Source organism: Biomphalaria glabrata, chromosome 3 (genome assembly GCF_947242115.1).
Source record: "Biomphalaria glabrata chromosome 3, xgBioGlab47.1, whole genome shotgun sequence".
NCBI classification, from domain to species: domain Eukaryota; kingdom Metazoa; phylum Mollusca; class Gastropoda; family Planorbidae; genus Biomphalaria; species Biomphalaria glabrata.
This window is the reverse complement of record NC_074713.1, coordinates 39,574,286-39,646,374: the sequence shown is the minus strand read 5'-3', so window position 1 is coordinate 39,646,374 and position 72,089 is coordinate 39,574,286. Positions and strand designations below refer to the sequence as shown.

Sequence of the window (72,089 nt, the reverse complement as noted above, 5' to 3'; positions counted from 1 at the left end):
AACTGTCTAGAGACTTGAGCAAACTTCTTAATTAAAGACCCAACAACTTCATTGAACTATTAGTGACACTAGACACGTATTTAACTTGAAACTATAGAAGTATTTGGTGAAACAAGTGATCAGTGAAAACAAGTGGATGTAACTCGCTACAAAGACGTGTTCTTATGGCCTCACGTCTGTTACAGCCCACCTCTCACACCAGTGACTTACGTGGAAATGAATTACGACAGACAATCTCGTGGTTTCATCAGAAACTCTTCAGCTTAAAAAAAACAAAAAAAAACGCTTTCCTCGTTGTTACCTTGGAAACACACATACACTTCATCGTATATTCATGCGCCTTTGTAGCGGGAACTGGGGGGGGGGGGGGGTTTACTATTAGGATCCGCATGTTCTATTCCTCTGTCTTTAGAGTTATTGTCCCGCTCTACCCGCAACCTTTTTTTTTTATTCGGATAGTCTTTTTTTTCTACTATATTTTTGGGATCTCGCACCCCCCCCCAACATCTTTTTTTTTTCTTAATTTCTTTTCTACTACCCCCCCTCTCTCCCCCTTGCCCCCCCCCCCTTGTGTCCGTCTCTTATTTCTCGGTTTGTTTTTCTCCATTTCTGCAGACTGGCAGAGAGTCTCGGACTTGCCAGAATTCACCCCCTCTGGAGTCCAAAACAAACTGAACAAAATTACGCCCATTTTTTTCCCCCTCTTGGCGTCTTCCCCCTCATTTTGGTCTATTTCTTCGTGCTGGTTAAACTGGCAATTTGGCATTGGGAACTTCTGTGTGTGTGTGGAGGGGGGGTTGTTGTGTGTGTGTGTGTGTGTGTTTGAGTGACTATGCTTTTCAATGTTTTTTGTTTTATTAGTCTGACTATCGTATTCTTTGAATAAATCAATAAATACTTATTAGTACAATAATTTAGAGCGAGTTTATTTTTCCCATAAATGATAAATTATTGTTTCGTTACATTATTTACAAGTGTAATTGTTTTGTTATTCCACTATATATGTTTAAAGTATAAGCAAGCACGACAAGTCTTACAGATTTCTGAGCATATCGTGTTTAGTAGATTTCAAATTATATTTACACAACCTTGTGCTCGCTAAAAAGAAATTAAAAAAAAAAAATAGACAATCAACATGACCGTCATGCTGTTAGCTCATCTATGGTGAAACAAGTAGAGTTTTTAAACAAGAAAACCCTAAAAAAAAATACTTTAAAAAAAAGCTTATACGAAGTGTAATTATCAATTATCAATTAGTTTGGATCAGTCATGTCATGGCTGGTCGTGCGGTTTGCGCGCTGGACTGTTTTTTGGATTTATCGATGGTCCCGGGTTCAAACCCTGCCCGCTCCCGTCCCCAGTCGTCCTGCTGGAGGTTTGGACTAGGAAGTAAACTATCTTCAACTCTGAAGGAACATCCGAAACGTGTCAAACATTTTACAATTACATTTTTAATAGACCTAGACCAACCAAAATAAATCTGTGCGATAAATAATATTTGTACCAATTGTAGAGCGCTATTTCATGCTTTTAGTTTAACTCAATACACTATGATCCTATCACGTGTCTGGGAAGTTAATATCAGCTTTGTACAAAAAAAAAAGGGGGGGGGGGGTGGATATTCCTCCTGACATTGGAAACACTGAAAACATAATCTAAACATAGAAAGTGAGCAATGTTTCATTTAGTCATGTCTTTCAAATCTATTCTCTTGTCTTTCTTGACCCATTTACCACCTGGCCTCAATCTCTACTTAGTATTCTCTTCTCTTCCAACTAATTGCTGGACATTGAAACCGAATTGAAGGAGGAACATGGAGACATGTATCTAGGAGACATTTGTTTTTTGGAATGACTTACTTACTTAATCCTGTGCACTCCCAGGGGAGCATAGGGCCGCAACCACACCTCTCCACCGAACTCGGTTCTGAGCAGCTTTCTTCATGTCATTCCAGTACCCTCATCTTCACTGATGACTGACCTCTTCCAGGTTTGCTTGGGTCTACCCACTTTCCTCTTTCCTTGTGGGTTCCAGTCAAGTACCTGCCTTGCAACATTGGTAGCTGGTTTTCGCAGAGTGTATCCTATCCAGCTCCATTTTCGTTTTGTGATGTCTTGAGCTATTGGCTTTTGTCTATTTCTCTCCTACAAATCGATAGTAATTATCTTTTCTAGCCACCTAATTCTTAATATCCGGCGTAGGCATCTGTTAACAAAGGTCTGGAGCTTTTCCATATTTGTTTTAGTGACTCTCCAAGTTTCTGAACCGTATAGAAGGACATACTTAACGTTTGTATTATTAGTTTTTTGGAATAATCCTGTCTTTTTTTTTTTCGATACTTTTTCTTGCTTTGTGCCCATTTTTTTTACGCGATGCCCAAAGCACCTGCTTAACGTGCTAACGCGTCAATCTAGAATTGGATGGAAAGTAAAAAACAACAAAAAAAAAAAAAACTCCATCGTTTAACTTTTTTAGTATAAAGGAAAATGTCGTAACCACGTGACCACACACCTCTACAATTCTTATGTAGTTTGATGTAAACAAATATTCTGATACATCCGTGACATGCTAAGTGAAAAGATACACACACACACACACACACACACACGCACACACACACACACACACAATGCAAAGAAGACGTGTCCAAACTAAAAAGCCTCACTTTCCAACAAATAGACCAGAAGTCAAAGGAAATCCAGAAATGAAATAAATAAGTCAAAGCCACACGATTCTTAGCTTATGCTACTGAGTGGCATTAACCGCTTGACTAGTTAACAAAGTGTGCTCCAGTTCGAATCTTAATGTAGACTAGAGATTTGACTCGAGCTGCTTTATGTTTGTGGAGCGCCCAAAGGCAACAAGGAAACCAACATGATACCCCCCCACCCCCCCTTCCCTTCCGGCCTCTATCATGTCCAGGATCAGACTCACAGAGTCCACTGAGATTGCTATTTATTACATATGAGAAAGAAAGACGCGCCATACACAAGTTATAATAATAATAATAATAATAATAATAATAATAACCTACACAATTCTGATGTCAATATCGGTTTGGACGACGTAGGGCATGAGATTCGCCAATGGGAAGAAGAAACACTCCACGGAAAATTTCCGGCTTCATTACATGGGGACAACATCGACAAGGCTGCTTCCTTAACATGGCTCAAAGCAGGTCATCTCTACCCTGAAACAGAAGGCTTTGTTACAGCAATACAGGACAGAGTAATCAGGACAAAAAATTACGAGAAGCATATCCTGAAACTCAATGTTGTCGACAAATGCCGAAAATGTGGAAATGTGGGCGAGTCGATTGAACACATTATGGCAGGATGTCCAGCCCTATCAGAATCAGCCTACCTAGGTCGCCATAACCAAGTTGCAAAGTTAATACACCAACACTTGGCTTTGACGTACAAATTGATCGGTAAGGACACTCCCCCTTATTATAAATACTCTCCGCAAGAGGTTCTTGAGTCTACTGATCATCTGCTGTACTGGGATAGGCCTATTCTGACCGACAAAACGGTAGATTTCAATCGCCCGGATCTGCTGTTCATCGATAAAAAAGAAAAAACCGCTACCATTATCGATATCGCCGTACCACTGTCTCATAATTTAAGAAAAACTGAGATAGAAAAACAAAGAAAATATGGGAACCTAGGCTTGGAGATTAAGCGTCTATGGAAATTGTCCAAAATAACAATATACCCCATTGTTATATCAACCGAGGGGATAATAACAACTGACCTCACAGACACCTTCAAGGCCCTTAACATTCCTAAGAACATCTTCGTTGCCTGTCAGAGGGCGGTACTGCTGCAGACCTGCCACATCACCAGAAAATTCCTCAGTGGAAACTGTTAAAGGGACTACGATGAATTTTGTTTCTCTTTAGCGAAACTCGACCCTGGCAGCGCCAGAGAATGACTACTCGTTCATTTCTAACATAATAATAATAACAATAATAAATCACCAGAAAACTCCTCGGTGGAAACTGATAAAGGGACTACGATGAAACTCGACCATGGCAGCGCCTGAGAATGAATACTCGTTCTTTTCTAACATAATACTAATAATAACAATAACACTAAGCAATCATGCCTCACTCAAAGAATCTCTACAAAGTTTCAACAGGAGTACACTGCACGACCAGACCAAAGCCGCCTAGCGGATTGAGCATTCGATCCAGTGCTAAAATCACGCGTGTAAATCTCCAGTCACTGCTGAAGGGAAAAACAGTTTTGTTTTATTGAACTTGGATTTGATCTGAACTTTGGTGATTGTAAGGTGAACGAGGCGATAGAGAGGCATGTTCAAAGCTGTTTAGAATGTGTTTCACTTGGAGAGAAAGCTTAGCAAAGCCTCTCTCTCTCTCTTTCTCTCTCTCTTTCTCTCCCAGATCCTCACACAACATCGTTAAGAGTGGGCCCAAGCAAGTTACTGTAGTTCGGAGATTATCACAAGGAATTGATTGGTGATTATCAAATGGAGTGCTCTTTCTTTGTTGGTCTCTATGGTGACAATGTTGTTTACTCATAGTTACCGAAACGTGATTTTCACAGCTAGACCAATACAACATTAAGTGACCAATCTGACTTCTGCGTTTTTCATTGTTGAAACTAATTTGATAAAAACCCTGGAATTATCCACTTTTCTCTCCTCGAGTGGACAATTATTTTATTTGCTTATATTCTTTTAGTTTGTTTTGATGAACTTCAGTTTTTTTTATGTTTTGATTATTAAATTGAACTTTTCAAGTGAATTTTTAATGTATTTAGACTTGAAAAGAAAATATAATTTATATAATTTATTTATTTATTCAGTCAACTTTTGACCATCCAAACAAGCTAATATTTTTTACATAATATTGTGCCGAGTGAAACCCGCATAGTGCATCATCCTGATGAAAAATAATCCATTAATTATTAGATTAATTTTTATGTTAGAAAATTATCTAGAAAGCCCCATGTTTCATATTGAGGACCTAGTGTCTAGGGCCGGGGTCGGCAACCTGCGGCTCGCGAGCCACATGCGGCTCTTTGGGTGTGAAGCTGCGGCTCTTTAGTTCCATACGCAAATATTATTTATTTTACCGAAACATTTTTTAAAGAAGCTCTGAATCTTTTAACGAAGATTAGGCGCCGATTAGATCTCTCAGTCACTTGTACTCCTTTTCACCACAACCCTCCCCCATTTCACGCGTCGTCACTGTTGTCAGTCCGTCGGAAGCTCTCGGCCGTCGTTGGATGTTTCTATGTAGGTTTTAATTTGCTTTCGACGCAAGACGGATAGGCATCGTAACCACGTGCTTTGACTGGGACGTATAGTTTTTTGTTTCAAGTAAATGAGTTGGAAGCGAATTATCTTATCAAAGTTAGAAGCAATCTACAAGTAATGCTAATCTGGCTAGCTTTGCTGTACCACTAGAAATTGCACAAAAAGGCAAACCATTTACAGATGGTATGTCGAAGACTGCTTCCTACTTGCATCTGAAGAACTGTTTTGTGATTTCAAAAACAAACCAGAAATCTTAAAGCAAAAAATTGCCAATATCCGCCGAAGCAGTACAAAATAGAATAGCTAAAACGTCTTCAAATGCAAGATAGTTGCAGGTGGAAGATATTCAACTTTCTTCTGCCGTATCACTTGCTATAGATTAGTCTTGCGACATAAAAACACGACGGCACAAGTTGCCTTTTTTTGTCAGGTATATGTCGTTCCTAGGATTGCTACCGGTCTCGTGACAAACTAGAGGGGACGATAGATCGAATGCTTTCAAAAATACCTTGAAGAAAATAAGATAAATTTAAATAGCAACTGATAGAGCCAGAAGTATGACAGGAAAAAGTAAAAGGGCAACAACGATTCGTCGGAGCAAAATAAACCCAGAAATTCTTATGTTTCACTGAATAATGCACCAAGAAACGCTTTGTGCCCAAAACGATTCCGACCGAAATAGATGAGGTCATGAATTTGGTAATCAAGATTATTAACAGCATCTTGTCAAAAGCACTCAACCACTTAAACGAAATAGAGACTCTGTATTCCGATCTCCTTCTTCTTTCCAAAAAGTGCTATGACTTTCCAAAGGAAAAGTGTTGAAACGTTTTGCTTTGTGCTTGAACGAAATGAATACATTTCTAAATGATGAAGACATTTATCACACCGAATTAGAGAACGACAAATAGTTGCAAAAACTTTACTTTATGGTTGATATAACAGAGAAATTAAATGAGCCGAATCTAAAACTGCAAGGAAAGGAAAACCCAGACTATGTTTTGGTAGAGGAATTGGTTTGTTTTGAAGAAAAATTAATTCTTTTTGGCACGAATTACTTCAGCACAGTTATAAAAAAAAATCAAATATGAATTTCTTGACAGATTTAAGCAGTTCAAAACCAACAAAACCATTCTAGCATTTTGAGTACACCAAATCAACACAAATAGTAACGAAATCCACCTTGATTCATTTGTAATTGATACTGGATTACAGAGTTGAAAAGCAAGTTGGAAGAGTTGAAGGTCCAGAAATGTATATACGTAAAGCAACAAAAGTGGACAGCTTCAAAAAGGAATGCCGCGAGTTGATTCGACACATGGAATAATCTCCCAGATTGCTACATTGAGGTGAAGATGTTGGCATTTGAAGTGATGACTATCTTTGGATCGACATATTTGTGCGAGCAAGCGTTCTCTTGCATGAATATATTTAAAAGTAAAGTAAGAAGCCAACTAACAAATGAAAATTTAGAGTTGTGTTTGAAACTAAAAACAATACGTTATGAGCCAAATGTATCCAAACTTTCTAAAACCATACAAAGCCAACGCTCCCACTGAATCTTGTTTGCTCAATTGTTTGTTAGTGAAGTTCATGTAAATGTTTAATTTCTTTAGTTGTTACCAAAATAAAAAAAAATAATTATATATATATATATTATTATATATTTGTTATGAAAAACACTACTTATATATTAATTCGTTTTTTTTTATTAAAAAAAGTTTATTGTTTGAGAACTATTTATAGTTGGCAAGAAAAACCTTTGTGGCTCTTTAAAAACTTTAAAATTTTGTAAATTGTAATTTTTGGCTCTTTCGATTCAAAAGGTTGCCGACCCCTGGTCTAGGGGAGCAAACTATTTTATTTATTACCGTGTACCAGTAATAACACAAGTTTGATATGGCCACCACCGCTATGGGAAATAAGACAAAAAGTTTGATATGGCCACCACCGCTATGGGAAATAAGACAAAAAGTTTGATATGGCCACCACCGCTATGGGAAATAAGACAAAAAGTTTGATATGGCCACCACCGCTATGGGAAATAAGACAATAAATTTGATATGGCCACCACCGCTATGGGAAATAAGACAAAAACTTTGATATGGCCACCAACGCTATGGGAAATAAGACAAAAAGCTTGATATGACCACCACCGCTATGGGAAATAAGACAAAAAGTTTGATATGGCCACCACCGCTATGGGAAATAAGACAAAAAGTTTGATATGGCCACCACCGCTATGGGAAATAAGACAATAAATTTGATATGGCCACCACCGCTATGAGAAATAAGACAAAAAGTTTGATATGGCCACCACCGCTATGGGAAATAAGACAACAAATTTGATATGGCCACCACCGCCATGGGAAATAAGACAATAAGTCTCTGGGGAAGGATAAAATTGTTTAGTTTTTGATGTTCTATATTTGTACAGCCCTGAATGTGGCATAATATGTAGGTCACAGCTGGGGATGCGCATCCACGCGGAATATTGCATTCCTCACTAATCTTTGGACTTGAAGACAAACCTTATTATTATTATATTTGTACGGAAAGCAACTAAGACTACTTGAACGCTGTCACCAAAGACGCTTGCGCTCCATCATGGACATACGGTGGCAAGACCACACTTCAAACATTGATGTCCTTGCCAGTGGCGTAGCAGGGTACTCGTGGACTTGGGTTCAGGAATGCGAAGTTGGGCCCCCTCTTATAGTGTAACTGAACCCAAACTGGGCTCTACTGTATCTAATGAGAGAGTACATGTCAATGAAAACAAACTTCTACGCCAGACAGTACACAAGGTACACCTGTACCTAACAGAGTAAAAGAAAACAATTTCGTCAAGCTTTCGATCTGTCCTGTCTTGGATTGTGTGTCTTGGATTGTGTGTCTTGGATTGTGTGTCTTGGATTGTGTGTCTTGTCTTACACTACTTCATTTATTCTAATGCGAGTCTGAACACACCCAAGGGACACAACAATTAACTATAACATACTTGATAAAACGTGTGAGGACTTCAAATGATGTTTATCTACAGATGGGGATGATCGTCTTGTCTCTCTATCCGTCGTTTAATTAGTAGTTTGTTCACTTTACATCTTTCTACAAGACCTAGCCATAGTCTTCTCCTATCATGTACCTGTATTCTGTCTACGTCATTCGTCTATCTGACTACGTCACTACTTTTACCGTCGCTAAAAACAATGCACAATAGGTATATTTACAAGACTTACATAATCTCTAAACTAAACTAGGTCACTACAGATCATTTGAAGGGCCAATGTCATTGGTCAACCATGTAACATTTCGGGACTCAAAGTCACATGCTGAATCTTCAGATATTCTGAATGTGCATTGGTCGCCTCCTGAAGTCTTTCGTCTAGTTAGGAGACTGGGTTTTTTTAAAGCACCTTTGTCAAGAAATGAATGTTCAACTTACTGAGTAGAAAGTCGATTGTGGACACAAGCTCGGTGTCCATACACAAATGTTTATAAATTCGAATTATTGGAAGACGTTGTCTATATGTGGGTGATTCGTATATAATCACGTATGGTCAAGAGATTGTATTTGATGTCATTTTGACATTTACACCCTGGGATAGTGATCATCCATTTACTATTTTACTCATACAATTTATTCAAGTATTTAAACTAGTCAATATTCATTATAATATTAAATAAATAAATAACACTTGACCAAAACAAAAGCAAATATTATACATCATATAGAATACTTTCACAATGAGTATGCTTATAGGTAGTCATTGTTATTATTATTATTATTAAATAACGAAAATCTAACACGTTAGATTTAAATGAAACGCTGTACTGACAATTAAGAGTTATTTTCCTTTAATAGATTACATACTACAGTAATAAGATTTACATGGATTTGTTATTTTGCTTGGACACCAGAAATAGAATTTAAGAAAAATGAACATGATTTAATTTAAAATAATGTGATGCATTTCAAACTCTTATAGTCAACACATTTCCTTACATAACTCCGTTTGGGCCCCTAGTGGTCCTGGGCCGGGCGCAACGAACCCCTTCGAGCTTTGGTTGCTACGCCACTGGTCCTTGCGACCACCGGTTGGGCAGTATAGAGGGACTTCCTATGGTCCGACAGTTACGCTGGGTAGGGCACGTATGCCAAAAGCAGTCTTTTTTGGTGATCTAAAAGGTAGTCGCCCTAACAGAGGTGCCCCAGTTGGCCCCACGGAAACGCTTTAAAGACCAGCTTAGTCGCCAACTTGCCATAGCTGACATAAAAATAGAGCACCTGGTTGCATGCGACTTCAGCACGAGACAGCTTAGGGTTACGCACTAAATCCGCTACCGAGGACAGGCGCAGAAGGCGAAAAGAAAATCTAAATCGACCGCCTGCGGACAATGGGTAAGTTGCCCTGGATGTAGAAAAATATGTAGGTCACAGCTGGGGCTGCTTATCCAAGGGAAAATACTGCATTCCTCATTAATCTTCGGACTCGAAGACAAGCCTTAGTATTATATTTGTACAAGTGTGTATGTAGTTTTGCATGTGTGTATCTGTACATTCTATTCACGTGTGTATGTGTGTGTGTCTAACTTTTCTAAAAACGTTTCTCTCAATTTTCTCTTTGTGTTTTTTTTAAACAAAAATTGTAAAAATATTGTTTCTCCTTCTTACAGAAAATGTGTTATGTCCCCTTCAATGTCCCCTTCAATGTCCCCTTCAATGTCCCCTTCAATGTCCCCTTCAATGTCCCCTTCAATGTCCCCTATTTGATCTCTAGCTAGCCCCTTGCATTACGCGAAGACCAAGTAAAGACTCACCAAATCTATGTCATTAAAGACCTCAACCCACTGCTCGTCACTAGAGGCTCCTACATTTATTGACAACAGATGCTGTTAAAAGTCAGAATGGCGCTTCCTCGAAGTTTTCATAACTCGGCAGGCTGAACAATGGGGGCGCCTCAAGCGTTGTTATGATCGGCGATGATTAACTCTTCAAGCTTCGCCCATGATTCCAGCTCTTAGGGCGCCTTGTTTTCACTTCTTCACTTATACCCCTCCCTTCCTTTATTTGTTTCCCCCGGACTCCATTTTTACTTTTGAACGGAAGGGAATGGGGCAAGAGGGGAGGCAATCCTTTTCTTTTGAACGAAAAGAAACAAAGATAACTCTTTTTTTTTTCATCCTTTTTGGAATCCCCGTCAAGAGATTTGCCGTTGGGATGACGTCCCTTGGAAGTAATGACGAGGTATGGAGCTAACCTGTCTGTTAATTACACGTCAGCAGATGGCGGGACAGTGACAAGTCACGAAGGGGACAGAGAACTCTGGGATAGGTTTTTACCAGAGGAAGAAGAAACTCACTATTCGCTTCATTGTAACCTAACATGACATCTTCAACTCTTTTGTACAAATTAACAACATTGCTGAGAATAATCTGACCAGTATGTAATATACAGTAGTATTTAGACGTATTTCAGTCCTCATACTCTACACTACTCTACAGTCTTGAGATCAAGTCCTATATTCTAGAACAGCTTTTCCTAAAGTGTGGTACGCGTACCCACAGGAGTACTGGCAAACATCAATTATGCTGACTTTTTAAAGTCTTTCAGGGCGGCGTTACTCTCAATGAGTAACTTCTCTAGGGCAGCTGGTGGAGACCTAAATAAAATCAAAAATATTAAATTATATAATAACGTAAAATTAAAGTTACGATTATTGAAAAAAGGTTGGATCACTCTGCAGAGTTTTGTTCGTTCAGGAGAACTCAATCGTTTCGATCTCAATAACTCACACTGAAAGAGTTTGACATCCATTTATTATGTTAATCGGAGAATATGCTATGAACTTGTATGTACGATATACATTAATAAATATAGACTGGCAAAAGGAAGTAACTTCATGTAACTTGCAAACATGTACATCTATTGTTGTCGGATTTCCGAATTCTGAAATGTTGCATGATCTTCAGTCTTAGAGATAAAAAAAACATTGAAAATATTGTAATACTTATATAGGTTATGGCTGAAATAGATATGAATACTTAACTTTTATACTGCTGTATAATAAAGTACACAAAATTGCAAGTCACAAATTTTCGTTTCATGAAACTCTTTTATCGGCCAGTCTATATTTATTATGTCTATGGTATATACATTTTAATCCCATTTCATATTTTTAAAATTCAAAACCGGTGTTAGAATGTTCCTTTTGTTTTTTTGTTTTTTTTCTTAACAAATCTATCATTCATCAGTTATTAATAGCTCTCACTAAAGACGTCAGCTTCTTAAACGAGGTATTGTCTTGGAAAAAAAAATTATGCTATTTGTTATGCCAAAAAAAAAAAGGCTCATTAAACAATTTAACACAGTAAACACATTAGTCTCTTGAAATTCTGATGTAGTAGTTTGTGACGGTTATGTAATTAAATGGGTCAAGGTCGCGAAACGTACTTAAAAATGTTTTGGTTGCATATTTGATTCCAGGTGATAGTGTTTACAAAGAAGTTCAAAATCAAAGCTTGACTTCTAACGCTGGAGAGCTCTGCGACATTCTCGTTCTGTTTGGGTTAGAAATATATTAATAACAGCAGTTAGAATTTCGCTATTCAGTTTTTTTTTTTTTTGGGTAGATTTAGTAAAGCGCTTGGCTTCCGTACCGGGGTACGGGTTCGAATCCTGGTGAAGACTTGGATTTTTAATCTTGGGATCTTCGGGAGCCTCTGAGTCCACCCAGCTCGGGTACCTGACATTAGTTGGGGAAAAGTAAAGGCGGTTGGTCGTTGTGCTGCCCACATGAGACCCTCGTTAACCGTAGGCCACAGAAACAGATGACCTTTACATCATCTGTCCTATAGACCACAAGGTCTGAAAGGGGAACTTTACTTTTACTTTAGAAATCGAATAGTATTGTGCACTATAACTTGTGATTTCGTATGTGCACAGTTAGTAGTATTTAAACTTGTACTATATTACATGATTCAAAACTGTATGTCTATTATTAGACATTCTCCAGCCATACATAGCCGTTACATTACTATATCTAGTATGAAGTCCTAAAACTGACGCCAGCATCACATCGTCAAGGCGAATAACTCTTGAGATACATCATGACTCCTGTGAGATTAAATGAAAGGGAACTAATTATTTACCACACTGTGGGCATGCCTTGCAAACTAAAAGCCACGCTACTGCCTCCATGTGTCCCTTGATTTATCACCGCTCTATGCGCTCTAGCACTATCAAATGACATTTCAAATTCCTTTCATTTTAATTGCAATTTAAAACAAATGAGGAAAAAAAAAGTTAATCCACAAAACAAACTTTTTTTAATGTCTGAAAATGCAGGCTAGTCGCTGGGCAATCGATTCAGACAACATGGCGAAAGGTGTACTTCCGGAAAGTCAAAATACAAAAAAAAAAACAATAGCTCTGTTTAATTCATATCCTGTTCTATGACATATAAAATAAAACACGCAGAAATGAATGAAAGTCGAAAATATTCCCTAGCCTAACGACCTAGAGGAGGGGGGAGGAGGGAAGCAAAGTCCTGGCAGTGAGCCTTAGATCCAGGAGGTAGGGAGGTGAAATGGGAAAAAAAAAAGGGGGGGGGGTCCACCTTGGGAACTGGGCGGGAAAAATAACCGTTGAGCGAGATCCATTATTGGTTTGAGAGTATCGGGTTACCTTTTCTTTGTTTTCTGCTGCTTGCTCGTCAGATGGCGCATCTCGTCTCTAAGGACTCTGGTCGTCACGGGGCATGCGCAATGGCTTTCCAGTCGCAAGCACCCATTGCTTAGCTAATTATTATGGCTGACTATTAAGACTTATTTATTGTTCAGTTGTTTTTTTTATTTGTAGTATTTTTTTTTTTGTCGATAGAATCACTCAGAGTAGAAGTATTGATCAGTGATTTAGCATCTCGATAAATCATCCGCTTGTATTTTGATGAAATATTCAAAGTATTGTTGGTATGTCCAGAAATATACACGTCAAGTTGTGCAACTCATTTCTAATGCGATTATTCGAGACTAATTTATTATGAGAAACTCAAGCAAAGATTTCTAGTTGTATTTTGTGTGTATGTGCTTACATATATATGCTTACATATATATATATATAACGCTAACGCTAACATTATATATATATATACTAGCTATATGTTACCCGCGGGTCTTAATTTGCGTATCACTGTCTCACTGAGAGTGTTTTGTAAACAATTAAACGAAATAATAATGTTATAAGTATAGCGAATGCGTGAATGTAAAAATAGTATGAATGGAGCTATCAAAATAGCTAATCGACCTAAATCCATTTTTTCAAATAAAAACATTTTCTTGTAGGCCTACATATATTTGATTAAAATATGAAATGAATAGACTTTTTTTTGAGGGTCTTTAGTTTGTTTTAGGGCTACTATACATACGTCACGGTTTTCAGTTAGCACCCAAGGAACATTTGTGCAAAGTTACATCAAGATTGGTCAAACGATTTTGATTTCTATTCGGAGCTTACATACTCTTTACATTCTACTTTAAAATATATATATATTATAATATATATATAATATATATAACCATATCACTGCCTGGTATGGCAATCTGAGCATTAAAAATAGGAATAAACTTAATAGAATCCTCAATGCTGCTGGCAAAATCATTGGCAAAAAACAAACCCCATTTGGGCAGTTGTTTGAGACAAACATCTGTAAAAAAGCTAACAAGATCCTTGAAATAAAGAATCACCCTTTTACCATCACAAAAGAGATACAAGACACCGATAGCAAAGACAAACAGACACAAACACTCTTTTGTTCCCCTGGCAATCAAATCATTAAATAAGAACAATCTGGTACAAACTTTGTCACATGTAAATTATGAGTGAGTCTGGTGTGAATGTACACTTTGGTTTCTTATAGTTATAATGTTTTTTGTTTGGTAATGCACAAATTGTAAGACAAATTTCCTTACGGATAATAAAGATTATTATTATGTTAGAAATGAACGAGTAGTCATTCTCTGGCGCTGCCAGGGTCGAGTTTCGCTAAAGAGAAACAAAATTCATCGTAGTCCCTTTAACAGTTTCCACTGAGGAATTTTCTGGTGATGTGGCAGGTCTGCAGCAGTACCGCCCTCTGACAGGCAACGAAGATGTTCCTAGGAATGTTAAGGGCCTTGAAGGTGTCTGTGAGGTCAGTTGTTATTATCCCCTCGGTTGATATAACAATGGGGTATATTGTTATTTTGGACAATTTCCATAGACGCTTAATCTCCAAGCCTAGGTTCCCATATTTTCTTTGTTTTTCTATCTCAGTTTTTCTCAAATTATGAGACAGTGGTACGGCGATATCGATAATGGTAGCGGTTTTTTCTTTTTTATCGATGAACAGCAGATCCGGGCGATTGAAATCTACCGTTTTGTCGGTCAGAATAGGCCTGTCCCAGTACAGCAAATGTTCAGTAGACTCGAGAACCTCTTGCGGAGAGTATTTATAATAAGGGGGAGTGTCCTTACCGATCAATTTGTACGTCAAAGCCAGGTGTTGGTGTATTAACTTTGCAACTTGGTTATGGCGACCTAGGTAGGCTGATTCTGATAGGGCTGGACATCCTGCCATAATGTGTTCAATCGACTCGCCCACATTTCCACATTTTCGGCATTTGTCGACAACATTGAGTTTCAGGATATGCTTCTCGTAATTTTTTGTCCTGATTACTCTGTCCTGTATTGCTGTAACAAAGCCTTCTGTTTCAGGGTAGAGATGACCTGCTTTGAGCCATGTTAAGGAAGCAGCCTTGTCGATGTTGTCCCCATGTAATGAAGCCGGAAATTTTCCGTGGAGTGTTTTTTCTTCCCATTGGCGAATCTCATGCCCTGCGTCGTCCAAACCGATATTGACATCAGCATTGTGTAGGTTCAGAGGGGTTGCATCGGAGTCGTACTTCCGTAGGAAGGAAACTAATTTGTTGCTGGAGGCGAGCAGTTTTGATCGTATTTTTAAAACTTGCATCTTACACAATTTGAAGATGTTCTGCAATCCACGACCCCCATCCTTCCTGGGCAGGTATAACCTTATGGTGGAGGACTTGGGGTGTAGGCATCGAAACTTGGTTAGTAATTTTCTAGTGAGTCTGTCAATGTCATGTAGGTCGGTGTCAGTCCATTTGATCACACCGAACGTGTAAAGGAGCACAGGGACGGCCCAGCTGTTTATTGCAGTGATGAGATTACTGCCAGACAGTTTGGTGTTGAGGATTTTATTAACTCTTTGCCTGTATTTGCCAAGAAAGTCCTCTTTTAATTTCTTATGGTTTATCTTGGCATTCTGGTTTATTCCAAGATATTTATAAATAGAGGCGGAGTTCAATTCCTCGATGCCTTCAAATTCAATGTTGGTGTTCGTTGCCTTGCCCTTTTTAATGCTTATGATGCCACACTTATCCAGGCCAAAAGACATACAGATATCGTCACTAAAGCTTTTTACCGTTTTGATTAAGGTGTGTAATTTTTGCTCGGTTTCTGCATATAGTTTTAGATCATCCATGTATAATAAGTGGGACACACATTTTGTACATTTAGTGTCAACCCTAAAACCGTTTGTAGAGTCTTGGAGTAATGTAGATAGAGGATTAATCGCTAGGCAGAACCAGAGTGGAGATAGTGAGTCACCCTGGTATATACCTCTTCTTATGTGCACAGAACCTAGTTTATCACGATTAAGGTGCAGATTTATCTTCCAATTATTCATACAGACTTTCAATAGTTGTTTTATTCTTGGGTTGATTCTATGGATGTCCAGGGTTTTTAAAAGCCAATCATGCGGAACTGAATCGAAAGCTTTTTTGTAGTCGATGTAACACATGTGTAAATTTCTCTTTCTTCTATTAGCTATTATTATTATTATTATTATTATTATTATTATATATATATATATATGTATATATATATATATATATATATATATATATATATATATATATATATATATATATATATATATATATATATATATATAAGGCTAGTCTTCAAGTCGGAAGATCAGTGAGGAATGCAGTATATATATATACCTATCCTTTAGTCTGTTGGGGCACCATGCAAGATTCGTCGACCGTCTTTCTCCATTCCTTTCTGTCTTTTGCTTTAGTGAGACCTCTTTCAATGGCAGGTCCGTCCATTCTTTAATGTTGTCCTCTCATCGCTTTCTCTGTGTGCCTTTTCTTTTTCCTGGTACTGTTCCCTGGAGGAAGGTCTTTGCGGAATTATTGCTAAAATATTAATTTAAATCATTTGTGTTAAAAACTTTAGACCTAGAGAGCAAACAAAATACTTTAAATTTCCTTTGTACAATATTCCTAGCATTGCCCACGACCTCCGCCCGTTGATTTGTTCCCTGGTTAGCTGTTGTTTATTTTGTCAGGAGCCTCACATCTTTGTTTTTTTAACGTCCCCCCTAACATGCTTATAGCCCCCCCTAACATGCTTATAGCCCCCCTAACATGCTTATAGCCCCCCTAGCATGCTTATAGCCCCCCTAACATGCTTATAGCCCCCCTAACATGCTTATAGCCCCCCTAACATGCTTATAGCCCCCCTAACATGCTTATAGCCCCCCTAACATGTTTATAGCCCCCCTAACATGCTTATAGCCCGTGAATTCTACTAGCTTGCAAAGTGAGGTTTCTATGAAGGACGAGTCCCTCTATCAGAATGGCGTGTTAGTCATTTAACGAAAATCCGTCGAGTACTAAGATGTAGGGAACCCTAAAGTTGGGTATTTACTTATTTACCTATTTTAGCAGCCCTCTTAGGGAAAAGCCGAACTAATTTTGTGCTGTCTGTCCATAACGTTTAGATCTGAACAACTAGAACAGTGTTACTCCAAATTTGCTCCTCTGACCAACAGGGATCCGCGAGACTACTGAAGGGGGTCCGCAGAGAGATAAAAATTGCATAAAATTAAAATAACTTCGCATAAAGCCAGTGATCCGATTGGATAGGTTGACTACTATTGAACTCGCCGCCCCCTGACTACTGTTTGTCTATTCCGTACTCTTCTATGACGATCTAAAAAGTAAAGGTTTCAAAACATTCTTCACTTGGATATTTCCGACTGGATATTGCAACCTTCTGCTCGCAGATAAACACAGACCCAATCACAGATGAGTCTACACCAATACAGGAGCAGCTTATTGAAATATCCATACACAAAAACATGGAACTGAAACCAATGTTTAAACAAAGGTGCCACAAATTATGTTTACAAAATCATATTTCTGACTTTTAATCTGCGTTATGGATCATTGTTTCGATCTGTGATTTTGTTGTTACCTTCTTATTGGTACAACGTGGATTTATTACCATTATGAACCTCATCACAAATAAAAGAAACTGACCCGACATTTGTGCTCGTAAAATCTCATCAACCTCATCCAAGTCACCTTTTTTTTTTATAATTTAAACAAAATTTATAATCTCAATAAACAAATACAACAAAAGATGATGTGTTCTGGCTTTTTTAAAAATTTATATATATATAATATGCATTTATGTAGCTTTTTGACTTACAGGTCCATTGCTAGTTTTTACTATATAAGGCGGTCCCCGAGTAAAAGATTTGAGAACCCCCCTGAACTAGTTGAACATTCGATTTTCAGTCGACCACGAATCATGCAGCGGCTACCTATAATCTTCTGAAAGTGAAACATATTGATTTTTAGATGAATATGGAAATCGCTATTAGGCATACTTATTAGTACAATATTTAAAAAAAATAAATTTAAATGTTAAATAAGTGTTTCTTATTTGCAACTTTTACTTATGGTCTTTCGAAAACAACAATATAGTAACACAATATGACGGACTCCCAAGGGCCGTTTACGAGTTTATATACACACAAACTCCTTTCATTATCTTCTTTGGGGGGAAATCCCCCCCCCCCCCCGCGAAAAAACATGTTATATATATATATATATATATTATTTATATATATATATATATATATATATACATATATATATATATATATATATATATATATATATATATATATATATATATATATATATATATATATATATATTTGTGTATGTGTGTGCGTGTTTGTGTGTGTGTGTACATAATTAATCTTTATTACATTCTGACCCTTCATTCTTTCGGAAGCCGTTTATTGTGCCCTAGAGAATAATCTTCCTGGAGTTAGTGGAAACTCCAATGGAGCCCCGCCGCCAAGCTCTATTTCGAAGAACATGTCCCGCAAACCTCATACGACGCTCTTTCACAACCTTACAAAGGGGTCGACTCCCAATTCGGCATAGGATTTCTTTACGGACATTTAGTTTGTTTTTTTTAATTTCGGCAGATGACTATTCACTGCACTTTATTTATGGAGCTCAGCCACTGGTAGAAATTTGTAACCTCTCTTGGCTACGTTCATGGAATTAGTTTACTGTAGTTTACTTTAGATTTTATATCGAAAAGGGAAGTTTAAACTAAAAAATCTCTGGAGTTGTTTTTTTTTTTTAATTTAAAGCCCCATTTAGCTACGGTCATAGAATTTGGTGACTGTAGTTTAATAATATTGAAGAGAGAGGTTTTCCACCTCAAAACTCTCTGTAGGGGGATTTTAAACTCAAAACCATCTGGAGGGGTTTTAAACGTTAAAAAAAAAGCCATCTGGAGGAGGGGGGTTCAAACTTAAAGCCCCCCATTGACTTGGCATCGCTCAAAGAATTTTAGTGTGTCATTTGCTTTTTTTTTATATTGTAGAGATATTTTTTAGTTTCAAACCCCGCTGAAGGTGGGTTTAAACTCAAAACCCATTAGGCTACGCTCATAGCATTTTGAGTGCGTAATTTGCTTTTTTATATTGAAGAGGGGATTTATAGTAAATTTTGAAGGGGGTTTTAAAATCAAAATCTTCCTTAGCTGTGTTTTTGGAATTTGGGGATTGTCTTTGCATTTTTTTTTTGTTTTGTTTTATTAAAGAGGGGGATTTAACTTCGAAACCACCTAGTAGGGTGTTTAAAACTCAAAACCACCTTGGCTGTGCTGGGGCAAGTGATGGTTTAGTATTAAAATCTCACCTCTGCGAGGGGGGATTTCATTGGGGGGGGGGGGGGGCTTTAAACCCCCAAACCCACCCCTGGCTACACCCATGCTTTCACAGACCACACCAATTACAATTTTTCCTTTACTAGAGCAGTATTAGTCTCGTGACCCTATGGCAGGTAACATTTCTCGCGTCATCGAGAATCCTTTTTCTTCGGACCACCTATGACACGCGTTACAAAATCCTGTCTAACAGAACGCGTCTCATGCCTGTACAGCATCATTAGCGCTGTGTACTAACACCTGATCACATAGCGTCGTCCAGTGTTGACCTTTTTACTGTCACTCTCTTGACCCTTACTGTCCAAGACGATCGACTGACCACTGACTTATATAACGGACTGCATTAAACAGGGAGAAAAAAAATGGCCATTAACTTGGTCCTCTTCTAGATGTCAATTACTAAACAAACACTTCCGAGGCTACTAAGCGCTGGGACTTGAACTAAACTACAGATCTCGAGGAATCTCGAACTAGTTAAATGTCCATTGCCCGCCCTGGACATCACGATGGACTTGACGTTTTGAGTGGACACAATGGACAAGCCTTTGTCCCCCCCCCCTTAATAAAGTGGACGAGTGAGGTTTGGAAGCAGAGAGAGAGAGAGAGAGAGAGGTGCCCTTGTCACGGTTTCTCTTTTGAATGGACATGCTAGATGATTGGTGTCACACACCTTTAGAGATGTTCTCCATCTGGTGTCAGGCACACTCACACACCTTCAGAGTTATTTGCCCTCCGTCAGATAGTTTGTAAGCCTGAATCACGTGACAAAAACCCAGTCTCAAGTTTTCTCCCTGGATTTGTCCCCCTTGAATATAAAATAAACAAAACGTTCTTTTCAGGATCGTTTCAATAAAAAAACAAACATAGTAACCTAAGAACTTACAAAATTAGGATTTTGTCAAATTAGGAACAGAAGCATAGGCTATAGGAAACTTAGAAGCTACGAAAGTTTGGAATTTAGGAACTTTACAGTTTTTGAGAAAAAAATATATGATTCGCTTTGTGTGTGTGTGTGTGTGTATTTTGTTTGTTTGTTTGTTTGTTTGTTTGTTTGGATTGACGAAAGAAGACAACGTTGGGAACAAACTCAAACTGTTTGAATAGAAATAAAGTAGAAAGAACATGTTCCCTTTTCAGTCCATAGTGGAGACGAGGTAAAGGTAATTCTGAAGTTTTCTTGGACTCAACTCTGCCTTTTGACCCCCATAGAGGTCAACATAGAGGTCAACATAGAGGTTTCTTTGACTCAACTCTGTCTTTTGACCCACATAGAGGTCAACATAGAGTTTTCTTTGACTCAACTCTATCTTTTGACCCACATCATCATAGAGGTTTCTTTGACTCAACTCTATCTTTTGACCCACATAGAGGTCAACATAGAGGTTTCTTTTACTCAACTCTATCTTTTGACCCACATCATCATAGAGGTTTCTTTGACTCAACTCTATCTTTTGACCCACATAGAGGTCAACATAGAGGTTTCTTTGACTCAACTCTGTCTTTTGACCCACATAGAGGTCAACATAGAGGTTTCTTTGACTCAACTCTGCCTTTTGACCCACATAGAGGTCAACATAGAGGTTTCTTTGACTCAACTCTGTCTTTTGACCCACATAGAGGTCAACATAGAGATTTCTTGACTCAACTCTGCCTTTTGACACACATAGAGGTCAACATAGAGGTTACTTTGACTCAACTCTGCCTTTTGACCCACATAGAGGTCAACATAGAGATTTCTTTGACTCAACTCTGCCTTTTGACACACATAGAGGTCAACATAGAGGTTTCTTTGACTCAACTCTGCCTTTTGACCCACACAGAGGTCAACATAGAGGTTTCTTTGACTCAACTCTGCCTTTTGACCCACATAGAGGTCAACATAGAGGTCAGCTCAATCTGTAGAGGAGTAAAAAGTTAGAATAGATCTTATTGGAATACAGAATCAACCAAGAAGCTTTTTGTGGCCTTCACATTCTACCCCTCGACCACTGCAACACTGTGCAGGCCAGTATACCATGATGACATAGTCACTCATCTGTCACGAATTCAGAAAGTGCTGCAATGAAAGTACTAAGGGAAACAAGACTCGAATGTGCTACTGCAGTACTGCGTTCATGTGTACACTCCTTTGGCTTCCTAGGAGTGCAAGAATCGATGTCAAGGTGGCCAGACGTTGTTATCAGTGCATCTCACACTCTGCAACAAGGAAATGCACTCGTACCTTAGTGAACTGATCACTCCATTTCAATTTACCTCATGCGAGGCTATTTAGCACACGGACCAAAGGTTTGAGACTCGCTCCCCATTGATCTCGGACAATGGACATGCTTCACTACATTCAGGTACCAAAGTTATTGAGGTGAAGGTGAAGAAAATATGTCGACAAACAGATAAAGCTCCGAGAAGCACCAAACCACATACTCCGACCTTAATGCTGCTATTACTAAAAGTTACATTTCATGTTTGCTCATTTATTTCAGCACGTAAAGGTTCCACCTTCAGGTAGGTTTCATTACTTCACTACATTTCAACAAGAAAAGTCAAACCCAACTGTTCGAAATCCAATTTCTTTAATTTGGTATTTCAATTCTTCCAATCTACACTACACTAGCAGTGCTATAGGAACAAAGGACAAGAAACAAATACTTTTCTAAAATCCAAATTTTTTAAACGTGTGCAACAGAAACCAATGAAAACTCCTTGAAATGTCTCAAGAAACGATTTTTTAATTACGACCTTTCAGATTTTAATGGGCTTCTTTTCAACAAGGGCTTTTGTGTAAGCCCACCAACTAGGGCAAGGATGCCAACTCAATAACACGGACTACTGCCTATTGAACTATTTAAAATGTGATCAGAAATGTGCATACAACTTGCATTCCTAGTTTTTTTTTAAATAAAAATATGCATTTTCAGTAAACCAAAACTACGAAAAAAAAAAAAAAAAAAACATAAATAAATACCTATATAAGTTCATGATTATGTACTTCATAAATTTTTCTTTGTTTTCTTTTATAAAATAAGAAAATATTTTTCTGTTTTTTTTATATTTATAACCATAAGGTATCATTAATTCTATTATCAGTTCGCAATATCTTTCTTTTAAGTATTGTTGAAAAAAGTGGTGCATCTTACTACCAATAAAAACGACTTGCATATTTAATTACAAAGAACAACAACAAACAAACGGGTTCACTTTAAAAAAAAAAAAGTAACAATAAAAAGTTTTTTTTAAAGACAATACCTCCTCTATATAGCTGACCAGCGTTGTAAGAGCAATTATTTTGCTCTTAATAAGTAATGAATGATAAATACAAGAAAAACTATTTACCCCGCCCTCCCCTCCCACTATCACCACCACGGAAACAAATCCTGGTTGAACGAAAGTATAAATCTATTCAAAAGTCTATTCAATTCTAATGATAGACTTCTACTTAAAGTCACAGTCTTAAAAGATGGTGTGCAACATGAACATCTGATTCTTTATTGAACTTTTTAATCCTGAATACATGCGGAAATACCCGCTGACGTCTGTGTGTTCAAAATATAGAATGTCTAAACCTCAAGACCAAATTTAATCTTCACACTATTATCGTCCGAAACATCGGTAAAATATGGCCAGTAGACTACTAGTAATTTTTTTTTCTCAAAAATATACATAAACTGAAAAATTTTTTCGAAGATCGTTAGAGCCGTTTTCGAAATCCTTGTCCACTCAGGTTCCAATTTCCATGAAGAGTTGGCAATTTGAATAGAGAAATTGTACTAATCATTTCCATCTAAATTGAACAGTCTACAAAAAAATCGTGAAATTTGATTTTCAAAAGTTTTTCTAATTTTCGAGATCTAAACGTGACTGTCGGACTGACAGTCTGCCCACACAAAACTAATAACTGGTTCTTCCCCACCTGGGCCGCTAATATTATTATAAAAACATTTTTAGATGAAATAATTTTGAATTCATTTAAATTTAAAAGTAGGACTAATCAGAAACAAATAGATCCCTTTTTTAACTGCCTTTTGCCAATAAGATAAATATCTATGCTTGAGTTTCAGTGATTGAGATTCCCTAATGAACAAACAAATCTGAATCCTATCTACATGGCTATCGCTTTCACTAATCTACTAGAGTTCCACAGATTACTGTCGTGTTGATGGTTGGATCATTTACTGATATTCAATGTTTGGACCTCACCTTGGCGTAATATCCTTTATGGAGTTACCCACAAAATCAGTCTTTTATAATCATGATTTTCATTTGCGATGCCGAGAGTTGAACACTTGTTTACAATCACGTTCTCTGTTCTTATTACATTTATCAAAATCACTTTGAATAAAAACACGCAAAACTCTGAAAGACACGTTTTCATATTTTCTGCAACAGTTTCCACGTTTGAGATAATTTGTCCCTGATTTCCTTGCAGTAACTATAACTAACATCCTTGGGTTACCTTTTTAATTAGAAAACGGTACATTATGATATTACCTACATACATTTTTCAAGACAATGATTTGAGATAGATTTGTATCCTACCCGGCGTAATGAATTTCATTATATTCTAGCGGTGTTCCGTAACGGCCAAGAGATTTAGATTAGGTGGTGATGATGGTGAATAAAAACACTTCCCAGACTTAATTAGCTAAACACACTCACACATATGTGTGTGTGTGTGTAGTGAGTAGAATAAATCTGTTGACGTTGGATCAATACATTTCTCTTGTTTGAGTTAAGTTCATGCCATTTTGTATTACGAGGTGCTTATATTAAAGAAGAATTATTGAACATTAAAGAATTTTTTTTTAAATTAGTTTTTGAGTCACGAATGCGAAAAATAACACTCTTCTCCCCAAATCTGTGAGTGTCTGGAAGCAACTCAAAGTAAATTTAACCTCTAATCCTGGGTAGGGGCGGAGAGGACGAGGCGTCTTTTCTAGTAGTTCTTTCGTAAGTCACGTGATCCAACTTTGAAGTAAAAGAAAACATTACAGTTTTAAAAAATTCTTATTCCAAACTTATGCCACACAAAATGTCACCCAGTTGCGGCCTACATATCTTCCCATATCTAATTCAGACATAGCTGATAAGTGTCTTTTAGTTGTCTGAGTCTCTCTTTGACGTGAGCCCAGTGGCGTAGCATCCATGGCGCTAAGGGGTTCAATGAACTCGGTCCCATGACCAATAGGGGCCCACAAAGGCACTTGAAATCTATCATATTTGTATATAATATACTTAACGTTAATATATATATCTAATATAGATATTGAAAAAGAAAGTAGCAACCAAACAAAGGAATGTAAAAGCGATGATTGCCATTGAGATCGATTTCGGCTTGATGCTGATGTCTGCGCCAAACATCTAAGAAGTGAATTTAATGTAATGACTCCATTACTTGTCATAGGTAGCACCCACACAAGAATGCCTTTTTAAAAATAGACCAGTGTATACTTGATTGTTATAGGTATGGTTTTATATTAGTCAATGTAGGGGAGGGGGCCCGCAATCGTATTCTTGAACCCGGGCCCTCATGTACCTTGCCCTTCTGAGTCTCAAATGTTTTTCCAGTGACTTAAGTGAGAATTCTCCACCTGTCTCTTTCAGATGCCATCCGCTATCAGCTGCTTTCCTCTATATCAGTGCGAGCAAAATGGCGCCTGATTTAATTTTTCTATCGCTTCCGGGGGACACCTATGTTACGCTGTTATCCTTTAGGCTCGCCAAAAAAAGATCGCCTTTGGTATACGGTCAACCCCCCCCTCCCTAAAAGGTGGTGAAATTGTGAGTTTTAGATCTTTAGATCCATTGCGATCTCGATCTAGTCGTAACTAATGTTTGAAATACTAAAATACTTCAAACTTCGAAAGAGAGAGAGAGAGAGAGAGAGAGAGAGAGAGAGAGAGAGAGAGAGAGAGAGAGCGTAAGGGAGAGATTTTCCATCTCAATACGTCTTTTGTTGCCCATCAAGGTGTAAAACGCTGCCAATATTCTGACCAGTGGTCAACCAATAAAACTAGTTTTGTAACCTTTATACCTCCCAGTAAAGGAGGGATACGAAGAGTCACATGATCAACGTTCTCTAGGATTGTTTCCACTTTATTTTGTTTGTTTCAACCGCGGGTATCATATTTCCACATGGTCATTCCAACGACCTGCCGTTTCCCTACCGGGTGTCATAAAAAAACGTGAGCGCCCCCCTCCTCCCCCCGCCCTTCTTTGTTTCTCTCTCGTCCAACTAATGTAGAAACAAAAAAAAAGAAAATTCAACAAAATATCAGAAACTCTAAAGTTTAGGTCACTTTACTTGATCTCCAACCCCCCCTTTTTTTTTTCCATTTTTTTCTTTCTACTCCCCTCCTCACGATACATTCTAGGTTCTCAATGTCGGTGTGGAAGAACGATAAGAAGAAAGGAGGGGGGCGCGGTAGTGGCGTACCTAAGGCAGGGGAGCCAGGTGAAACATTAGCGGGGTTTGAGGATGACACAGTGGCCGGAGAAGCATTGTCTTGCTGGGGGATATCTGATCTCCTGATTCCAGGCTTGGACACAGGTGTATAGTTATGGGATTAGAGCCTGAACATGTTGCCCATTCACTCCCCTGACTGCCAGAAGCGGATAATACAGAGGAACGCCTTACTGCAGAGTCCCAGTATTTATGGACTTTCCGTCAGGGGCGTTTATTTTATGGGTGCACACAAGTCAAACACATGCAAACACACACCCACACAGGTATCCATCGAGCTTTGATGTACGCATAAACACACATACTCACAAACACAGCTCTTTGGCTACTAACTAAAAAGATAATCTCTAGTCTGAGCAGAAAGCCATACACGCTCCGCACACACTCAACACGGGCGCTTGTAGTATTTGAAGGCATACACACATGATTTAAACCCCCTCCCTCTACCCTCCTTTTTTCCAACCTCCAACTCTTGTGCACTCTTCTGGGCGACATCTTGTCTATAAAAAAAAAATCAATTAATCAATGTCTAATCTCGTCTCCCGGTAATACAATAGACTTGAACAGGTCTTCGACATTTTGACATACGAATAGTAGCCAGCACTTTTATAAAATATGTTATGTATGTTATAGTTGTACATTATGGTTCAACCCATAACAAAGTTTACAATCAATACGGCTATAACGGAATTAAACAATACATATAATAGAGAAATTGAAACACATTGTAAATCGGACTATCACCCTCACTCATCCCATAGTCTGTTGGACCGTTGAGGCACTATTCAAAGATTTGTCCACCGTCCTTTTCCATTCCTCTCTGTCTTATGCCTTGGAAAGAATCTCTTTCAATGGCAGGCTCGACCATTCTTTTATGTTGTATTCCCATTTGTATTCTCTGTCTGCTTCTTCTTTTTTTTTCTTGGTAATGTTCCATGAAGGAATTTTTTCGCTGCTCTAAAGACCGTGTAATATGGCCATAGAGCTTTAGTCTGCGTTTTTTATTTGACAGTAGCTAGCAGGCCATCGTAGAGTCCAATAGCAGCAGTAGTAACCCTGTCTCTCTAATCTCTTTGTCTGTGATGCGGTCTTTCAATACAATACCTAGGATCCCTCTGTAACATCTCCATTTCATTATTTATCAACCTGTTCGTGAGTCCGTTTTTATCAATCTGTGGTCAAGCTTAAAAATGTGACATTTTTTTTTTGTGTGCATGGGATATCAAGCAACTAGTTTATATATTTATAAAATCTTTTGCTCTGAAACGTTTGTACAGAGCTTATATCAAGTCACTCTGTCTGTCTGGTCAAAAGTCTGAAAATGTTGTTTTTTTTTTATGCCCTTTCCCATTCTTCGGATTAAGTTCAAACTTTGCACAATTTATTCATTTACTTGAATAAATCCTTTTTTTTTTTACCAATTTGTTTATTAATTATTGGTGATTAATTATTTTATTTGATATCGAAATAAGGGGAATAAATGCTACATAACGAGAGAAGTGGATGTATATATGGATTTAATCCCCTTATCGCCACGTTTTTTCTCCTACTTCCCATTCTCGATCAAGTTGCAATTTTGCATAATTATTGATATCAATACACAAATCAATCCAAATATTAATCAATTAACTAATCATATAGTACTTATTTATTAATATAGTTTCATATAGCAGAAAGGGAGATAAATCCTGTAATTTTCAGTTAAATGGCAATAGTTAGTGGGTTTTTTTCATTAATAAGCATTGTTTTTAAAAAGAATTCTTATTTCTATTGGTTGTTTAAAACAATTTTAACTTCTAATAATCAGACTCGAACCAGTACCTTCTGTTCCACAGGTAAGCGCGATCTAACGCCATACGTCTTGGAAAACAAAAAAGTACGTACTGATGGAGCTAAGTAGACGTGAACAGAAGACAACTGGGTATAATGTAGGCCTACTGTGTTACAAGATCTCTCGAGAAAGCATGTCAGAGATGATACGGGAGTCCAAGATCTATTCGAGCCGTCACATGATCTACGGGGAAGATTCCGTCACCAGATCTTTATCACGTCACCTCCCGACGCCGGTGCGAGGGCTGATACTCGTACGTATCTGTTTTCAAGGGGGGGGGGCACCACGGGGTGACGTGAAGCGTACACGGGGGCCCAGGTCGAGCGTCCACCGAGACGCCATCAGCATTGTTCCACCGCCTCTATTTCCTCCTCCCTTGAGCTCCGCCCCCCCACACAAAATGAGTCCCCCGGAATTCGTCAGTGCCACCCTGACTGTCACTTGCTGACACTTTACGTTTGGCAGTTAGGAGCTTAGTCTTGAGACCAGGTTCAGAGGGCGGAGGTAAGGTGTTTCTATTTTTAGCATGAGCTCTCCCCCCCCCCCTCGCCCATCCCATTTATAGTTTGTAAATATTAGTTTGTAGGTATTAGTTTGTAGGTATTAGTTTGTAAGTATTAGTTTGTAAGTATTTGTTTGTAAGTATTATTTTGTAAGTATTAGTTTGTAAATATTAGTTTTGTAAGTATTAGTTTGTAAGTATTAGTTTTGTAAGTATTAGATTTGTAAGAATTAGTTTTGTAAATATTAGTTTGTAAGTATTAGTTTATAAATGTTTGTTACAAAGCTTATATCAACTCCCTCTGTCTGTCTTATCTCCCTGTCTGGTAAAAAGTTTGTACACGTTATTTCTCCCACACCCATTCTCGGATTAAGTTGAAATTTTGCACAAATATTTCTTTCACCTGACAACACAAAAACCAATAATAAAAAATATTGACCAATTAATTAATTAATTATTGGTAATTAATTATTTTGTTTGGTATAGATTCGATAAAAATATTGTTTAAAATCAAAGCAGTGTTCGTGCAGCTGGTATACGGCTGAAAGTAAGCTTTCACTTTTTGTTTGTTAGACAAACTATTTTCATCGCATTCTATAGAAATGAAATTTGTGACTTAATTTAAAAGGTGGCGAAAATAAAGTCTAAAATTACAATATTAAAAGACGTATGAAGAATATTTATCTGGATTGGAAAATAAAGACATCCGGCTACAAAAACAAATAACATGGAACTCGTTTTTATGATTGATGTAAAAGAAAATGAAAGGATACATTGCACAGATTGTTTTTTATAAAAGCAGACTAATTGACATCGTGTGACCATATTAACGACGTGTCCTAATTGAATGAAGAATTACCTTGATATGATGGAAATGTGAAGTCCATAACTGTAAGTACATCAATAATGTTGATAAGTTTATAGATGTTTTAGCAAACAACGTTTAAGTCAGAATGACTCTAGGCACCTTTGTATTTTGTTTGACCACACCTGACTAGCAGACACTGATCAGATTTAGAAGTTAAGAATTTAAGGGAGAAAAAAGCTGATGAGATGAACTTAATATCTTCAAATGTCTAGAAAGGTGTGAGCGTCAATGTATGATATGTGTGGAGCTCAGGAATATGAAAATGCAGCTTCAATGTCTGGAACCAAGGAGAAGTACAGAAGATTTTGAGAAGCAACAGAAAAGCTATTTAATAGGTTTGCATAAAATTGTCTCAATTTATGAGGTCAACATTCTTTTTTAGAAAATTCTTCTTGCCTAAAATGTTTTAGTACAAATGAAAGAATTTTTCGTTCTGAAATTATAGACACTTTTTAATTTAATAAAAAAAATTATTGAGAAGAAGTACAATGGCATCTTTCATTTTTTTGACAAAGTGGTGACGATTTAAACCTTAAACCTTTTCTTTACCAAAACCATAACACGTTAGCTCAAATGGTTATTGAAAAGGCTCTTTAAAAAATTACTAATATAATGCCACAAATCTCCATATGCGAGCAATCACAAGTTGCAGGAATTACTATATGGTAGCAATTTCTCTTTTCAAACTTTGCGGTCTATAGGGCAGATTATGTTAAGGTCATCTGTTTCTGTGGCCTACGGTTAACAAGCAGGGTGTCATGTGGCAAGCACAACTACCAACCACCTTTACTTTTCCCCAACTATTATCAGGTACCCACTTGAGATATGTGGACTCAGAGGCGACTAAAGATCCCGAAATTAAAAATCCCTGTCTTCACCAGGATTGGAACCCGGGACCACGGTTCGGAAGCCAAGCGCTTTACCACTCAGACCCCGAGCCTCTATGAGCATTGATCGTTTTTTAACTCTGAACTTCTACTCCTACTGGAAGCAATCATTGACGTAGCAGATACATTTGAAGCAATCATTGATGTATCAGATACATTTGAAGCAATCATTGATGTAGCAGATACATTTTAAGCAATCATTGATGTATCAGATACATTTGAAGCAATCATTGATGTAGCAGATACAGTTGAAGCCATCCAACCAAAAAGTCTTTATTTCAACAACTGACGAAGTATTGTAGATGATAGTTTCAGAATTATTAGCGTATTTGATGATTCTCCAAAAGACGACATTTAAACAGATAGACCATGATTGAGAAGACATTTAAACAGATAGACCATGATTGAAAAGACATTTAAACAGATAGACCATGATTGAGAAGACATTTAAACAGATAGACCATGATTGAGAAGACATTTAAACAGATAGACCATGATTGAGAAGACATTTAAACAGATAGACCATGATTGAGAAGACATTTAAACAGATAGACCATGATTGAGAAGACATTTAAACAGATAGACCATGATTGAGAAGACATTTAAACAGATAGACCATGATTGAGAAGACATTTAAACAGATAGACCATGATTGAGAAGACATTTAAACAGATAGACCATGATTGAGAAAACATTTAAACAGATAGACCATGATTGAGAAGACATTTAAACAGATAGACCATGATTGAGAAGACATTTAAACAGAAAGACCATGATTGAGAAGACATTTAAAGGCAGCAAAAATTTTCTTGAAGAAATTAAAAATTGACAGTGCACGATTCATAGGTCACTAAGACCTTAGAGAATGTCTCTGAATCATTTAAAAAAGCCTTCAGCTATTGCTTACATCTGGGCATATGTGACGTCATGTGAAAAATGATTTCTTAAATAGATTAAAGTTAAGAAATATTAAAGATAGACTTTAAATTTTATTGATAAGTTTTCAAGTTTTCAAAAAAAAAAAACAACAACATTGTAATTTACAATTGTAATTGCAAAATTGAACCACAGAGAGATTGTACTAAACAAACAATATTCTAAACTAGAATCAACACACTGCTTGTATAGTTATTTAACAATTAATTAATGTTAGTTATTATAAAGTATATTTAGAGGCCTCACAACGGGGAAGAGCTCTTTTAGTTTTGTATGCTATATCTGTCCATCCGATTGTATGACTTGTTGCGGCCTACAAAGTTTGTGTGCAACGACTTTTTGTGTATCTTGTTCTTTCTAATAAGAAAATGCTTTGAAATATTTATAGTACTACCATTATTTTTTCTGTTGTACGAACTTAAAACAATTTATGAAGTACGTTTTATTTTTGTTTAATCAAAGAAAACAAAACCTTTTATATGTCTATAATTTTAAAATATTTTAAAATAAAATTTAATAAGTAGTTCTTGACTCTTGGAAATCCTAGTGGCACACTTTCAATTGTTTATGATTTAATTCTTGTGAATTATGAGAACTTACAAATAAAAACATAAAAAAAAAAAAAAGCCCACAAAAGAGGCGAGATGGCCCATAAAAGAGGCCTAAGGCCCAAGGATTCCTATGATGATAAAGCTAAAATTGAATAGCGCAAATTCTGAGGTTTCCTTTAGAAAAAAAAAATATGCCACTTAAGGCATAGAACTAAAGGGAAGGGTCTCATCAATAGGTCTTCAATGAGAGGAGACATTAGCACTCAGTAACCATTAGATGATTATTATATATATATATATATATATATATATATATATCCTACCCATGGCATGGTTAGATTTCTTCAGTTGCAGATAGGCTTGCTTCTTCTCTCAGCTTTTTGTTTGTTCAGCGCTCTTTCACCCTGGCCACGCTATGAGGAGCGATCAAGAGCTAGTGCTTCATTTAGTGATCATTTAATACTATCCGTGAGGCCAGGCTCAAATTCAACAACTGTTTCATTAAATATATATAAATATTTTAAATGTCATGGTAATAATAATAATAATAATAATAATAATAATAATAGCCTTAATTTATCACGTAACCTAACCTGCTTATTTGCCCTCTAAAGATTTTTTACTAGATCCATGTGAGAGATTTTTTTTTTTACCTCCTTTGGTGAACCACTTCAGGGGCCACTTCCGAGTTTGTGTTTCCGCACAAACTCTTTTAGCTTTCTTGTTATTTAATTTTATTGATCACACAAATAGGGCTTGAAATGAAAGCGCGTCCAACTAAAGAAAGGGGACGAGATGAAGCGCCAGAAAGCTCAATAGAAGTGTGTGAAAAGAAATAGACTCTAGATAAAACTGAATGTCATATAGGACTCTTAGTACTTTGGATATTTGCTGTATAGTTTTTGTTGTTTATTGTTTTTTATATTGTTTTTTTGTTTATTGGGGGTCAAATGCTTTCATCGTTGCCTGACCTCTTCCAGTCGCCCCCCCCTCCCTCTTTTCTATTTCTTATAACTCCCATGTCACCCCCCCCCCCATCTCAGAAATGATTCCTCTATCCATCCCTACCTCCCCCACTCACTTGTCCACCCCCGTCTCGAGATTTCCCACTGCAAATATGCCAACAATGTTACGTTTACGAGTAGGGTAATTTGAGAAGAATACGGTGCACCGATGGCACACGAGGATGTATGGCAATCCATTGTTATCATGTTTTATTATTTACTGTCACGCTACGATCCATGTCCTCCCAACCAATCAATACGGCCGAAAGGAAACTTGATCCGAGTGCCGAGTTTATTATTTTTTTTAAAGAAAGAAAAGAATAGCCACCACTCTGCATTGTGGTCAGTGAGTGTCGGTAACTTTCATAACGAGCAGATTTAGATCTGTCAGCAGTGCCATGAGCTTTCCAAGCAAAGAGTAACACACACACACACAAATGTATTTTCTGTTTAAAGAGGAAACTGGAATAAAATACGGCAGTGGGAAATCATCACCCCCCCCCCCCGCCTCCCACAAATCTTACTTGAAAACAAAGAAACTGGACTAATCGCTGATATTAATTTCATTAGATCTGATGTTAAGCTTATAAAGAATAAAGACATTCAAACCACCCGGCCAGTTTACATTTCCGGGCATTATTTAGTTCACCGGAAACGGTTGTTGAAAGTTCGCCTGTTTAATGAACTGAAAATGGCAGGTTCGAGTCGCTGTAAAAACTTGGTCTGTAGTCTCCGAGTTTACTGCGATGTCAATGAGTAAATGACCTTGACACGGAGGTGAAGTTAAAGGTAACAGTAAAAGTGAAGGTGATGGTGAAAATGATGGTGAAAGAAAAAGAGTGAAGTGAAGATGAAAAGGTGATAACAGTGACAGAGAATTTCACATTTTCAGAGCATTCAGATTTCTTATCTTATGTTATATGATACAGACGTTACTTTAAAAAAAGAAGATGATTACGTCCCACGCTTATTATCATGCATATTAACCAATGATCTAAATTCTGCCAAGTCACTGGTTTTTCAGGCTAGCTCAGGCAACCCATTCCATGCTCTAATAGCACTAGGGAAGAAAGAGTATTTGTACAAATTTGTCCTAGCATATGGGATGAGGAATGTGCCTTTATCTTTGTGTCTTTCAGAGTATTTTATTAAATTTTGTTTTTGTATTTGAAAATTATGGTTCATTGTTTTATGTATAATTGCTTAAAATGTTGATCTAGGCCTAAGTTTTTAGAAGCAGTGGGTTTTCTGATCACAGCCAACATTGAAGCAAGCAGAAACAAACTAAATCAGTGGAAGTACAAAGTAATGTATACAAGATCTACATTGATCTAACTAGAAATACAAAACTGGACAGTGAAAGTACAAAGTAATGTATACAAGATCTACACTGATCTAACTAGAAATACAAAACTGAACAGTGAAAGTACAAAGTAATGTATACAAGATCTACATTGATCTAACTAGAAATACAAAACTGGACAGTGGAAGTACAAAGTAATGTATACAAGATCTACACTGATCTAACTAGAAATAGAAAACTGGACAGTGGAAGTACAAAGTAAATGTATACAAGATCTACACTGATCTAACTAGAAATACAAAACTGGACAGTGGAAGTACAAAGTAATGTATACAAGATCTACATTGATCTAACTAGAAATACAAAACTGGACAGTGGAAGTACAAAGTAATGTATACAAGATCTACACTGATCTAACTAGAAATACAAAACTGGACAGTGGAAGTACAAAGTAAATGTATACAAGATCTACACTGATCTAACTAGAAATACAAAACTGGACAGTGGAAGTACAAAGTAATGTATACAAGATCTACATTGATCTAACTAGAAATACAAAACTGGACAGTGGAAGTACAAAGTAATGTATACAAGATCTACACTGATCTAACTAGAAATACAAAACTGGACAGTGGAAGTACAAAGTAATGTATATAAGATCTACACTGATCTAACTAGAAATACAAAACTGGACAGTGGAAGTACAAAGTAATGTATACAAGATCTACATTGATCTAACTAGAAATACAAAACTGGACAGTGGAAGTACAAAGTAATGTATACAAGATCTACACTGATCTAACTAGAAATACAAAACTGGACAGTGGAAGTACAAAGTAATGTATACAAGATCTACACTGATCTAACTAGAAATACAAAACTGGACAGTGGAAGTACAAAGTAATGTATACAAGATCTACATTGATCTAACTAGAAATACAAAACTGGACAGTGGAAGTACAAAGTAATGTATACAAGATCTACACTGATCTAACTAGAAATACAAAACTGGACAGTGGAAGTACAAAGTAATGTATACAAGATCTACACTGATCTAACTAGAAATACAAAACTGGACAGTGGAAGTACAAAGTAATGTATACAAGATCTACACTGATCTAACTAGAAATACAAAACTGGACAGTGGAAGTACAAAGTAATGTATACAAGATCTACACTGATCTAACTAGAAATACAAAACTGGACAGTGGAAGTACAAAGTAATGTATACAAGATCTACATTGATCTAACTAGAAATACAAAACTGGACAGTGAAAGTACAAAGTAATGTATACAAGATCTACATTGATCTAACTAGAAATACAAAACTGGACAGTGGAAGTACAAAGTAATGTATACAAGATCTACACTGATCTAACTAGAAATACAAAACTGGACAGTGGAAGTACAAAGTAATGTATACAAGATCTACATTTATCTAACTAGAAATACAAAACTGGACAGTGAAAGTACAAAGTAATGTATACAAGATCTACATTGATCTAACTAGAAATACAAAACTGGACAGTGGAAGTACAAAGTAATGTATACAAGATCTACACTGATCTAACTAGAAATAGAAAACTGGACAGTGGAAGTACAAAGTAATGTATACAAGATCTACATTGATCTAACTAGAAATACAAAACTGGACAGTGGAAGTACAAAGTAATGTATACAAGATCTACACTGATCTAACTAGAAATACAAAACTGGACAGTGGAAGTACAAAGTAATGTATACAAGATCTACACTGATCTAACTAGAAATAGAAAACTGGACAGTGAAAGTACAAAGTAATGTATACAACATCTACACTGATCTAACTAGAAATACAAAACTGGACAGTAGAAGTACAAAGTAATGTATACAAGATCTACATTGATCTAACTAGAAATACAAAACTGGACAGTGGAAGTACAAAGTAATGTATACAACATCTACACTGATCTAACTAGAAATACAAAACTGGACAGTAGAAGTACAAAGTAATGTATACAAGATCTAAAGTGATCTAACTAGAAATAGAAAACTCCACAGATCACTTAATTATTTTATTAGAGATTAAACTGAACTAGATGTAGAATAATATAGATCTATCTGCGCGCGCTTTCAAAGTTACAAACACACTTATACACACACTCACACAATTTTAGATATGACATGGCAAAAGACAAACACACGCACACATATTAATATGAAACTCTCAAACACACAACTATTCATTCACATTTACCAGTAGGACTCAGTCACACACACACACAACTACTCACTCGCAGTGTCTAGTGAAGGTGGAGTCTTCTCACAGCCCAGTATGTGATAGGCGCTTTTAGAGATATAGTATTGATATTGAATATTTATATACATACTAACCAGATATTACCCGCGGATCGCGGGTCTTGTGTATTACAGATATAGCCAGATATAGTGTATTGAAAACACTTGAAGAACATAATATTGTAAATTATTGTTATAAGTATAGCGAATGCGTGAATGTCAAAATATTATAAATATTAAAATAGCTAATCGACCTAAATCTTTTTTTTTTAATCAAAATATTTATATATAGGCCTATAATTAGATCTAGATCTAGAGTATTTAAACCATTATAATAGATGTAGATCTAAATGTTCATTCATGCGTAATCATGCTCTCTGATACTTATAGTTTATAGACCTACTTACAGACTTTTATCTTATACAGTTTACTAAAAGAAGTAGATGGTTTATCCAAGCAAAGAATGATTTTGTATAGATGTGATTTTTTAAAAATAAAAACATTTTCATTTTTAATTTTATGTAGATCTAGATCTAGAAATCTAAGACATATGATTGCTTTAGTAGCCTAGTCAAGGACTATGAACTCGTATTGACCTACATCCAACGAAATACGAAATAAAGACTTGTAATTAAAGCTAAGAGGCCTTAGTTAGTTGCAGACCTAGATTTGAATTTTATTCATTTGTTTAAACTAGGTAAAATACATCTACTTTCACTAAACATTTTCGATCGATCAGTTTATGTGTGAATGTAAGGGCACAATTAGCTCATTAATTAAGTATTTTATGTTAATATATTTAATAACCCCCTTAAAGAGCATCATATCAAGTTTTTTTTTGCCATGTCCAATCATATTGGAATCATTTTTCAAATGCTATAAATGTGTTTACACCATGGGCGTAGCCAGGGGGGTTGGGGTTCAAAATCTCCCCAACCCCCCCACCCCCGAAAAAAATCCTGGCTGCGACCATGGTTTACACTGTAGCTGTGTACAGATGTTGTTAAGAGATCTAACTGCAAATAGGCCTAAGTAACTCCGAAACAAAGAAGTAAATTGAACCTAAAGACTTCAAATTCAACCAAATGTGTAGTTGTAATATGCTTTTAAAATACATTGGATAGTCAAATGTACTATGTATGCAGTTGATTAGTTCAATAATATGCCTTTATTATGTGCGCGATATTATGGCCTCTGACGTTAATTTTATTTGTATCACTACGCAGCGCATGTAAAGTGCTCTCGGTATTATGAATTGAGTTATGAAAGTATATGACAACACTGCTAGACTCTTTTCACATTTATAGCGAACAAATTTTTGTGAAAATGATTTTGAAACATAAATTTGAAGGTTAATTTTATTTAACAATGAAATGAATAGAATATATCTTCACATGTGTAAAAGTAAAAAAAAAAAAACTATCGTCATAGAATAAGATCTTCGCGAGATCTTCTGTTGTGCGCATGCGTGACCTTTCAGTAGCGTCTAATGAAAGAAGCGCGCGATAATATGAATGGAGCTATTAAAATGTACTTCTTGACGTCTAAATTCGCAGCTATAAGGAACGAATTTATGTAAAAATGTTTTTGAAACACAAATTTAAAGGTTAATTTTATTAAATAATGAAATGAATGGACTATATTTTGTATTTTTAGGTGTTAAAGTAAAAAAAACTATCTTTACAAATTGTAATTAGATCTAGATGTAGCCTTCGCGAGATTCTATGCTCTGAACATGCGTGACCTTTCGGTCTTGTCTCAAGTAAACATAGCTATATGACCTAGATCCATGAAATTGTAATACTTTCACAGAATTGGGCAAATTATTTTTTGAGGGTCTTCAGTTGTTGTTTTTTTTTAGGGCTACTTTATATATATGTTAGTTTTTACGTTAGTTTCCAAGGAACATTGATGCCAAGTTTCTACACATGATGGTGCGCAAAGTGTTCCCGAACGTCTGTTTATTGATTCCACTCTTTATTCCATACACGCGGAGATTCCCGCTGACATGTGTTCAAAACAGTGTTTTCCCAGTGTGGCCAATTAGATAGTTTTTGTTTTCCCAAAGATATACATAAAAACTCAAATTTTAGGAAAATCATTTGAGCCGTTTTCAAGATCCATGTCCACCCAGGCAGATTCCATCCATGCAGTTGTCAAACTAATAAGAGAAAATGTAAAATTATATCCCTTGTTGAAGATACCAAACAAAATAATTAACTACCAATAATTAATTAACTAATTGGTTAATTTTAAATTGACTTTGTCAGGTATAAGAAATAATTGTGCAAGAGTTCAACTTCATCTGAGATTTGTTGTGAGAGAAATCTAATGTACACAAATTGTACCAGACAGACAAGAGTTCAAATAAATTCTAACGCTAATAAACAAATGTGGTAATTTATTATTGTGCTCTAGCAATAACTAGTTAGCTAGAACTAGGTCAGAATTATATATCAAGGGTAGGAACTAGGAAGTTTTGGTTGATTCGTTCAATTCACATTGCTGGTTTGGATTAAAGATCTATGTTTCAATATTGTGCTACAAACCTTCTTTCAACTCACTATGTCTGTCTGTCTGTCTGGTAGAAATATTGTACACGTTTTGTGTCCCATTTCCATTTCTTGAATCAAGTTGAAACTTTGCACAATTATTCATCCTTTTAACAAGCGAATAAAAAAAATACTTTAAAAAACAAACAAAGCTTATATTTAGTATATCAATTAGTTTGGAACAGTCATTTAATTAAAATGTGTAATAAACCTCAGACGACAATCTATAAAGGGACTAATTCAGCTTATACCACCACTTCAGTCAAGTACTATTTTTTTTCCCTTGGAAAGGGGACTAATTAAGCTAATACCACCACTTCAGTCAAGTACTATTTTTCTCCCTTATTTGAGATACCAAACAAAGTAATTTATAACCAATAGTTAATGAACTAATTGGTTAGCCTCTTTTTTTTTTTTTTATTGATTCTTGTGTTTTCAGGTAAAAGAAATAATTGTTTAAAATTTCAGCTTGATAAGAGATTGGGAGTCGGATGAATAGCGTGTTTAAACTTTTGACCAGACAGACTCACAGACAGACAGACAGACTCACAGACAGACAGACAGAGTGAGTTGATATAAGCGGTGTAAAAAATTCGTTGCGATTACAAGGACTCTTTTTTTCTGACATTATTCATCAATTCATTATTTAGCGGTAATTAATTACAACAAAAAAGAATGGACGGGCCGGCCATTGAAAGAGGTTCTAACTAAGGCAAAAGACAGAGAGGAATGAAGAAAGACGGTCAACGAGTCTGGCATGGTGCCACAACGGTCCTATAGACTAAGGGATAGGTAAAGGTAAAGATAAATTAATTTAGTTTTATATAGAAATCTATATTATAAAGTAGAATGTGAGGTTTATGTATGTATGTATGTATGTATGTATGTATGTATGCATGTATGTATGTATGTATGTATGTATGTATGTATGTATGTGTGTATGTATGTATGTATGTATTTATGTTACTTATAGACATCAAAACCGCTTGACCAATCTTGATAAAACTAAGCAGGAATGTTCCTTGGGTACTAACTTAGACCGTAGTGTATGTATTGCAGCCCTAAAACAAACTTAAGACCCTCAAAAAAAATAAAGTTGTCCGACTCTATTAGAGCTATAGTATTTTATGGATCTAGGCCATGTCTACAATGTTGACACGAGAAAAGATAGAAAGGATTTAGACCTAGATCTAATTTTAAGAAATACACTTTGCGCAGATAGTTTTTTACTATGACACATGAAAATACAAAAGAAGATCCATTGATTTCATTATATAATAAAATTAACCTTCAATTTTGTGTTTCAAAAGCATTTTTTACATAGATTAGTTCCTTATATCTGTGACTACAGATTTCCTGACGAACATTCTTTCATTAGACAATACCGTAATGAATCGCTTACTAAATATTAATTCGTTTAATTGTTTACTTTATAATCCCATCCCTAGATCTAAAACTCTAAATCAACTCTAAGATGATAAAACTTCTCTTCGCACAGATAGTTTTATACTTTAACACATAAACATATTAATTAAAGTCCATTCATTTCATATTTTGATCAAATAAACATTCAAATTTGGTTTTCTAAAGCTACATTCATTTACGAAAGCTGCGAAGCCGGGTTGAGATAGGCCTAGATCTATATTCATTCATGAATCGCGTACTAAAAATTATTTCGTTTAATTGTTCACTTTATAATCCCATTCATTTAACAAAGCTATCGCTCTTTTCGTTTTTAATAGATAAGAATGTATCGACTTCGGGTAAACCCATTTTCGCAAAACTAATTTTATTTTCGTAGCGAAAGAGAAATAACGTGAAAGGATCATTAGCTACGTTTAACATACATCTAAATCCAATCCACTAGATTATTCAAAAGCATTTTTTTTACATAAATTAGTTCCTGATATCTGTGACTACAGATTTCCTGGCGAACATTCTCTCATTAGACATTACCAAATGGTTACACATTAACACATCTCTGTACTGAGTCTATTCCTAGGCCTAGGTCTAAAACTCTTATTGAACTCTAAGATGATAAAACTTCTTTTCGCAAAGATAGTTTTATGCTTTAACACATAAACATACTAATTATTGTCCATTCATTTGATATTTTAATCAATTTAACATTCAAATTTGTTTTTCTAAAGCATTTTAAATACATTCGTTCGCTGTTTGCTTAAGTTACGAAGCCGTGTTGAGATAGGCCTATATTCATTCATGAAAAAAAGTTCACGCATGCGCAGCACAGAATGAGCTCTATAAAAGCCAATTTTTAACTCTAGATTAGTGTAGATTTAGATCTATGTCTACCTCAAGATCTACTTTATACTTTATACACATGAACATACAAAATTTAGTCTATTCATCTCAAATTTTAATCAAATATATGTAGGCCTACAAGAAAATGTTTTAATTTGAAAAAAAAAATGGATTTAAGCCTATTAGCTATTTTGATTTGATAGCTTCATTCACACTATTTTTACATTGACACATTCGCTTTACTTATTACATTATTATTTCGTTTAATTGTTTACAAAACACTCTCAGTGACCATATCGAAAGTAATGCGCAAATAAAGACCCGCGGGTCGCGGGTAACATATGTCTAGTATATATATAAAGAAAACAGAAAAAAGAAGTAGATATTTTATCGATTATTTAGTGCTATAAAACTAGAGGCAATCTTTTTCTTTTAAAGTTTTTTTTTTTTTTTGTTTACATTTTAATAAATGTTTTGGGAGCTCAAAGCGACATACCTTGAGGACGTCTCTCCAAACTACATTGGCTATTATTGGAATTTAAAAAAAAAAAAGGATGTTAAAAGAAAATCCGAAAAAACAAAACGCATTGTAAATCTGTAGATGTACACATCTACCTATGGAGGTCAAAGTCTCGGCAGAAATTCCATTTACTTGAAGAGCGATTTCACGGACCGGAAATGATCACCGGAAGCCATATGACGAACAGATTGATCAAAAAGACGAAAGCGAGGCTGTAGAACCGGATGCGTGTCACGTCTGCACGTGCTACCGGTTCCGGCCAGCGCGTCAGAAGGACGAGAGTCTTGTGCCGGCTTCGGCGCCGGCATTACTGTATTGGCCCGTATCACGCGCATCATCCGTCAATCATTATCGATCAGTGGGAGGAGCCAGCGTGGGCCTGTCGTTACCAGCCTAAAAGAATATACATCATGGCGGCTGTTAAAGATTTCACTTCTGCTCAGATTCTCGTGAGTGATGAGGAGGGTAATAATACACAACGGGGCTCATTATATTAGTCATATATCGTACTCTGGAATCATTTGTTGCAGTTACAGGAAACCTATGATTATCTTTTGGTTCACAGAGTTGCGACCCTTCCATTTCCACATTGCGCATCAGCAACCCTTATAGAAGGTTTAAATGGGCTGTCAGCTTTTTGGCTGGATTAATCCAAAGTAAACCATTTCAGATCCTTCCGGCGTGCCAGTAGGCCTATACTATTGAGTTGACTTGCTCTCTTGCTATAAGTTATTCTTCTTCAGTGTTAAATTGATATAAACATTGAAACAAATTCTTATCAGCGATCTCATTATATACCCTGTAGATTTATTTGATATTATGGGGCATAATGGCGGAGTGGAACAGCACTTGACTTTCGAACCGAGGAGCCTGGAGTTCGAATCTCGTTGGAGACTGCGATATGATTCGGGATTTCAGGACGCCCATGAATCCAGCCTACTCTAATGGGTACCCGACATTACCCTGAAGAGGTAAAGACGGTGTTTTTTTTTTCCCTGATATTGGACACCCTTGTCAACAAGTGAAACAGATAAACTTGACGCCATCTGCTCCCATGGATAATTTGTATGATCCGCTGGTCAGACAAGACCTTGAATGAGGAACTGTGGCAAAGAACAATACAGTAGCCCATTGAAGTAGATATTCTTCAGAGATGCTGAAGATGGATAGGTTACACTCTTCGCAAGTAAGCATCCAACATAACATGGCAAGCCCTAACCTGCATCCAACATAACAAGGCATACCCTAACCTGCATCCAACATAACAAGGCAAGCCCTAACCTGCATCCAACATAACAAGGCAAGCCCTAACCTGCATCCAACATAACAAGGCGAACCCTAACCTGCATCCAACATAACAAGGCAAGCCCTAACCTGCATCCAACATAACAAGGCAAGCCCTAACCTGCATCCAACATAACAAGGCAAGCCTTAACCTGCATCCAACATAACAAGGCAAGCCCTAACCTGCATCCAACATAACAAGGCAAGCCCTAACCTGCATCCAACATAACAAGGCAAGCCCTAACCTGCATCCAACATAACAAGGCAAGCCCTAACCTGCATCCAACATAACAAGGCAAGCCCTAACCTGCATCCAACATAACAAGGCAAGCCCTAACCTGCATCCAACATAACAAGGCAAGCCCTAACCTGCATCCAACATAACAAGGCAAGCCCTAACCTGCATCCAACATAACAAGGCAAGCCCTAACCTGCATCCAACATAACAAGGCAAGCCTTAACCTGGAACCCCCAAGGACAGAAAAAGATGGGAAAGCCCAGACATGGCTGAAAGAAAAAAACGGGATTAAAACTTAAATAGACCGCCAGCTGACAACGACTTTGTCTGTATGAGATGCGGCAAAATATGCATGTCGCAACTGGGTCTGCAAAGTCCTGTGAAACACTGCACTCATCCTTAATCTTCGAAATGGAAGACATTGCCATAAGATCTGCACGATAAACCTGTGAAGAGTTTTGCCTCGGTCTGGAACAGCCTTTGGAGTGCGATCATGTGATGTTAGCCTCGCTCTCAATTTATCGTAAGGGCATAGGTAGGTCAGTGTTTGTAAGTTTGCCATCGCTTTGGTTTGATCATAAGAAAATATATTAAGATGTGTCCGTGGCATTCACGCTCATGGAATGAGTTCATTGTAAAACTTCAATGATCGTCACGTGATAGACAAGAAACATAATGTATCAATTTCAAACGTCACTATGTGAATAGCATTAACCTGATATGAATTTAGGAAAAAATACTTCAAACTTAATAGAGGTTGATAACTATAACATTGGATCAAGAACATCATTATTATGTTTTTAATGGTGACTTGGATTTCGTTAATGGTGATTGGAAGTATAAATATATAAATATAGATAGATATAAAGACAGACAGAAAGACTGATGGACAGAAAGACTGATAGATAGATAGATAGATAGATAGATAGATAGATAGATAGATAGATAGATAGATAGATAGATAGATAGATAGATAGAGAGATAGAGAGATAGATAGACAGACAGACAGACAGACGGACGGACGGACGGACAGACAGACACATACTGAGAGATGCAATCTGTAAATTGTTAACTATTATGCTACCTCAACATCTGCTGATCCAACGTCCTCAACTCCTGATCCCTTGCTAAGTGTCTCCAAATCTCGCGAGACAACAACAGAGTCAATGGATAGCCCTGTAAGCACGTACAGTCGCTCAGGTCATAACCCTGTTGGACTATTTTGAAAACAACTCACATAGTGGACCATAAAAAAAGTACCCCAAAGTTACCCATTTGCCTAGTGGGCCGGCTTATCCTTGATACCGTTTGAACCGAATGGAGAGGAGAAGTGAGCAAGATAGTGTGTGTGTGTGTGTCTGTGTTAATACATTGCCACTAACGTTCATCTCTCCCTAAGTCGTCCTAAGTTCAAACTAATACTACCACGCCAGGCAGTAGAAAGAGAGAAGTCACATTATGTCAGGATTTGTAACGAATTGTCGCGAAGTATAGCCATGTTTCACCTGTATCTCGATGTGTCGCAAAGTAGAGTCATGTTTCACCTATATCTTGATGTGTCGCGAAGTAGAGTCATGTTTCACCTGTATCTCGATGTGTCGCGAAGTAGAGTCATGTTTCACCTGTATCTCGATGTGTCGCGAAGTAGAGTCATGTTTCACCTGTATCTCGATGTGTCGCGAAGTAGAGTCATGTTTCACCTGTATCTCGATGTGTCGCGAAGTAGAGTCATGTTTCACCTGTATCTCGATGTGTCGCGAAGTATAGTCATGTTTCACCTATATCTCGATGTGTCGAGAAGTATAGTCATGTTTCACCTATATCTCGATGTGTCGAGAAGTATAGCCATGTTTCACCTGTATCTCGATGTGTCGAGAAGTATAGCCATGTTTCACCTATATCTCGATGTGTCGCGAAGTATAGCCATGTTTCACCTGTATCTCGATGTGTCGCGAAGTATAGCCATGTTTCACCTATATCTCGATGTGTCGCGAAGTAGAGTCATGTTTCACCTATATCTCGATGTGTCGCGAAGTAGAGCCATGTTTCACCTGTATCTCGATGTGTCGCGAAGTATAGCCATGTTTCACCTATATCTCGATGTGTCGCGAAGTATAGCCATGTTTCACCTATATCTCGATGTGTCGCGAAGTAGAGTCATGTTTCACCTATATCTCGATGTGTCGCGAAGTATAGCCATGTTTCACCTGTATCTCGATGTGTCGCGAAGTATAGTCATGTTTCACCTATATCTCGATGTGTCGCGAAGTAGAGTCATGTTTCACCTGTATCTCGATGTGTCGCGAAGTAGAGTCATGTTTCACCTGTATCTCGATGTGTCGCGAAGTAGAGTCATGTTTCACCTGTATCTCGATGTGCCGGGAAGTATAGCCATGTTTCACCTGTATCTCGATGTGTCGCGAAGTATAGTCATGTTTCACCTATATCTCGATGTGTCGCGAAGTAGAGCCATGTTTCACCTGTATCTCGATGTGTCGCGAAGTATAGTCATGTTTCACCTATATCTCGATGTGTCGCGAAGTAGAGCCATGTTTCACCTGTATCTCGATGTGTCACGAAGTATAGTCATGTTTCACCTATATCTCGATGTGTCGCGAAGTAGAGCCATGTTTCACCTGTATCTCGATGTGTCGCGAAGTATAGCCATGTTTCACCTATATCTCGATGTGTCGCGAAGTATAGCCATGTTTCACCTATATCTCGATGTGTCGCGAAGTAGAGCCATGTTTCACCTGTATCTCGATGTGTCGCGAAGTAGAGTCATGTTTCACCTATATCTCGATGTGTCGCGAAATAGAGCCATGTTTCACCTATATCTCCATGTGTCGCGAAGTAGATTCATGTTTCACCTGTATCTCGATGTGTCGCGAAGTAGAGTCATGTTTCACCTGTATCTCGATGTGCCGGGAAGTATAGCCATGTTTCACCTGTATCTCGATGTGTCGCGAAGTATAGTCATGTTTCACCTATATCTCGATGTGTCGCGAAGTAGAGCCATGTTTCACCTGTATCTCGATGTGTCGCGAAGTATAGTCATGTTTCACCTATATCTCGATGTGTCGCGAAGTAGAGCCATGTTTCACCTGTATCTCGATGTGTCGCGAAGTATAGTCATGTTTCACCTATATCTCGATGTGTCGCGAAGTAGAGCCATGTTTCACCTGTATCTCGATGTGTCGCGAAGTATAGCCATGTTTCACCTATATCTCGATGTGTCGCGAAGTATAGCCATGTTTCACCTATATCTCGATGTGTCGCGAAGTAGAGTCATGTTTCACCTATATCTCGATGTGTCGCGAAGTATAGCCATGTTTCACCTGTATCTCGATGTGTCGCGAAGTATAGTCATGTTTCACCTATATCTCGATGTGTCGCGAAGTAGAGTCATGTTTCACCTGTATCTCGATGTGTCGCGAAGTAGAGTCATGTTTCACCTGTATCTCGATGTGTCGCGAAGTAGAGTCATGTTTCACCTGTATCTCGATGTGCCGGGAAGTATAGCCATGTTTCACCTGTATCTCGATGTGTCGCGAAGTATAGTCATGTTTCACCTATATCTCGATGTGTCGCGAAGTATAGCCATGTTTCACCTGTATCTCGATGTGTCGCGAAGTATAGTCATGTTTCACCTATATCTCGATGTGTCGCGAAGTAGAGCCATGTTTCACCTGTATCTCGATGTGTCGCGAAGTATAGTCATGTTTCACCTATATCTCGATGTGTCGCGAAGTAGAGCCATGTTTCACCTGTATCTCGATGTGTCGCGAAGTATAGCCATGTTTCACCTATATCTCGATGTGTCGCGAAGTATAGCCATGTTTCACCTATATCTCGATGTGTCACGAAGTAGAGCCATGTTTCACCTGTATCTCGATGTGTCGCGAAGTAGAGTCATGTTTCACCTATATCTCGATGTGTCGCGAAGTAGAGCCATGTTTCACCTATATCTCGATGTGTCGCGAAGTAGAGTCATGTTTCACCTGTATCTCGATGTGTCGCGAAGTAGAGTCATGTTTCACCTGTATCTCGATGTGTCGCAAAGTATAGTCATGTTTCACCTGTATCTCGATGTGTCGCGAAGTAGAGTCATGTTTCACCTGTATCTCGATGTGTCGCAAAGTATAGTCATGTTTCACCTGTATCTCGATGTGCCGGGAAGTATAGCCATGTTTCACCTGTATCTCGATGTGTCGCGAAGTATAGCCATGTTTCACCTGTATCTCGATGTGTCGCAAAGTATAGTCATGTTTCACCTGTATCTCGATGTGTCGCGAAGTAGAGTCATGTTTCACCTGTATCTCGATGTGCCGGGAAGTATAGCCATGTTTCACCTGTATCTCGATGTGTCGCGAAGTATAGTCATGTTTCACCTATATCTCGATGTGTCGCGAAGTAGAGCCATGTTTCACCTGTATCTCGATGTGTCGCGAAGTATAGTCATGTTTCACCTATATCTCGATGTGTCGCGAAGTAGAGCCATGTTTCACCTGTATCTCGATGTGTCGCGAAGTATAGTCATGTTTCACCTATATCTCGATGTGTCGCGAAGTAGAGCCATGTTTCACCTGTATCTCGATGTGTCGCGAAGTATAGCCATGTTTCACCTATATCTCGATGTGTCGCGAAGTATAGCCATGTTTCACCTATATCTCGATGTGTCGCGAAGTAGAGTCATGTTTCACCTATATCTCGATGTGTCGCGAAGTATAGCCATGTTTCACCTGTATCTCGATGTGTCGCGAAGTATAGTCATGTTTCACCTATATCTCGATGTGTCGCGAAGTAGAGCCATGTTTCACCTGTATCTCGATGTGTCGCGAAGTATAGCCATGTTTCACCTATATCTCGATGTGTCGCGAAGTAGAGTCATGTTTCACCTGTATCTCGATGTGTCGAGAAGTATAGCCATGTTTCACCTGTATCTCGATGTGTCGCAAAGTATAGCCATGTTTCACCTATATCTCGATGTGTCGCGAAGTAGAGTCATGTTTCACCTGTATCTCGATGTGTCGAGAAGTATAGTCATGTTTCACCTATATCTCGATGTGTCGCGAAGTAGAGCCATGTTTCACCTGTATCTCGATGTGTCGCGAAGTAGAGTCATGTTTCACCTATATCTCGATGTGTCGCGAAGTATAGCCATGTTTCACCTGTATCTCGATGTGTCGCGAAGTAGAGTCATGTTTCACCTATATCTCGATGTGTCGCGAAGTATAGCCATGTTTCACCTGTATCTCGATGTGTCGAGAAGTATAGTCATGTTTCACCTATATCTCGATGTGTCGCGAAGTAGAGTCATGTTTCACCTGTATCTCGATGTGTCGAGAAGTAGAGTCATGTTTCACCTATATCTCGATGTGTCGCGAAGTAGAGCCATGTTTCACCTGTATCTCGATGTGTCGCGAAGTAGAGTCATGTTTCACCTATATCTCGATGTGTCGCGAAGTAGAGCCATGTTTCACCTGTATCTCGATGTGTCGCGAAGTAGAGTCATGTTTCACCTATATCTCGATGTGTCGCAAAGTATAGCCATGTTTCACCTGTATCTCGATGTGCCGGGAAGTATAGCCATGTTTCACCTGTATCTCGATGTGTCGCGAAGTAGAGTCATGTTTCACCTATATCTCGATGTGTCGCGAAGTATAGGGATGTTTCACCTGTATCTCGATGTGTCGCGAAGTATAGGGATGTTTCACCTGTATCTCGATGTGTCGCGAAGTATAGGGATGTTTCACCTGTATCTCGATGTGTCGCGAAGTATAGCCATGTTTCACCTATATCTCGATGTGTCGCGAAGTATAGCCATGTTTCACCTATATCTCGATGTGTCGCAAAGTATAGCCATGTTTCACCTGTATCTCGATGTGTCGCAAAGTATAGCCATGTTTCACCTATATCTCGATGTGTCGCAAAGTATAGCCATGTTTCACCTGTATCTCGATGTGTCGCGAAGTAGAGTCATGTTTCACCTGTATCTCGATGTGTCGCGAAGTATAGTCATGTTTCACCTATATCTCGATGTGTCGCGAAGTAGAGCCATGTTTCACCTATATCTCGATGTGTCGCGAAGTAGAGTCATGTTTCACCTGTATGTCGATGTGTCGCGAAGTAGTCATGTTTCACCTATATCTCGATGTGCCGGGAAGTAGAGCAGGGGCGGACTGACTATATGGGCTTTTGGGCAAATGCCCGGTGGGCCGGTACTCAAATGGGCCGGTTGGGCCACCGAAAGGTCGCATGGATGCCACTAAGTATTAAATTGATAAAGGTTTTATAATATTCTCTTTAAAAAAAAGCGGACATCTGAGTATCGTATTTAAAAGAAATCACTCTACAGTGTAATAGTAATGTGTTCTAGTAAACTTTCCGAGATAACGTAATAGCCTACATCCGTAGACAGCGCTACTAGAAGTGGGCTTCACCCTGGGCAATTAAAAAGCAACATAAGGCCCTTTTTCAAATACGGAGCTCACAATTATCGACACTCCATAATAATAATAATAATCTTGAGGACAGGTAGGCCTATATTTGGATGCCCATCACATGATAGGTAATTTATGGGCCTGATTGTATGGAAATGCCCGGGCCGATTTTGACACTCAGTCCGCCCCTGAAGTAGAGCCATGTTTCACCTATATCTCGATGTGTCGCGATATTTAACGATGTATTATGATATTTTTTTCAAAGTGTCGGCGATGTATCCCAATGTTTCTCCATGTGACCCAATGTGTCGCGATCTGTTCCAATATGACCCAATGTGTCGCGATATGTTCCAATGTGACCCAATGTGCCGAGATATGTTCCAATGTGACCCAATGTGTCGCGATCTGTTCCAATGTGACCCAATGTGTCGCGATCTGTTCCAATGTGACCCAATGTGCCGAGATATGTTCCAATGTGACCCAATGTGTCGCGATCTGTTCCAATGTGACCCAATGTGTCGCGATCTGTTCCAATGTGACCTAATGCGTCGCAATGTGTTTCATCAATGTGACCCATTGTGTCGCGACGTGTTTCATCAATGTGACCCAATGTGTCGCGACGTGTTTCATTAATGTGTCCCTATGTGTCGCGATATAAAAAAAAAAGACAACAAACATTCTACTTTTAATTCTCAGTTCCGTTAAGACAAAACATGGCGTTGTCATGACAACATTTTATCCTAGCCTACAACCTCCGAGCAGTGCGGTCTCGTGATCTCTAGAACAAAATGGCAACGACTTTCCCGTGTAGCCAACGACATAAAAATAAAAATGAAAAATAATTTCACCATTAAAAAAAAAGTGAAATATCAGAAACGAGTAAGTCACATTGTACACAATTAAATCTTATTGTCACACGTGGGATGAATGACCTCTTAAGGTTACATAACAGTGACCTATCTAAGGACTAGAATCGTCACAATTATTAACAAGTCTTCAGAACCTGTGTTTCCTTCATGGACGCTTTCTTTTTGAAATTCAGAATATTGCGCAGTGTGTGTATGTGTGTGTGTGAGAGAGTAGGGTGGGGGCTGGGAAGGGTTGCAGACGATTCCATTCATCAAAACAAGAAACTCTTGTGCGGTCAAAGTTTAATGCCGTTCTTAGTATAAGAAAAGAAAAAAAAAATATATTAAAAACAATGGTCGAGGCGGGGGGGGCGATCACTATGGACATTCTCTCCCCTTGTCTCCATCTCGTTAACCAGGAGAGTGGCGGCTAAACGTAGCGAAGGCGAGAGACGTGGCCTGGAGGTCCGATGGAAAAAGAAAATTAATCAGAATAACAATGGAAATAATTAGACCGGACGGAGCCCGAATGTCGCAGAGCTGCCGATGATCGGCCGGTAATCCCCGCAACCCCGCCCCGTCTGTCTCCCCCCTCCCCACTCTCTGTCTCTCTCTCTCTCTCTCTAGCTCTCCCACTGTCTCCCTCTTTTTACCCCCATCTCTCCCTCGTTCGTGTGTGCCAGTCAAAGATGGTAGCTGAAGGCAACGTAATTTATTATGAAACAGGATCCGCCTCGTGTCTTTGAGACGTGGAATGTCCTTCTAGACGTCTGCAAGACGGTGTCAGTACAGGCCAAATGATGGGGACAAAAAAAAAAGGTCCATTAATTTGGAAATGAAGCACCAGGCTCAGTTCCAATCAATTCGTCATTTCAATGCGTTAGGAATGGCCGGTGTCTATTTCGTCACCTCCAGAAGGCCGCGCGCCCTTGGGTTACAGACAGAAGCTGAGGTGGAGAACGGGGGGGGGGGAGCAATGGCGGCGCATTCTGGAAATCAAATCCCTATGGCCAATTACTTCATCTTCCCCCCGCGTGATGGTTTTCGGGGCGCCATGGCCCCTGCTTTTTCCGCCACAGGGATACCCCGGGACGTGTTTAAATTTACAAATGTACACAGCAGCATGTCGGGGGAGGGGGGCGAAATGGCGGGCTCGTGGGTGCTAGGGCGCCATGCGTGTGAACATGGAGTAGGGTGTCCTCTTACATTTTCCAATCAACATCCGTGAGTTTGTTAAAAGTACTTTGAAATATGAAATGTTATCATTGTGACCGAATTCATTCATTGGGTTTGTCATAGTGCTGGCAGTGCCAGAAAACTGTATTTAATAACTATAGAGCCACCTCTATATAGTTTTAAAGACTAAATACATTAGTTCCACATGCTTGCTAACATACATGTCTTGTGCATACCTTTACTAGCCTTCAGCCATTTATATATGTGTGTGTGTGTGTCCGGGGGGGGGCTACGCCCATGCATGATACAATGATAGATAGATGGCCAGTATGAATGTTTACAGATTTTAAATCCATTATTATAACATCACCGTAACGGAGGTGGCGACCAGTTTTTCTTGAGCCAGACGCAAGTTGCCGGTACAGAAAGATTTTCTGGAAGCGATTGTCCTCCATCCGTCGAACATGTCCGAGTTAGCGCAGACAGACAGACAGACAGATAGATAGATAGATAGATAGATAGATAGATAGATAGATAGACAGACAGACAGACAGACAGACAGACAGACAGACAGACAGACAGATAGATAGACAGACAGACATACAGATAGACAGACAGACAGATAGATAGACTGATAGATAGATTGATAGATAGATAGATAGATAGATAGATAGATAGATAGATAGACAGACAGACAGATAGACAGACAGACAGACAGACAGACAGACAGATAGATAGATAGATAGATAGATAGATAGATAGATAGATAGATAGATAGATAGATAATGTCCAACAGAAATCCTATGTTTGTTTTGTTTTGATTCAGCCCTGTCTCTGCGTGTTTCACCTCTATGAACTTGACTGACCTCTTGTGTTGTTTATTTGGATTGAATGTGTTGTCTGTTGGTTATTGTATTGATTAGATTTTCTTACCAAACATTCAGTGAATCGATCAGCAAATTAGTTCACACAGCTCGCACGCACACTCGCACCGACTTTAAAGTTGATTGCTCTGATAATCACACGCGCACACACACACACACACATATCCACATAAAAAACGTTTGACTTAATTGTTTTTATAATGACACTCATACACTCTCTCTCTCACACACACTGACGAACATTAACTTTTCTTATTAATAAAGATAATCACGTTACCAACACACCAGAAACACATACACAATCAATTCAACTACAAACCAAACTTTATAATTTTTTTTTTTTTCAGCTAACTCCAGTGATGAAAAGAATTAAGGAATCGATAAGAAAAAAGTGTCAAATACGCAATTAAGATTTATGAATAAATAAAAAAAAAACAGCTTAAAAATCCTTTTTTTGTCCTGGTGCTACAGTTATGTTTTTTTGTTTGTTTCTTGTTTTTTTCGTTTTTATTTTGTTGGGGGTTTTTTTGTTTTTTTTTTTTTTTGCACATTGACGGTATTCAGATTCGTCATTTCGAGGAGGAGGGGCGCACCGGTTGACACTCAAGTGAGAAAAGTTCACCTTAGCAAGCAAACAGTGGCTTACTTACTTAGACTTAGACTTAGGTCCTCCCGCGCCGTTCGGCGCATTGGGCGGCAAGCTGTCTCCATAATGATCTGTCACTGGCAATGTCTGAAGCCTCTTCCCATCTGGTGTCCACTGTTCTGAGGTCCTCCATGAAGGTGTGTCGCCAGGTAATACGAGGACGTCCCTGTTTGCGCTTTCCTCGTTTTGGCTTCCATGTTATCGCAACTCTTGGTGTGCGTAATTCATTTTGACGTAGAACATGTCCCGCAAACCTCATGCGACGCTCAGTCACAACCTCACTAAGTGTTCGACTCCCAGTTCGGCAAAGGATTTCCTTGTTTGAGATCCGGTCTGTGTAACTGACTCCCAAAATCCGTCTCAGCCATCTCTGTTGAGCCACATTTAGTCTTTTCTCAATTTTGACAGATGACTTCCACGTCTCACATGCATATGTAGCAGTTGGAATGACGATTGTGTTGAGAAGGTGTATTTTTGTCTCGAGTCCAATGGCTTGGCTAGTCCAAATAGGCTGCAGCCTTTGGAAAATGCTCCCTGCCTTTCCTATTCGGCACGCTACATCATGGTAAGCATCTCCATCATTTGTTATGATGCTGCCAAGGTACGTGAACTTGTCCAGCTCTTCAAGCTTTGACTCGCCAAGTCTGACGGGGACACCCTTTGCCTTATATCCCACTCGCATAATTTTAGTCTTATCCAAGTTTATGCGGAGGCCAATTTTGGGTGCCTCTCTGTCTAGGCTCTCCGTCATTTCTTGAATGCATTTATTTGTAGCCCCGAGTAGTGCAACATCATCAGCAAAGTCCAAGTCCGTCAATCGGAGTTGTTCATGCCATGGAATACCAAAGGCAGTCTGGTTCATTGCTCTCCTCATTATGTAGTCGATGGCTAGGAGGAAAAGGAAGGGAGATAAGATGCACCCCTGTCTCACACCTGTCTCGATTGCAAAAAACTCTGTTGTTCCCTCTTCTGTTTTAATGCAGCAACTAGACTGACTGTAAAGGTGTCGTAGGATCTGGACGAATTTTTCTGGTATACCGTATTCTCTAACTATTTTCCATAGTGATTCTCGGTGGACACTATCAAACGCTTTTTTGAAGTCCACGAAACTGATCGTTAGCCGTTGTTGGTACTCAAGGCTTTGTTCTATGATATTTCGTAAAACGAAAATCTGCTCTGTACATGATCTGCCTCTTCGGAAACCTGCTTGTTCTTCTCTGAGCCTTTCATCTACAGACTGTTGAAGCCGTCTCAACAAAACAGTGCTGAAAACTTTGCCTGGGACAGAGAGGAGAGTAATGCCCCTCCAGTTGTTACAGTCTGCCAAGTTGCCCTTTTTTGGAAGCTTTACAATCACTCCCTTTTGCCAGTCCTCTGGGACTTTTGTAGTTCGCCAACAGAGATTTAAGAGATCAGTCATTCTGTTAACAATGCACTGTCCCCCATATTTTAGCATTTCTGCTGATATCATGTCTAGTCCTGGTGCTTTGTTATTCTTTAGCACTGCAATGGCCATGGTAACCTCCTCAGTAGTTATTGGGTCTGTCTTGACCTTGAGATCATTTTCTGGAGAGGGGTCCTTGAATATGTAAGTTATGTCTGGCGACAGTTGGTTAAGGGTCTCTTTAAAGTGCTCTACCCATCTTGCATCCTGTTCTTCTTTCGTTAACAAAGTTTTGCCTTGCTTGTCTTTTATTGGTGCCCCATGTCCACTCTTTGCTCCAGTGAGATCTCGGACAATACGATGGAGGGTTTTTGTGTCATTTCTGCTTGCAGCTGCTTGTGCCTCTTGTCCCTTCTGCTCAATCCAGTCCCGTTTATCTTGCCGACAGCTTCTCTTTACTTTCAGATCTGCTTCCCTATAGGCTTCTTCCGCTAGGCTGCGATCCTGTGTTTCATTTTTCTGATCTCGTCTACGTTTGGCCTCTTTCCTCTCATCTATCAATTTCCATGTTCTGTCTTGTATCCACCGTTCCTTGTATGAACTTCGCCTCCTTCCGATAACTTCTTCTGCGCACCCAATAGTGGTATCTTTGAAGTTGGCCCACTCTTCTTCAAGGGTCAATATATCTGCAAGAGCCTCAAAGCGGTTCGTTAGTTTCAATTGGAACTGTGCTGCAGTATTGCCGTCTTTAAGCTTCTCTACATTAAATGGGCGGGGTCGTGTGGCTCGTTTTGGTTGGCGTTTCAATCGGAGCTTACATTTGCCACTGACAAGGTAGTGGTCTGAGCCGATATCAGCTCCTCTGCGGGTGCTCACGTCTAACAGAGATGACCTCCATCGTTTGGAGATGCAAATGTAATCTATCTCGTTGAAGGTTTCCCCATTTGGTGATCGCCATGTTTTTTTGTGTATTTGTTTGTGCTTAAAATATGTGTTTCCAATTGAAAGGCTGTTGGATGCGCAGAGAGAAATCAAACGCTCGCCATTATCACTGATGTTTTCTGCAGAGCCATATGGTCCCATTACATATTCAAAGCCAGTTCGGTTGGGATTGATTTTGGCGTTAAAATCTCCCATCAGTAGAATTAGGTCGTGAGTAGGTGTTTCATCAAGAGTGGTTTGTAGTTGATTATAGAACTGATCTTTGATGGTATCTTCTGCATCCTCTGTAGGGGCATAAGCTTGGATGGTAGTGACTTTAATTTGCTTTGTTTGGAGTCGAGCTGTAATGATGCGGTCACTGATCGGCTTCCAAGCAATTAGCGCTGAAGCTGCTATTTTAGACATGATGATTCCTACACCACCAATGTGCTCCTTGTCATGTCCTGAATATATTATTGTCTTGCCATCATTGATAATTTTTCCACTTGACGTCCACCGCATCTCGCAGATCCCAAGGATGTCCAGCCGATAAGAGTCAAACTCTCTTAAAAGTTGGGCCAGTTTACCGCATTGATTCAGGGTTCTTACATTCCACGTGCCTATAAGAGTCGGTTTCCTTGCGTTGAAAGGCTTGCCATGTATCGGGTATTGGACTTCCAGTTGGCTTTGATCCAACACCGTCATCAGGGTTTGGCCGCCCTCGCCGCATGTATAGTTTTCATTATGTGTCGAGTTTGGGGTTTCTGTAGCAATAGTGGTTTTACAGGGTGGGGTCGCTAGCCCCACGCCAAACCCTCCTCCTTTCTCACCCGGGCTTGGGACCGGCATACGGCGGAGTGACAGTGGCTAGATACCCGAATTTCATTTTGCACCATTCATATGTAGATCTATACAGTGGCGTCACTAGATCTATATTATTATCTGCTTCAAACAGATTTGGTTGAAACTTCATTGAAATGTCCAGAACATGACACCATACTTTATGTCACCAGCAAAACATTAAACTGTATTTTCATTTATGTACCACTGTATAAATAAATGCACACTGCTTTGATTTTAAAAAAAACTGTTTCATCAAAGCTATGATAAAGCACCGTTTTATCAGGAGACTCAACCGATAGTCAGCAAGTATCAAATGAGGACAGTCTTTAGATACGAGGTATTCCCTAAAAATCTTGAAGCATATGAAGAATATTCATTAACTTTTGAGAAATGAAAAACATTGGCTGTCGCACTGAAGAAAAAATGCTAGCCACTAGTTCACTCCAAGATAGCCACTAGTTTATTTGCACGAGCTATCCTAAATTAGTTCGACCATTCCCAGATTCACATGACCTATTGAGATTGTGCTGAGAACTCTGTGTACATGATAGACCTGGCACGAGGACTGCTGCTACACATTAGTTCTCATTTGTTTCCTTTTATTGTTCCTCTCCTCTGCAGTCTTCCAGTTCTGTGTCTCCTCTGCAGTCTCCCAGTTCTGTGTCTCCTCTGCAGTCTCCCACTTCTGTGTCTCCTCTGCAGTCTCCCACTTCTGTGTCTCCTGTACAGTCTCCCAGTTCTGTGTCTCCTGTGCAGTCTCCCAGTTCTGTGTCTCCTGTGCAGTCTCCCAGTTCTGTGTCTCCTCTGCAGTCTTCCAGTTCTGTGTCTCCTCTGCAGTCTCCCAGTTCTGTGTCTCCTCTGCAGTCTCCCACTTCTGTGTCTCCTGTACAGTCTCCCAGTTCTGTGTCTCCTGTGCAGTCTCCCAGTTCTGTGTCTCCTCTGCAGTCTCCCAGTTCTGTGTCTCCTCTGCAGTCTCCCAGTTCTGTGTCTCCTCTGCAGTCTTCCACTTCTGTGTCTCCTCTGCAGTCTCCGAGTTCTGTGTCTCCTGTGCAGTCTCCCAGTTCTGTGTCTCCTCTGCAGTCTCCCAGTTCTGTGTCTCCTGTGCAGTCTCCCAGTTCTGTGTCTCCTGTGCAGTCTCCCAGTTCTATGTCTCCTGTGCAGTCTCCCAGTTCTGTGTCTCCTGTGATTTAGTGAAAACTGAATTCTATGAATGTATCTGTGCGAGAAAGACACTGACTCACATTTTGGTGAAAATTAACGTTAGGGTTATCTCAGTGCATCCGTGACTCGTGGATTTAAAAACAATGAAACTTCGGTCTCTGGTAAAAGAGAAATAAAGAGAAATATCACACTATTCAAGAGTTCTTTTAGTTTAGTGGTTAAAATAACTTAAAATGTTGGATTTGTAGCTAAATCAAGCTGTTTATTTTATTTTACAGGGGTTTTTTTTTGGTCCAAAGTAATAACGTTTAAAACAAATCCTCTGTCGTTGTTTTTCATTTTAAAACAAACTGAACAATTTATTATCGAGAGTGATATTTCTTACTTTAATGTATTTTTTTTTAACCTAAAGGAGAAATTAGCTTTTCAATAGCTTTTCTAGTTGTTTTTTAATCGAACCTTGACAGACCGACAGACAGATGACACAAAACTAATAGCCACTTTCCTTCATAATTAACTTCTTTCAAATGTATCCAAATGTTTTAAAAAGTACCTCGAGCACAAAGAGAGGAAGAGGAAGGTCAAGGTCGATGGGACATGAAGAAGAAGCCGGTAGGAAACACTTTAAGAAAACACTTTGAAAAATGTTTATAAAATGTTTTGCATGTTTCGGATGTTCCTTCAGAGTTCTACTTCCTGGTGACGAGCCTTCCTCGTCCCAGCCTCCCACAGGCGACGGGGGAGGCAGCGGACAAGATGCGAACCCAAGACCATCGAGACAACCGAACGACAGTCCAGTGCACATACCGCACGACCAAGCAAAAATCAATTTATGAAAACACTTTTAGAAAACAAAATTTAAAAAAAAATCACTTTATGAAAACAATTAAGAATCACATTTAAACGAAAAACTTTTAGGAAACATTTTTAAAAATCTTTCTCTTTCAATTAGCTCTAGCTATAAATCTAATGAAAAAAAAAATTCAGTATTGCGCAAGTTTCCAGCGAAGTTGTGAACATTAACGAGAAAAACATTTTTTTTAAATACTTTGAAACAAGATTTTAAAAAATAAGGAAATACATTTTGTACAAAAGACAAAACCTCCATTATTCAACTTAAAATAAAATAAAATAAAAAAAAAAAAAAAAGAAATTATAAATAAATAATTTTTAGGTCAAGTAGGGTACTGAACTTAAAACATCGTTAGGACGAAGTATCTACCTCTCCAGCCATTAGGACACAACTAGTTTGAACAATTGTTATTGCTTTTTATTATTATTTTTTTTTACTGGCACTTTCATTATATAGACATCTAGAATATTCTAGAACTATATTTAGATTGCTACTTTAGTACTATTAAGGTCTAGATCATGGATCAAGATGTACTTCTAGACCTAGATCTAGAATCTAGATGTAAACTTTTGAATCAATAAAACCTTAAATCAGAAATTCACTAAAACGCAGCAGTCCTTTCATGAACACGATAGACCTTTTAAAACCGATGTTGATCTAGGTCTAGATCTAGTTCTCTAGCCAAATAACATTTATATTTTTACATTTTTAAAATTATAACGGTCAAACTAGAGTTTTCACCATGTGGCCAAAAAGCTAGTAATTCTTTTCTCAGCGATATGCATCTGATATAACCAGTATTAGCAGTAAAATTTGATCTATAGTATTAAGGTATTTAAAAGTTTGCACTGTTTCAATTGTTACCAAAAGAATTAACAAGCTGACTGACTTAATTAAGTTCATTATGCTAGAGAAGGATGGCCAAGTTCAAGAAACAGTTAAAGTGCATTGGCTACTACAAGACAGTATTCACGAAGAGAATGGACGATATTTTATGAGAACAGAATTATAATTCCTTCAAGTATGAGAAATGAAATGCTCAACAAGCTGCACACAGGTCATTTTGGTCTTGAGAAAACCAGATCGAAGGCAAGAACAATTTTCTTCCAGGATTAACCCAAAATATTTTGTCGACAATAATGTAATTTCATCTTTTGTAACGTTCAAACGACATAATGAGGAAAAAAAAGGTTGCTACCTCATGCTATATCTGAAGACCATGGAAGATGTTTGCGAGTGTTTTGTTTGAATGGCGGAACAATGACTACATGCTGGTAGTTAACTATTTCTCCAAATACCCTGAACTAAAACGACTGGAGAACAAAACAGCAGAATGTGTTATCAGGGCACTGAAAGGTATTTTTGCTAGACATGGCATACCAGAAGAAATAGTCAGCCACAATATGCCATTCAACAGCAATAAATAAAGAGAGTTTTCTACTGTATGGGGTTTCAAGATAACCACATCAAGCCCCAGGTTCCCTCAATCAAATAGTCAAAGTGAGGTGCATGTTGGTACTGTTAAGCAGATTTTCAACAAGCCACATAAAAGGAGAAAGGATCCATATCTCACTATGCTTGCGTGTAGAACTACTCCCATAAGCGGACTCCTTATTCACCATCGCAACAGTTGATGAACAGAAGACTTGGTGACATTATTCCAAGTGATTCTAAACTGTTGAAACCATCGATATCTGAAAATGCAGAGACATAACTTGTTGTCCACTGTCCTTAACTTGTAGCACCAAACTGCTAGTAGACAACTAAACCGCTATAGGCGTATTGTATTCAAACTTATAAAACTTAAAATAACTTCTTGGTGAACAATACTAAATAGAACTTTGATTCCAATAGAGACAAAATGAACTTCGAATAAAATCAAATCAATGTATTAGACTTTAGTAATAATATATAATGTTATTTTAACATAATCTAACTCACTATATTAATACTTCTTTTCAGTCTCACGTTCTGGAGTCGTCTGTTCTAACTAAAATTTCTGACGACATTTCCATCTATCTTGAATCATTCACAACCAATCGCTAACTTCTTCCTACCGTCACCATAGAAACACAAACACACACACTCTACAATATGACTCAAGGAATGACAGATGAGAAGTTAAGTGAAATACGATGCAAGACAGATGAGAAGTTAAGTGAAATACGATGCAAGACAGATGAGATGTTAAGTGAAATACGATGCAAGACAGATGAGAAGTTAAGTGAAATACGATGCAAGACAGATGAGAAGTTAAGTGAAATACGATGCAAGACAGATGAGATGTTAAGTGAAATACGATGCAAGACAGATGAGAAGTTAAGTGAAATACGATGCAAGACAGATGAGAAGTTAAGTGAAATACGATGCAAGACAGATGAGAAGTTAAGTGAAATACGATGCAAGACAGATGAGAAGTTAAGTGAAATACGATGCAAGACAGATGAGATGTTAAGTGAAATACGATGCACATGTGAGATTTCTTATAGATTTTGGTGTCGGTAAGAAAATGAAAGTTCGTTAAGGACAAACATGGCAGCAAGCAGTTTGTCACCCAGATCTTACATCTGCAGGACAAACATGGCAACAAGCAGTTCGTCACCCAGATCTTACATCAAAAGGACAAACATTGCAGCAAGCAGTTCGTCACCCAGATCTTACATCAAAAGGACAAACATGGCAGCAAGCAGTTCGTCACCCAGATCTTACATCAAAAGGACAAACATGGCAGCAAGCAGTTCGTCACCCAGATCTTACATCAAAAGGACAAACATGGCAGCAAGCAGTTCATCACCCAGATCTTACATCAAAAGGACAAACAATGAACAAACCTTCAGACGAATTCACCAGGTGTTAAATAAGAATTTGGAAGAAGTCATCTCTGGATACTACAACACATATGAAGTCACCGAACAACTAAATGTTAGAGCTACCGATACAAACAGTTGTCTAGAGAACTTGTTGTACCAGTCAAGACAACCAGAAGTGGTCGAGTTGTTAAAGTTTCAACCATTCTAAGAACTCTAAAAGGAAGGGTGTGACTAAAATTTGAAAAGGAATCATCAATATGTTTATATTACGTCATTATTTTCTGTGTACGTGTAGGAATATATGTTTATATTACGTCATTATTCTCTGTGTACGTGTAGGAAGTACTTAAAAGGACGTAACGTAATAAAATGATGGCTTCCAATGTCTACTCTCTGTTAATTAATTATTATGTTTACAATAATGTATTTTTCTTAGTAACGCTACTGTATTGCACGAACTACCTTTGACCTTAAACAACTCCTCTATTAATATTTCAAACTCTTCATCGGATACAAAAAACAAAAGGTTGGAGCCTGGACACAGTTGTCGAAATTGGTTCCTAAGATTTTCCTAGAAATTTCATATTTGCTGTATATCTTTGGTAACAGAATTACTATTACACTAGGAAAACTCTAGTTTGACCGTTGTAATTTTTCAAAGTATGATAAAAGCATAGACATAAATAAATATAGACTGGCCGATTAAAGAGTTTTATGAAACGAAAATTTGTGACTTGCAATTTTGTGTACTTTATTATACAGCATTTATGAGCAGTATAAAAGTTAAGTATTCATATCCATTTCAGCCGTAACCTATATAAGTATTACAATATTTTCACTAGTGTTTTTTTTTTAAATCTCTCAGCGTGAAGATCATGCAATTTTTCATAATTCGGAAATCCGAATACAATAGATATACATGTTTTCAAGTTACATGAAGTTACTTCCTTTTTCCAGTCTATATTTATTTATGTCTATGGATAAAAGAAAATAATTTGAAGTTGACTAGAGCTCTCTTTAATTTTAATCTTGAAAAGACTTACGCCAGCGGGTTTTCCCGCATTTAGGTCTACTCGAGACCATTCTTTATAGTAGGGCTCAACACTGACACAGCCGATTAGACCATAGCTTGTTGCTACGTTACAGATCTGACGTCACTTGAGGTTGGTCCTGTATCTATGTCGTTATCCTAAACTGTCACCAATATTAATTGAGACAGTCTCGTATCTAGGTCATAGGTTACTTTGAAAATCAGTAACCCCTAAACCAGACGAGAGACACCAGATGTATGCCGCCGGACAATGTTCAGCACTGTTCTACAGATGTCCTACATGAAGTTCAAGTCCTAAAGTGTTTCCCAGTAGACAATGAGAAAGCTAGCCCACAAGGCCCAACATTGAGTTCTAATGCCCAATAGAACTCTCGAGTTACGAGTATCGTTTCACTTTTAAACTTGAAACTTTTTCTTTTCCGACACTGCTAACACATTAGACCTGGACCCGTCACTTCAAGGTTGGCGTCTGGTAAATAAGGGAGGGGTGGGGGAGAAGGTAGGAGAGGCAGCCGGCCTTCACAACATATTTCCACTCACACTGCAACCTCTCCCCTACTCACTCTCCCCAAATTCACCATCGCTTTAAGTTCAAAAGACCCCCCCCCCCCACTCCCAAATATCTTTCTACTTATCGTATTAAGACGGGCGCAGGGCAAAAAAAAGAAAAAAAAAAAACAATATTAACCCTCCAAGACACACTTGAAAAAAAAAACAATATTAACCCTCCGAGACACACTTGAACCACAAGTGATCGCCTCTGCGTTTGGGTGAGCTTCAACCGTGGCGTCGTGTGGGGGCCAAATCGTAAATTTAACTCTTAAAAAGCTCGCCCTTTCATCTTGGGTTTCTAGACTAACTGGTTCTAGCTGCGTGTACAGCCGGGCAATCAACGCAAAGCATCCTGGGGCGGATGATGAACACTCACGTGAGTTTGCGAGAGGATTATGGGAAGCTTGTGCATTATGTTTATTTATACAATTCTAATGACAAAATGGTTTTGAAAGGCTGAAAGAGAAAAAGAAATCGCGTGTTGCTAGACTTTAAGCAAAGTCAAGAGATGGTCGAAATGCTTAGCGTGGAACACGGTCGAGTTAATTTAAGGGATTTTTAGTTCAGTTTTTGGAGTTGTTGTTTTTTTTCAATATGAGAAGGAAGGAGGGATTCTGGGTAAGGGACTAGAGATTGAAGTAGATGGGTTTCTGATGATGTCGCGGGGAAGATTTATGAAGAGTTAAGTGCCGCGACTGATCGTTTGTTTAACTGAGAGGTTGGTATGGTCGCGCTGATGATTGCATAGGAATGGTGTGTGTGGGTGGATGGGGTGGGGGGCGTAGATTTAAGACTACATTTAGGTGGCAGTGAAGTTTCAAGATGAAGTTGTCTCATGAGTGATGTTGTCATCGAGGTTGATACGTAATAACACTTAGATTGGTGGTAGCGTCACAAAGGGTGGTGATGCTAATCTCATCAGAGTTTGAGACGAAATGGGAAAAAACAAACTCTGGATGTAGCTGATGACGCTGTCCTGCATTGTGGTTTCAATATGGCCAATAGTTGTTTGTTTTCTTTGTTCCTTTAGTTTGATCTACTTTGGACCTAAAGAGAAGGGAGAGGGGAGGAAAATAGGGCCAAAAAAGAGAGGAAGTAAAGAAATGAGGGAAAGAGAGAAAGTGAGGAGAGTGAAAGACAGTGGAAGTGAATGGAGAGAAACAAAGTGGAGAGAAAGAGAGAAGAGAGACAGAAAAAATATTATATATATATAAATATTTAGATTATATATCTATCTCATGGGCGTAGCCAGGATTTTTTTCGGCGGAGGGGGGTGGGGGGGGGATAAGGGGGATTTTTTCTCCCCCCGCCAGGCCACCCCTCGCGAAAAAAAATATTTGTATATATGTGTGTACATAATCTTTATTATATTCTGACCCTTCATTCTTTCGGAAGACGTTTATTGTGCCCTAGAATAGGTTCTTCTTGAAGTTAGTGGGAAGTTAGTGGGAAAATTGTTGATTCCCTGCCATTGCCAAGAAAACGCTAGGAGCTCCCCCAGCGTGGGGCGGAGCCCCGCCACCAAGCACTATTTCTGGTATTGAATGCCAACAAAATGCATATTCTGAGGTATCTACAATGCATTTCCCTGCTATTAAAAAGTCTTATTTCAAAAACCTAATGTGCTATTCTTAATGACTTAAACCCTCCCGCGCCGTTCGGCGCATTTTCCGTCAAGCTGTTTTCACAAAATCTGTCACTGGTAATGTCTGAAGCCTCCTCCTACTTGCTCTGAGGACCTCCATGAATGAGTGGCGTCAAGTTGTATTAGGATGTCATCGCAACTCTTATTATGCGTAATTCATTTTGTCAGAGAAAATGTCCCGCAAACCTCATGCGACTCTCTGTCACAATCCTACTAAGGGGTCGACTCCCAGTTCGGCATAGAATTTCCTTGATTTAGACCCGATCTCAATAACTGACTCCTAAAATCTGTCTTAGCCATCTTTGTTGAGCCATATTTAGTGTTTTTCAATTTCGGCAGATGACTATTCACTGCACTTTATTAATGGAGCCCCGCCACTGGTAGAAATGTGTAACCTCTCTTGAATACGCACTTGGAATTTGGTGACTGTAGTTTGCTTTAGACGTTTGCAACATCTATTGGGGCGTCTGACAATCCGATAATATGAAAAAAAAAAACTACTTATTAATTGTTGTTTTAAATTATGTCTGACTTATATGCATACTAAATAGATTTTTTTCTCTTTAAAAAAATAATAAACATCTTTTGTGTGTAAATATAATACTTGGTTTAACAGAACTTACATAACTTAACAATACAAAAATAATAAAAAAATTCTTAATAAAAAATCTACAACCGTTTACATAAATGTGTTCAGTGAACCGACTCATACTTGGCCCCCTAATTGAGGACCGCAAGTGTTTTTACTATTAAGCGAATAGTTGTAAAAGTGGTGTATTTTTATGAAAAAACTGCTTGCATAAGTGATTTTTAAAATTCTTTCAGAAAAGAAAAAAAAAAGTAGCTGTTGCTTCAAAACTTTGAATGGTCTAAAATATTGTGATGTCGGATTTCACTATCTTTTCTTGTTTACGAGATCTAAACGGGAAGGACAGACAGACAGATAGACAGACGTACAGAAAGGCCACACAAAACTTAATAGCGTCTTTTCCCCTTTCGGGGGTCGCTAAAAAGAGAGTTGAACTAAATAGCATGTAAACAAAAAAACAGTTAAAATTTGTCGAGTTTTGTTTCTTGCGTTCCTTCAGAAGTAAAAATGATTACGTCTTAGCCCAACTCTACCGCAGGACGGCAGGGGATCGCGGCTTAAAGGATTTGAACCCCCGGAGTTTCGACACGACAGTAGACAGGACATACCACACGAGCAAGCAGCGGAAGTATTTGAAGATGTTCCTTTATATTTGATTTGTTTATAAACATAAACGTTTTCTTGTTATTAAAGATACAAAGTGGCATGAGACATCTCAAGAAACAGAGAGTAATCACCCCTGGTGCAGATTTGTTGCTAATAGTCAAGTCAGAATGCTTAGATTAAAATGGTATGGGGGCACTAGGTCTAGGAGCCTTTAAAATGGTATGGGGGCATTAGGTCTAGGAGACTTTAAAATGATATGGGGGCACTAGGTCTAGGAGCCTTTAAAATGGTATGGGGGCACTAGGTCTAGGAGCCTTTAAAATGGTATGGGGGCACTAGGTCTATGAGCCTTTAAAATGGTATGGGGGCACTAGGTCTAGGAGCCTTTAAAATGGTATGGGGGCACTAGGTCTAGGAGCCTTTAAAATGGTATGGGGGCACTAGGTCTATGAGCCTTTAAAATGGTATGGGGGCACTAGGTCTAGGAGCCTTTAAAATGGTATGGGAGAACTAGGTCTAGGAGCCTTTAAAATGGTATGGGGGCACTAGGTCTAGGAGCCTTTAAAATGGGATGGGAGCACTAGGTCTAGGAGCCTTTAAAATGGGATGGGGCACTAGGTCTAGGAGCCTTTAAAATGGTATGGGGGCACTAGGTCTAGAAGCCTTTAAAATGGGATGGGGGCACTAGGTCTAGGAGCCTTTAAAATGGGATGGGGGCACTAGGTCTAGGAGCCTTTAAAATGGTATGGGGGCACTAGGTCTAGGAGCCTTTAAAATGGTATGGGGGCACTAGGTCTAGGAGCCTTTAAAATGGTATGGGGGCCCTAGGTCTAGGAGCCTTTAAAATGGTATGGGGGCACTAGGTCTAGGAGCCTTTAAAATGGTATGGGGGCACTAGGTCTAGGAGCCTTTAAAATGGTATAGAGGCACTCAGTCAATAGGCCGTTAAAATGGTATGGGGGCATTAGATCTAGGAGCCTTTAAAATGTATTGAGGCATTAGGTCTAAGAGCCTTTAAAATGGTATGGAGGCATTAGGTCTAAGAGCCTTTAAAACATATATATATATATATATAGTCACACATGGAAGTAATGGGGGGGGGGAGACAATTATTCGGATAACACCAAGAAATGAACTAGCGATATCGCTCTTTGCATTTCTGACCACAAAGCATTTTTACACCTCATTTTTCCCCCTCCCCTTTCCCCATTTTTTTTTACCCCGTCGCCCCTTTCCTCCTGCCTTAAAAAGAAATGCACCTCAAAGTGGTACAATCTATGTTTACAGCCCAACGTTTGCTGTAATTAGAATATATAATTACCATTTCTGTATCAAACGCGTAGAACATTTCAAACTTTGAAAAACCTCAAACTCCTCCTCATCAGTCAGGTTGAACACACAAGTCTCCCACTTGGCTCCCCCACTGCGCCCTACCACAGACTCCAGGACCACAAAACTCAAGACAACTACCTATATAAAAAAGTAATCGTTTTTTATGAACGCCTGCCCCCTTCCCTCCGTCGGCTATCTCGAACGTTTCGCGTTAAAGACCATGTCCCAGCCATACAGTCCGCCTCTAACCTGAAAACAACTCCAGTCTCTTATCTTTTATTAGACGCAAATTGCTTACCCCCGCGCCCCCCACGCTTCTTTTCTTATGGGTTTCACTTAAGTCTTTAAAGGGATAATTTTCCCCTTTTCCTCTTCTTTCTTCAGACTTTGGGTGCCTTTAACCACAGTTCATCTGAGGGCAGTGCCGTTCAGAGGCGGCAGTGGTATGATACTGAGAGTAGGGTTGGCTGTAAACTAGAACTGGGAAGTAAACAAATGTTTACCAAAATACGTAAAGCGGGCAATGAAAAATAACTTAAAATCCTCTTTGGAGATTTGGGGCCAGAAAGGAAACTGTCCGCTTCCTTGCTCACAACCCAGAGGCGCCGCCTATGGATGGGATAAGCTATGAAATTTTGACGTCTTGATAAAAACCATACATTGCTTTATATATAGCATCTTCTTTGGCTATGATTGTTTGTGTGTAAGGATTACCAAGAAGAGTTGACTCAGTGCGTGTACATTGTTGTGGAGCCCTACCTCCGTTTTTATTCTAATTAAAACATGTTTAAATAGCGTTACTTTATGAAGTAGAAAAGGTTTGGGTGGGCTATCATAACTGTATAAAATTTAGTTTCAAGCTTTCAGCTACATTTTGAAAAGTACATGACGTGGACCACTTGGAGAGACATAAAGGGAGGATAGCCTGCAGACTTATTACCTTTGTGTCGCAGAGGTGGATTGGACTTTTCTACTATATGGGGGTGTTTAAGTCTGTTTGAGAGCCGGTCGGCGCCGGGTTCATTTACGATTTATTTCCATCTTCTGGTTTTTAGAGTTTTCACAACTTTTAAAATGTTCGGGATTGTTTGACCAAACGTAGAGTTCTAGCTGCTCGAGTCTCCCCAATCCATGCTTCTGACACCATTTTTATAGGACTTGAAGGTGCAATACTTTACCGCCAGAATAATTTGGTAGATTTCATAGATATTTCTAGGTTCATAGATATTGATATGTTCATAAGTCTAGTGAGTTGTATCAACATGCTAGTAATACATTTTGAAACAAATGTTGAGAATTGGACTTAGACAATGATAGACAAATTTGGCCCGCGGAAAGGCTTATTCCAGCCTTACAAGCAAAATATAAAAATACTTTAAAAAAAAACGCTTAACTAAGGAGAAGAGCTCCACATTACAACTATATATCTCAATAAAGTAAAATGTATTTCCCTTTTTTAATATCAAGCAAAAATAATGAAATACCAATAATTAATTGACTAATTGGTTAATTTTTCATTGATTTTTTTTTACGTAAAATAAATTGTTGTGCTTAGTCTCAACGTGATCCTAGACAGGGTGTGGGGAAAATAACGTGTACAAATATCTAAGGGAACAAAACCCCACATATTTAGTCATATATCTCAGTAGTGAAGGATTATTTTCCCTTTTTAGTATCAAACAAAAGTAATTATTACCAGTAAACAATTGACTAATTGCTTTTTATTGATTCCTGATCTGTTAGGTGCAATAAATAGTTGTGTCAAGTTTAGAATGAGTGAATAAAGTGGTCAAAGTATGTACCAGAGTGAGTTGCTATAAGCTTTGTAAACAAAGTATCTATCTTCTATGAGAAAAATGTGACTGCTGAATATGAATTATTTGAAGATTCAGGATGGTCTCGAATTTTGAATTTTTACAGATCTTCTGTCCCATGAACCAATTGAATGTTAAGATCCTTCACCTTCACTTTCACCTGTCCCTTAGTCTGTTGGGCCGTTGGGACATTCTTCTTTGTTTTTATTTTCCTTGGATAGAGCATCTTTCAATAGCAGGCCCATCCATTGTCTTATGTAGTCTTCCCATCACTTCACAAACGAGGAGACGAGAGACAGTGTTATCACAGTGATTGGACCCCACGATGACCTGCTAACTGCTGGAGATTAGTGACATGTTATTTCAGTGATTGGACCCCACGATGACCTGCTTACTGCTGGAGATTAGTGACATGTTATTTCAGTGATTGGACCCCACGATGACCTGCTAACTGCTGGAGATTAGTGACAGGTTATTTCAGTGATTGGACCCCACGATGACCAGCTAACTGCTGGAGATTAGTGACAGGTTATTTCAGTGATTGGACCCCACGATGACCTGCTAACTGCTGGAGATTAGTGACAGGTTATTTCAGTGATTGGACCCCACGATGACCTGCTTACTGCTGTTAAAAAACGCAAACTAAAACGTTATGGCCATATTAGAGGGTCTTCGGGGGTCGCAAAGACCTTCCTTCGGGGTACATTACCAGATAACAAAACAAAAAGAGGCAGACAGAGGAAACCATGGGAAGATAACATAAAAGACAACAAATGTTAAGATAGAAAGGAAAAACAATCAAATTGCTTATTGACTTTTCACTTTGATTTCAAACACTTTTCAAATGTAATTATCGAGAATGGTGTCGACATAGTAATAGCTAGAGAAAATGCTTTTATATCGAATTTGTAGATACAATTAATGGTTGTTAATAAAAATGATTATGAAATGAAAGCACTGGCGGATCCACTTTCAAGTGGGGGGGGGCGGTCCAATTTATTTGTAGAAATTACAGCTTGCTAACAGAATCAATTAAATATCGATATGATTATAACTTGTTATTTATATTTTAACCTATCTTTATATATTGTCGTTCCCCTATTAGCTGATTGGGGGGGGGGGGGGGGGCGAATACATCTACTGCCCTTCCAACCTAAACCCTTTGAGTGGGGGGGGGGGGGGTCCGTTGTTTTTTAAGAAATCATAGTTTGTGAACAAAATTAGTTGAATTAAAATATACATTTTATATTATGTCGCTCCCCTTCTGGTATCTTAGCCGATTCGGTTCGGTGGGGTTGGGGAGAGGGCGATTGCATGTACTGCCCTCCCAACTCTAGAAAGAGAGAGAGAAAGAAAATTAAAATCTTATATCGAGTCGCCCCACCCCTATTCTGTAAAGCCAAATGCAAACTTTAACAGAAATTATGAAAGGAGCGAGTATTAATATTTTCACTCTACCGCCCCTCCCATTTCCAAACTGAGTTTATGTAATTTCACATGAATTTATCATAATTATTTTAAGAAGGACTTTGCATTGGAAAAGTTAGAATTCAAACGAAATTTTTCAGTATAAGAGTCATGATTGAGATGAGTTCTAAACCCAGATAATCTTTTCATAGTCGCCTTTTCGCAACCTTTACTCAATCTGATATTTTTCTAGTAAAATAAATTTGGGACTATAACTCACAATATATACTTTAATTTTCTTGAATATTATTTATGGAATAAAAATTTTTTTTCGGCGGTGATCCTCAAATCCAAAATCTAAATATGTGGGGTATCTTATCTTTTCAAGGAACACATCGGTTTTATATGCAATGCATTAAGGGCCTATAAATTCATATTAGAATATTTTTCAGGTATAACATTTTTTCAAAAGGTCCTTTTTAATAGTATGAATAATGAGCTTTAGGTCAGGAGAATGCATTTCTGCAGTAAAGAATGCAAAAAAAACACTTTTGGCTTCGCCCCGAAGTCCATTGATGAATAATGAGCTGTACTTGTCAGGAGAATGTGTTTCTGCAGTAAAGAATGCAAGAAAACGCTTTTGGCGTCGGGGCTTCGCCCCGAACTCCATTGATGAATAATGAGCTGTAGATGTCAGGAGAATACGATTCTGCAGTGAAAAAAAGCAGAAAAACGCTTTTGTCGTAGGGGCTTTGCCCCGAACCCCATAATAGAACCTTATAAGAGAACCTTATAATAGAACCTTATAATAGAACCTTATAATAGAACCTTATAATAGAACCTTATAATAGAACCTTATAATAGAACCTTATAATAGAACCTTATAATAGAACCTTATAATAGAACCTTATAATAGAACCTTATAATAGAACCTTATAATAGAACCTTATAATAGAACCTTATAATAGAACCTTATAATAGAACCTTATAATAGAACCTTATAGCGCTGCCCCAGTTTTGTTTTTCGACGAAGGTTGAGAAATGCTGCTTTTTTTATTCTCATATATATATATATATATATATATATATATATATATATATATATATATATATATATATATATATATATATGTGTGTGTGTGTGTGTGTGTGTGTGTGTGTGTGTGTGTGTGTGTGTGTGTGTGTGTGTGTGTGTGTGTGTGTGTGTGTGTGTGTGTGTGTGTGTGTGTGTGTGTGTGTGTGTGTGTGTGTGTGTGTGTGTGTGTGTGTGTGTGTGTGTACTGTACGCATGTTTATGCATAGGGTTAGGGTTTTAGTGGGCGTTAGGGTTAGGGTTTGGAAAAAAATCGCCCCCCCCCCACTCCAAAGTTCTGGATCCGCTAGTGAATGAACGATCATTATTTGATATGAGTTTTTTTGCTTCTACAATTTAATTGTATTTGGAGATGAAAATTAATATTAATGACATAAATTATATACCGATGTAATATTTAAAAAGTTTTCAATTAAAACATTATTTGATGTAAATCAAAAGATGTGTATATATTTATTAAGTTATAATTTTTTCTAGTGATTAGATTTAGGAAATGCCCTATTTATTGAGTAGGATGCTCATTGTTTTTTAAAGGATAAGTGTCTGGCGTACACATTTGTCTCGTTTTGAAGCCCTCGTGGAGGAAGCGAGCTATAACCTAATTCGACATTTTATGCAACCGGAAGTAATTCTAAGTTTTTTAAAGTTTGCAGATATATTTGACCCCTTCCCAAGTCCCTCAATCTGCGCACATACACACGTTTAAGAATAATGTTTAAGAAAATTAAAACAGGCCGACAATTTGTTTCAGTTTATAATTAGGTTTCTAAATGCTTGTCATCACACGGGCTGACAGGAAGTCCCTTTGCTCTGACGTCACTGCGTCGGCAAGTTGAAAACTTGAACATCAAAATCAACAAACTTTTGTCTGCTCTACTTCAACAAACTTTTGTCTGCTCTACTTCAACAAACTTTTGTCTGCTCTACTTCAACAAACTTTTGTCTGCTCTACTTCAACAAACTTTTGTCTGCTCTACTTCAACAAACTTTTGTCTGCTCTACTTCAACAAACTTTTGTCTGCTCTACTTCAACAAACTTTTGTCTGCTCTACTTCAACAAACTTTTGTCTGCTCTACTTCAACAAACTTTTGTCTGCTCTACTTCAACAAACTTTTGTCTGCTCTACTTCAACAAACTTTTGTCTGCTCTACTTCAACAAACTTTT

At 38.2% G+C, this 72,089-nt stretch overlaps 1 protein-coding gene and 1 long non-coding RNA gene across 2 annotated transcripts; both read left to right on the top strand.

Annotated features, from left to right (window-relative positions):
- The first annotated feature begins 28,284 nt into the window (after window positions 1-28,284).
- Window positions 28,285-52,662, top strand: LOC106073895 (uncharacterized). The gene is made up of 3 exons (XR_001218856.2): window positions 28,285-28,305; window positions 39,212-39,359; window positions 52,564-52,662. It is a non-coding gene; the product is annotated as an uncharacterized LOC106073895 (long non-coding RNA).
- A 3,661-nt stretch (window positions 52,663-56,323) lies between these two features.
- LOC129925086 (uncharacterized protein DKFZp434B061-like) lies at window positions 56,324-57,201 on the top strand. Its single transcript, XM_056023439.1, has 2 exons — window positions 56,324-56,347; window positions 56,632-57,201. Exons 1-2 carry the CDS (start codon window positions 56,324-56,326, stop codon window positions 57,199-57,201), a joined length of 594 nt encoding a protein of 197 aa, XP_055879414.1.
- Window positions 57,202-72,089: the final 14,888 nt, after the last annotated feature.

What these genes read in the sequence shown, in the direction of transcription:
- LOC129925086 (XM_056023439.1), top strand. Translation starts at nt 56,324, where the DNA reads ATGAGGACAGTCTTTAGATACGAG. An exon ending in GGACAGTCTTTAGATACGAG is followed by an intron (nt 56,348 to 56,631) that starts GTATTCCCTAAA and finishes TCTCCTCTGCAG; the next exon opens with TCTTCCAGTTCTGTGTCTCC.